Source organism: Haemaphysalis longicornis, unplaced genomic scaffold (genome assembly GCF_048455015.1).
Source record: "Haemaphysalis longicornis isolate Haplotype H1 unplaced genomic scaffold, Haemaphysalis longicornis Haplotype H1 scaffold_7, whole genome shotgun sequence".
NCBI lineage: Eukaryota > Metazoa > Arthropoda > Arachnida > Ixodida > Ixodidae > Haemaphysalis > Haemaphysalis longicornis.
In genome coordinates this window covers 88,215,048-88,287,136 of record NW_027526422.1, presented here as the reverse complement: position 1 = coordinate 88,287,136, position 72,089 = coordinate 88,215,048, and the positions used below count along the sequence as shown (strand labels likewise).

At 47.8% G+C, this 72,089-nt stretch overlaps 2 long non-coding RNA genes across 2 annotated transcripts; both read left to right on the top strand.

The window, feature by feature from the left end:
- Positions 1-26,248: 26,248 nt before the first annotated feature.
- LOC144146051 (uncharacterized) lies at positions 26,249-34,883 on the top strand. The gene is made up of 4 exons (XR_013317642.1): positions 26,249-26,405; positions 28,026-28,148; positions 30,697-30,826; positions 34,728-34,883. It is a non-coding gene; the product is annotated as an uncharacterized LOC144146051 (long non-coding RNA).
- Positions 34,884-38,185: 3,302 nt separating this feature from the next.
- Positions 38,186-42,701, top strand: LOC144144578 (uncharacterized). Its single transcript, XR_013317279.1, has 2 exons — positions 38,186-38,453; positions 42,581-42,701. It is a non-coding gene; the product is annotated as an uncharacterized LOC144144578 (long non-coding RNA).
- Positions 42,702-72,089: the final 29,388 nt, after the last annotated feature.

The window sequence follows — 72,089 nt, the reverse complement described above, 5'->3', positions numbered from 1 at the left end:
AAACACCTATGTATAATCACAGTGGAAGTCCGTGCGAGTGCGAATAACACTTATCACCCTATTGCGGACAATGGTTTCGTTAGAACGAGGACAAAAGAATGCAAGGACAGGAACTTGTTAGCACGTCATATTCCTGGGAACTTAGACACCCCACGTAATAAAGGTGCTCCTTTGAAGCTGGCGGTTATACTTGCAACAGTGTTCCTCAAGGGCTTTATTTACAAATGGGATCTCTGCGACGCAGAAATTCAGTCTGACACGCAAAACCCCTCGTGTTCCTGGTGTTGTTTTCATTGGTCTCGCGTCCTCACTGTCGCGACGGGGCATTTATACCTAATTTTTATTTTTTACATGCTAGTTAAAAACTAATTTATTTGGCAACTAATTAACTAAACGATTCATTAAAGGAAATAGCACCAGCAATGAAAAATTTGAAGCACAGATTATTAAATGAACTGCGAAAAATTAAAGGCGTCATGAAAAAATAAGGGTTCCAATTATTTTCAACCTATTTCGCACACAAACAGTGAGGCAAGAAATATACTACGCTTTTTTTTCTTGGCTGCTCTGTAGGTACGAGCGACTCAAGTAATTGATTAAGATTGAGACGGAGGCAATGTTTCCTGATTGTCTTCGGTGAGGGGAGATTAAGTTAAGGTATAGTTCGGCGCAGTAGAACGTGCATGCGACTGGCAAAACGCGGTATGGGAACGAGAATTATTACTGCCGTGGTACGCCACTAGACAAAGCCACCAAATGAGAATTACTCCTTTTCGTACACGCAATAATACCCTTAAATATTCCTTCTTTCCGAGGACCGTTACTGAGTGGAACCAACTTACTAACAATTAAGTACAACAGCCTTAAGTCACGTTGTTCACATCGTGTTTAACTTAGGGCTGACATTTATGCCCTTACGTTTTTTATTGTGTACGTATGTATTTCTTGTCTGCCTTTCTGGGATGTTCTCATCATTTGTACCCTCCTGCCAAAATCTCAATGTGGCATTGCAGTATAAATAAATAAATCAACAAATAAATAAATAAATAAATAAATAAATAAATAAATAAATAAATAAATAAATAAATAAATAAATAAATAAATAAATAAATAAATAAATAAATAAATAAATAAATAAATAAATAAATAAATAAATAAACTGAGAGTCTTCTGTGTGGTGGTGTACAGCATTTTTATTCACCGTTCGGCTATACTTCAGGGCATCTTTTAGCAAGCTCATTCCGCGTGCTTAACAAAGGTTTCAGACTCCTACAAAACAGTCGCTTAAAGGAACCCTGCAACATTTTCTTCAACTTAGTTTTGAAATCTTAAATGCATGCATAACGTAGTCACCCAACACACCCGGTACTTAGATTAGGGGGTCGCAAAGTACCTCAGCCAAAATATACTGCTCTGTGCCCATCAGACAACTTGGAAACTGGCCCAAAAAATTTTTCCCTCTTTCCCGGTCTTGACGTTCGTCGACCGCTCGAATTACGTCATTGAGCCCATATAGCAACTGTTGGCCGGTTTTTCTTCAGTTGCTGCAATGAACGCTTTTCGATAGCAATTTTAAAAATAAAGCCACGAAAACAAATCAGAAATAGAAGGCGTATCTGGTGCGACGAGCAAATCACGCAGTGCCGCTCCGCGCTGGCGATATCTATAGCTTTCGCAGTGATTCCAGTTGCGAAGGAAAGAGTGAAAGCGTTTGTCGAAAGCGTTACAGGGTCCCTTTAAAATTAAGGCCATTTTTGCGCCCTGTAGTCAAAAAATCCAGGTATGATAAGATTGATCGATTGTAGGGTTTAACGCCACGACGCAGGACAGGCGATGAGGCGCGTCGTAGTGGAGGGCTCCGGATTAATTTTTACCACCTGGGGATCTTTAAAGTGCGCCGAAATCTCATACACACGGTCGTTTTGGCTTTTCGCCTCCATCAGAAAGGCGGCCGCCGCGGCTAGGAAGCGAAACCGCGTCCTCATGCTCAGCAGCACAACGCCTTAGCCACTGAGCCACCGCGGCGGGTAAGAACAAAATAGCCGCGGTATATTTAAAGGAGTACTGACACCAAATTTTGATACCTAAAAAATGATATAATTGGCTACAGTAGTTTGTACAGATGCCTCACAGAAATTTTTGCAGCGATCCGAGGCCGGAATCACATGTAAAATCGATTTTGATTGTCCAGGCCGCGAGCTTCCACAAATCGGCCGCACTAGCGCAATCGCTTTCGGCGTGACGAAACATTGGCCTGCGTGTCTGGCTGGTTCAGGGTGACGTCATATAGTCGTTTTCAGAACCGGAAACGAAATCCTATTCTGCTGTTGTCGGTGGTATTCGTTTGGGCAGGAGACGTGGGCGTAGCTGTGTGAGCAATGCTTGTAAACGTTGCGTGTTCAACGTCTTTGCTCTTCAGTTCGTTGCCGGCGCATGGTGTTTGGCACTGGTGCAGAAAACTGCGCGGGGCGCGATGTCGACGGGCACCGCGGCGACGCGGCGGTGCGCGTCGCCGAGCTCGCCCAAGTTGTGCTATGGCAAGCTCGCGGTATGCGAAGTACTGCTCGTGGAAGCCTGTCCGAGGAAATCGACGACGACGCCAAGATGCATTATTTTCCACGCGACGACATGCAGCGCTAAACGTGGACTGAGTTCGTGCGCGCCGGCGGCCGCAAGAGCTGTCGCCCCAGCCAGCGGGCTCGGGGTTGCACGGGTCACCTTGGGTGTTGGGAACTTAGTATCGTGGCGACTATTTGATCGCTGGTATCTGTACAACTGCGAATGACCATCCCTTACACAACTTTTCACCACACTATCATCCCCTTTTTCGCATATGAAGCTTTATTTTGGCAATAATTTCCGTTTCAGCGATCTGTGACCAAGACATCTGCCGCGGCCTGTTTTGATTCTAGCACGCAGGTGGCGCCATCTTTCGGCCGCTCGCCGCACCGTGGTGCCGGCAGTGCTGGGTCGGAGCGCCGAACCTCCACTGCCGGTCAGCGTAGGCTTACCATCGCGGCAAATATCTGAACGCCACTTTTAAATTCAGCGCTGATAACAACTCCTAGCACAATTTTCAACACACTAACATCTACTTTCTCGCATGTGAAGCTTCTTTTTGGTGATCAGATTGATGGTGACAAGCTGTTGCTATCACGGTCTGCGCCGGTTCGAGCCGCAGTGATATTAAAAAACGGACGACGGCGAAGACATCGCCGGCCTAATCGCCTGGCCAAATAAAGTTGTTCTGTCTGTCGGGTGGCAGTGACTCATCCGAGTCTGACGATTCAGACGACATGTCATCTGCGCGGGCGTGTCGCGGACCATGTGCAATCGTAGCAGACGATGCGGCGAACGCGTGGAGGAAAGAAAAACGTCCCTGACGTCACGGGTGAGACCGTGACGTAAGGCTGGCCCGCTTGCAGGCTGGCCTTCGAACGGCCATTTTCCCGCGCGGCGACCAAATTTGAAATTGGTTGCAATAAACGTGCTATAATTAATTCTGTGTTGGCGGCTGACGGCTTTCGGTACGATTATCGTAATTAATGGGCCAATAGGTATTCTTTATAGCATAAAAACTGAAAACGAGAAATTTCATGTCAGTACTCCTTTAAGGTTGTGTTTACTTATTGTTGATAATGTTTAAGTAATGTTTATTTAAGCGGATATTTAACGTAGGGGATATTTAAGGTAGCTTGCCCTGCCCCCCCCCCCCCCCCCGCTTTCCCGAAGAGAAAACAAAAATAACCGCTAAGGCTTGTTTTCAAAATATTGCAGGCGTAAATGGGTCACATTAGTCTGTTTAACTTATTTTTAGATTTCATTGACGCTTATTTCGTATCATATTCACATCAGCGCAGCACAGATTTTTCTCGTTGTTTGATCTAAGATACCTCCCATCTTAGAACAGTCGAAACAAGCGCCTCGCCTCCGCAGAGGTGGGTGCAGCTTAACCCATGGAAGACGAGAGGATTAGTGGATGTCCGAAGGACACGGCAACGTTGTTAATTGCGGCAGTCGGGTGCTGTTTCCTGTTTGTTTCAATGCAACTTGGGGCTTTGTACCGTCGGACGCTGTCCTTCCCGGTAAGGATAATCCCAGCCGAGGTTTCCACCGTCCTCGCTACGCTGGATAAAGGCGTCGCGATTCCCGGGTGGACCGAGGCATTACGTGATCGCGGAAACGGGAAGCCACTACAATTAGGCCGGGCAAATCTGAAGCGAACGTGTACAAGTGACTGCAGGTTTGCGAACACAAGCGCGCAGACAGGTAGCACGAAAAGGCAACAGAAACAGCAAGTGACGCGGGAATAGCGAAGAACGACAAACAAGGACGGTTACACAACTGTTCCCGTTTCAACTACAGAAAAAAAATCTCTCCGTGGCCGCAAAACAATGAGGCTTTTTATAGACACATTGGTCCTTCGAGACAAAACATTTTGATATCTGATGCGCGCACAATGTTGCCAGTTGATCGGGTATCCTGCGCCTCTACTAGCTGCGTTCTCCATCGAATATGTTTTCGCGTACTGTCACACTTCCGTTCTAAGACGGTCGAGCAACATGGTTTATGATGCTGTGCTGTGACAAGTAAGTTGTAAAGTAAGATTGCGGAACATTATTCTCCTTTCCTTTCAAAACGGAAAATTGTCCGACTGCTCCACCAAGTTGCTCGTTGAGGGCTTGCAACGACGGCCTTCATCCTGTTTAGGGGATGTAGTTTTAGGTTGCGCATAGGCAAAACCAAATTCACAACAAGTGATTCTTTTTAAGGCAAGACTTCTGGGTAAGCGAATGCGCTGAGTAACGGGCCTGCAGTAAATAACGGCACATGAATCAGACATGATGCCGCATCGACTCCTTTCGTAATGCACGTGCTGTGGGAGACAGTTTCGGCCAGCGAGGTAGATTACGCCATTTTCCACCCTGCTTTAAAATAAAATGTCCTTCCAGCCTTGTAGCTAGGGATCAGACGTTGCGGGCGAACGAAGGAATCTGCTAGAGCTGCAAGGTTGCTTGACAAACGATTCTAGCTCCTCTCCTTGACTCGAGCCGTAAGGTCGTCTATACTTCACACTCCCCAACCTTCAAAAAACGCAGAAAACAGTGCACAATCTCAACAGATAGGAACGAGGACGTGTCGACGCGACAATGAAAAATACCGGCGAACGCTTTTGGCTCTGTCGGCGCGGCTGGTCTTCGGTGAAAGTGCGCGCCGGGAAATGAGGGCGCGAGGGGCGAGAGGCAATCGTTGAAACTCAGCTATCACAGCCATTACGCATCCCTCCGTGCGTAACACACGCATCCCTTCTTGTTGCCCAATTTCACACGCGAACGGGCGGCTGCCATATTGGTGCATCAAGGAGAAAGGAAAATAACGCCGAAATATCAGCCCCCTGGCTCGCTGCACCCTGCAGCAGCAGCATGACCTACGGCAGAAGCGAGCCGTAAAAAAAAAAAAATCAAAGTAGAAATAAAGAACCAGGGACCAAACGTGGCTTTCGGGTGTCTCGGTCGCTGAGAATCTAAGCCCGCCGACGTAGCTGCCGTGCTCGCCCACCCCGAAAATGAAGGGGCGGCAAAAGTTTCTCTCCAAGCAGGGGTTAAGTTTTTTCTCTAGCTCTGCCTTTCACCCGTTTCGTTCTTCTTTTTCGTTGCTATTCTCGTCTTAGAGTAGGCGGCGTGATAGGTAGGGCAGCCGATTCACTTTCGCGCCGCGACGAAGCGGCTCTGGGGTTGTGCGGAGGGTTCTTGTTGGCGATAGGTCTTGTTACTCTCATATCGCGATATGTAATCAAAAGGTGGGCGCCATTTTTGGTGCGTAAGCCTGCTAGTTTGCTTGTTTTGTCGTTCCGACTACGATGCGGCGCAAAGAGTACTGCGGGCTGTCTGCGCCTTATCCAGAGTTCGGGGTTTAGGCAGCCCTACCATCTGCTTGTAGCGCTATAGCACTCTGGTCGTGGAATCGAGTGGGCGGAATCTTCTGTATTTTGTGAAGTCTCTATTTCAGTAGTTTTTGTTATCTTCCGGTTGTTGGCGGGCAACTTTAATTTCGCGGCCACTTTTCAGGCACCAAACGCGACTCACTCTACGACGTGAGCTAGATTGAATTCGTGTTTTTGGATCTTGAGGCTACCCACACTTTTCTTCCTAGAGCAGTTCGTTGATCAAATTGCCACATAACTGTACCTGGTGCCAGTGGCGTAATTATTGTAGTGCAAAGTACGATTAAAGGAATGAAAATGAAACACGGACAAAATAACTCTTAGGCGCGTGCACGTTAAGAAAAAGATGTAACTGCATCGCATGCCACGTTATTCGCCTTAAGAGTCACTTAGGAACTCGGTATTAAAGCTTGAGGAGAACGTGGAACTGTAAATAGAAAATCACTTTTATCATTTTGATAATCAAAAGTTACGACGATGCTACAACAAGTGTCATTTTTTTATCAACTACTATACGTTTAATTTCTACTTACGTTGCAGAGTTGTTGTCGGTAAAGTTTCGACGCTGTGTTGGAAATACAGCTCCGGTAACGGCAAGTATAGCCTCACTACGGAAGCGCTTTGAGTCATCCCTTCTTATAATTTTGCGTGAGAACCACAACCTACGCGTGTTGTTTCGTTTCTTTGCAGTGGTGCGCCTCTATCTTAGCAAACAAAAACCGTCGTCCTTTGGGTCAGGTTTCTCGGGGTGGGCTGTTCCGCCCTCAGTTTATCGGGACTTGACGAGTTCACTTTTCTTCATTCAAGAATTCTCCGGGTGCACGTCTCCACAAACTCTCTTTCCCCATGACAGAGCTCTCATGATATTCGAAGAGAGAGCTAGTTAAATCAAGGTTCTGTAGTGTGCGAACAGTCCCCGAACAAAAATGACTGAATTTTTTTTTGCGACAGAATGCCCGTTGGCATAAAAATAACTTATTTATAAATATACATGGGCCCCCGTCTCTCGAAGGAAGTCAAGAAGGGAGCGGTGGTGGGGGCCCCAGAGCCACCGCTGAAGGTCGGGGGGTCTTCCAGGATGGAGGCCTGTGCCTCTCAGGTGTCGCTTTCTGGCTGAGGCCAGGGAAGGACACGCCCATATGAGATGGTCCGCGTCAGCTTGTGTGGCCGGAGCTGTGCAGAAGGGGCAGGTGTCGTCGAACGGGGCATGGTAGTATGGTGGCCACGCCCGGGTCACAGCAGGTGAAAGCGCCACTCCAACGCGAAGCCTGCGCAGCAAAACCTCTTCCCAGCTAGCAAGTCTACTGGGGAGGTCCGTTCCACACGCGGGGATGAGGGCACGTGTGGCGCGACGCAGATCGTCCTTCCGTTGGAGAAAGTTTTCTATCGGACCGGTTCTTAACATTGGCAGCGGCCGAGGAATATACGTCGGGTGACAAGCCATATCCACTGTAATGTGAGCGGGGAGCGTATTCCGCCTAACCAACACCAGCCTGAGAGGGCAGGGGTACGTGTCTAGTAGTGTGTGGATGTCCCTTGAAATGGTACAATTGCCGCTTACGATTACCTTCGCCTAAAAAGTAAAGATCATCTGTTACCATTTCTTTCTTTTAGTGGGAAACAAGTAAGTCGTTGCTTCGTAACTATAAAACAGCGAACAATTTCAGAAGATGTCTTCTCTTCTGAAAAAATGGCACTCTGCTGCCAAGCACAGGCATAAATGAGCACAGTGACGATTCAAGAGCCCAGGCAGTAGTGTGAAACTAATGCGAGAGAAACAGAACTGCGAATGGTTTTGTGAGCCATATGAAAGAGTCCGCCCGTGATTGACTGGAGAACGTACTGTATATAAGGTTGATTGGACCGGAAGTATTAAGTGACCAGGAGAATTCTTGAATGAAGAAAAGTGAACTCGTGAAGTCCCGACGAACTGAGGGTGGAACAGCCCACCCCGAGAAACCTGACCCAAACGACGACGGTTTTCGTTTCCTAAGATAGATGCGCACCACTGCAAAGAAATAAAAAAAAACACACTTGGGTCGTGGTTGTCACGTAAAATTATATTTTTTTCAGTTTTAAAAAGGAATGACTTTTGAGTAAGTACTGACACTTCCCGCGCTCTCTTCTCCCTCTATCCTCAAAAAAGACCGTGATGAACGAGCCCTTCGCTACATTTAATTTGGAAATGCGAGGCAACGACGGTCGCTCTAATGGCTAGCAGGACAATGGCTAGCAGCGAATGAGTCTTAAAAATAAGTTTACCGTGCATGTCAAATTTCAACGCAAGCACACCAACGGTTTACCCGAAATGCTCTTCCTTCTCAGGTAACAACGCTTCCGATAATTTAGGCGTTGCATGGTAGTTTTTCTTCTTTCCCTCTTTATAAAATAATTACCGACTTATCAACCGGATTAACGATGAAAAGTGTGGTAATTTGAGTCAGTCTACGCAGTGCAAGCAAAACCGGGAGCGTGACAAATTCACTTCAGTGTCCCTTCTCTGACTCCCTTCCATATAGGTATTTTACTGCTCTACTTATGGAAGATGACGGTAGCTGTGGACCCATTGTAGATATCTTCTAGTATTCTTGAGTAATACGGCAAATAGCCCCGGATAAAATAAAGGAATGTGATAAGGTTGATTGGTCCGGAAGTATTAAGTAAGACGACATTGCAGATGTCTCAAGCCCAATATTTTGGTTCAATTTGTGTAGAAAGCTTGCCACATTTATTTAACTCCAGAGGGGGGAATTAAATAGTTGTATTTTATACGCCTTAGAAAAGTTATAAAGGAAAATTATAAGCCGAACTCGATACCGCTTTCCTGGCTGACAGTTTTTTCGGCCCGTCCCTAATGCAAGAGCACATCATCCCGACACTATTTACGATCTTCCTCACGCTGGCAACTGACGCGCCATCTAGAAGAATGAACTCCGATGTGACCATCTTACTCTCAAAGACGACTGCGGCGTATTCCTCCAATGTACTGTTCATTTACTCAACACCCCTGTCTGTGACGAGGACCTTGATTACGATGCCAAACGATCCCCAGCTCTCTGCGATGTTCGAGGTGATATCGCTGTCCAACTTTTCATTCATTCTCTGTCAATGCCACGACTACGGCGGTGGTGATAAATTGTGACTTACGTACGCACGTACGGTCAAACGTTTTGCACGGAGCCACGGACACAGGTCACATTCCGCGCGACAAAAAACACACTCCTAAGCGCCATAAATCAGTTCGCACAATATGCGAGTCTCTCCGGGAGAGTGAACCGGGAGAGTGTACGCTCGCTGCACGCATGACGACCTCCTTTCCGCAAAGCGGCAAACCCAAACCCGGGAGTTGCCGCCTCGCACGCGCCTTCGAGCGTGGCTGGCCACGCTAGTAATGCCGTCAACAGCAGAGAGATTCGATGCTCAAGGTGGACTGCGCACGACTGGCGCCGCAGCACGCCGGGGCAGGCGTCGGCACTGCTACTACGGTACGGTGAGGGGCGGCCCGGAATTGGCGCAAATGGGTTGTCCACTGCTGGGCGCCGTTCCCCGAGCTCCGGTCGTAAATCACGGTAAGACCCACAATCAGCGTGTGACAGGGTGACCGCGCCGCCAGATGTCCCCACTCACGCGACACGTGGGGGGAAAAGAGCGGCCCGGCTGTTACTGCTACACCGGGTTCCCCCGCGGAAAGGAACTTTATAACGGCACCTCGAAAGGGCTGGCGCCTGTGAGGCGGTTATGGAGTTTGTGGAACGTGGATAGGAGGGCGGGAGGGCTGGAAGTCGCGGAAAGCTAATTTGGGGCGCCGTTAGGTCCGGGGAAGCGTAATACTAGGGCGGCCGTGTAATCGGTGCGAAACCTGGACCTCCGCAATGGTTTAGTGCGAGATTGGAAGGGGAATTAGTTTTTTTTTTGCCGATATCCTCGGGAGTAAGGAAGAAGGTGTAATTTTTTCGAAGTGTTACAAGGGGAGCACGCATTTGTTGGGGCGGAAGTAATCATTCGCTGGGCGAAAGCTTATGAGAATTACTTGGTTCATGTGATTTGTAAGTTCTCTGATTTGTGCTGTAAAACCGCCCTCGAAAACAAATGTAATGCATTAAAAGAACCAGAACTTGGCTTCATTGCTTTTATCACACTGACGCATATAAGTAATGTGCACCCCTTCACACTTGAAAAACTATATAATTTACCCTCGCAAACGAGAAAAACTGCGTCTGTCCCCGGTGCTTTTCACCATCTTCGTTCTATTTCCAAATGTATTACGTTGCCTATAAGGGTGTGCATAAAGGAAGTTAGCTTGAAATGAGCACTGGCGAAAGTGCTGTAGTACATACGCCTGGATATAAAAGTCTTCTTGGGCAACTGTTTATTTGAAAAGCGAACACTTGCAGCCAAATATTGTCCGCCTGTATTTACGTATGTTTCTAAAAATACCATTTGGAGATGTCTCCTAGAGTCTCCTTAAAAAACTAATTTTTTGTAAACAGGGTTGTTTAGGTACGCTTTTCGGGTTAATCACTAAGTTCGTCACCAGAACCCATGTTTGCTTACTTGGAGGTTGTCAAAGTTAAATTTTTTACGAGAAAAGAAATATTGGTGTTCCTCAAAAGTTGGATTAGGAGTAAAACCAAATTCTTGTTTGACGTACACAAAATTCGATTCTTGTTTTCACGATAACAAAATGACATTTGCTCCAATATCCATTTAGGCGCAGAAATGTTAATGCTAGAAGGGTCCTGAACAGAAAATAGAAACAGCGCGGAAGTAAGTTATTCTAATTCCCGCCATCTCATGGGCCCTCTCCGGGTTTGTTGTCGATTTTTACTGTAATTGCCCCCAGTCCATCACTCGCGGCACATGTAAACCATCATAGAACTTGTAATAAAGGCAATTACAGTAATATTTTCGATACCACGGCTCGCTGTCAACGGTGAGCACTACGGGATACCGGCTATTAGGCGATAAAACATATCCTGAGCGTGTACAACGGCATTGTCACACATTAAGAGCTCTGTCGCCGCACCTTCCCTCTTCCCCACCCCGCTAACAAAGCCGGACGAAATCATTCTCCGTCATCTTCAAATCCTCACCTCTCCCCACAATACACTTTGGCACTTGATCTTTCCTACCTCTGTCTCACCCCAGTGCAAGTGTTGCCCCGAAAGAGGTACAATACCGTACGTGAATGCTCCCACACACCCGACCTCCCTCTCCGTCCCCACCTCTCCCTTGCAAAATGAGCGGCCCAGACGTTCGGCCCTGAACCGGTCTATAAGCTTACCTGAGACGGCCTCGGGCGGACCGCCAAAGCTAGGTACTCCTAAACTAAGGACGCCCCCCCCCCCCCCCTCCCTCCGTTTTCTCTCCCGGATGGGGCTTCAATAAAAGTTCAGTGAAGCCAAGAGCGCGGTCGTATGTGTTTATGCTTGCATAAGCCTGGACTAGATGAACAGCAGTTACACCAAATGATGCCTTATTGAAGTGGCCATTTTCTGTCCGTTAACCAAAAGGATCGTGTATTTGGATAGGTTTGAGCATATTACGGTACGTTCTTGCCTTCTGTTTTTTGCGCTGCTGTTTACAGTTCCTGAGAAAATTTCAACCCATGAGAAATTTTTCTCCATCCACCTGGAAAACAAAGCAGGTAAAAAGATCTTAATTACATTACCCAGATATTCCTTGTTGCAGCGGAGGCTGATGCCGTTTTGAGAGATCTGGCGTTTTACGGTGACTAGGTTTTTTTCAGAGATGATATCTGTAGGGCAAGCTCAATAAGGATAGTAGGTACAAATTTTATGTGTTGCAACACACAATGTCCAAAGTAACGGTGTAATTGTGTTCACTTATGTACTGGTAAAATATGCCTAAGACGGTACCTCAAACCAATATGCCAGGATATACTCATGTTGTTCCAAGACAGTTTATCAAAAGACGTTTTATCGAACACCGGTTTAACGAACCATTTCCCGTTTTAGGGAACACCCTGGTATGGAATGCCGTTTTATCGAAACACCTACGTCTATTAGATGCGAAGCATCTCATGGTAGGGGCTATGTCCCTCCCTTGTTGTTGTTGCACCGTCCACACCCCCACTGCGCATGCTCGGCTTGCTGAACGCCCGGTGGTGTCTTACCCTTTAATGGCTCCTGGAGCGACAGTGTTGCCAGTGTCTTCCTGGGCCGGCACGAGACGAGCACGCTTCCCCTTTAAGGGCTCCTGGAGCAACAGCGTTGCCGGTGTCGTCCTGGGCCGGCACGAGACGAGCACGCTTCACGCGCCTTTGACGTTTCATCGTCGTCGGCAGCGGCGTGCGTCGGGGAGTCTCGGGGGGCCGTGATTACAAGCAGCCCACAACCATCCGGGGAACGTGCATCGACCTCATCTTCAGCAACTTTAGGGTTCATCCACTACAACAGCCCTTGACTTTACATTTCACATACCACGTACAACGCCTCTCTCTCTTTCTCCCTCTCTTTAATGCTTCTCCACGCTAACACCCCCCCACACCCCGCCAATAAAATTTCACCATCTTCCCGTAGGGGAACCCTGAGTATTATGCGAAACAGCTATGGGGTCAATGCAATTTCCCATTTCGTAGTTCTGGTAAGTGAAAAGTGTGGTAGTTACCATGAAAACCCAACGGTAAATATAACGGTAGCTACGTACCTCAAAACTAACGGAAACGACGAACTGAAAGCTATGGGCACTTGAATCGATCCCGTGGCTGCTTCGCATACTAGTCAGGGTTCCCCTAGGAGGAAGATGGTGTAATTTTTTATTTAATCGAATGTGTGGGTTTGTTGTTGCACTGTGATTTCCAGTGTTTATTTTGTTTTACTGGCCATGCACTAACCCAATCTGTAGAAAGTCCCATTCGATATTTCCTCGGCCGTGCATTACGTGCAAGGACCTGCCTTTATTAAAGACGATAGTCTTTCTTGGGCTACTTAAACCCAGAAATTTTGGTCTGTCTGTATGTCTGTATGTCTGTATGTCTGTCCGTCGGTCTGTCTGTGACTCGATTCAGCCACCCGGCCAAATCAAAAGAATGCCTGCGCAATAGTCTTATATAGTCACAGCTAAATCTACCCGTCTTGGTCCGCTGTAATGTTCATACTCGTCAACATTGTTGAAGAAGAACAAGACATTATGCAAATATGAGGCAACAAATCAATTCAGAAGTGATATTTGCAGTGTTCCTTTATAAAAATTCAAACATGCTTGACCTTTGCGAAATTAAATACTTCATCAACTGCAGAAAAAGAATTCACTCCGCCGTCGCCTGCTGTCGCCCGCGCCACTATAGCTTCTGGCGCCATTTTAAGAAATCAACCGGCAACAGTTACGCAAGGTTCCACTAGATAGTTTCCACGTTCTGCTTGCAACGCACGTGGAGTAGGGAAACGCGGTTCTATAAACGTTGAAGTAGGGTGCCTCGATTAACGCGCGTCTTCGCCGTACGGCAGCGTTCGCATCGACACTCCCGGTTTGGAGCAGTGGAACGCGCAAAATTTAAAAATGATTAAAGCAAACAGTTGGCGTCTTTACCTTGGGAGGAGCGCGACGCAAGAGGAACAACATGAGAGGTGAGCGGTAAAGCGAAGGGAGGCATTTACTTCGCAAAAGCCGATAAAGACTATGGTCTTTTGACGTCATTTGCAACGAAAGGAGCAGATACGCGGCCAATTTTTTTTGCTGACGCGTCTTTCTCCCTTTTCATTGATTCCGAGCGCCTTTGTTTAAGTAGTTTTTTTTTTCTAATTTTTCGTCTTTATTCATACGGCTCAAGTGTGAATGCTTCTATTCTTATATTACAAAATTTGCCACTGAATTTGCCACCATAACCACATGCGCAGTATTCCTCATGTGTGTCGAAGCATTTATGTTGGAATTGCCCAATATAAACTTTCCGCCACCTTTCCACCACGTGTTCGAGAATATTGTCCTCCCCCAGTTTTTCTAGTCACGACGTTTATACGCCATTCCTACTCTGACCATGTGGTAGCCTTATTTGAGTCTTGGAAAAAAAGATTCTGCCGAGAAATATGAAACAGTTAGTGAATTACCATTTGTCGCAAGAAGTTTTCAAACGCTTGTTGGACACATAGCCAAAAGCTAGTGCAGATTCCAATAAGAAAAGTAATGGACAGTAGCGGGAAATATCAACTACACGTAATACCCCGATCGCAAATCCCACCATAAATTCTGCTGGGAAATAAGGTGGGCATCCTGGGAAATCAGGTGGGCATGGTGATCAATACTGGAAATTTACCTGGGCAACGTTTTTAAAGCTGGGAGTAGGTGGGAATAATGGCGGTAGGTTAGGTGGGCACCTCGGCTATCCTGGGCAATACTGGTGGCCTTACTGGTCAACGTGACCCACCACAATCATGCTGGCGTTAATAGTGTTGACTGATCGTCTGCGATGGGGACGCCCTTTTTTCTCCTTGGCAATGCCCACCGTCGTTTGCCGTTAAAATGCGCTAACAGTGAATAGCGCCATGAGCGTTCGAAAAACGCGGTATAGACATCGACAGCGCCCATGCAATTTGTTGTGAGCGGAGCATGTTTATATTCGCACGTAAAGTATTTGGAAGCTTAGTCAGTGATATACCTCCAGGCCTAGAAACGAAGCTTCACTTGAGTAAGCCGACCTGCGTGCGCACAGGCGTGCATAACGCGAACTTATCTAATATATGAACTACAAGATGATATGCCGGCCTCTGCATGTATATGAAAAGAGGCAACACTACGAAGCCAGCGAGAGAACCGCCACCGTCGTTCCTAGCCGTTGTCGCCTGCAGCCCCCGTCACGCCATGAAATAGCTCATGGAACACGTACTGTTTGCTTACAGAACAGGCTCTCAACTCCTGCTGGATGTAAGTGGCACCTGACCTTACCGTTCACCGACAGCTTAGACGTCCATGACAATGCTATAGTTTTATTTATTTTTAACGCGTTTTGAACGGCGCGCGCACGGCCTCTGCGATCGGCTGCCGGCGGCGCGCCGTTGCTCCGGCCGTCCCATTCGGCGCGTCCCCCAGCAAAAACATGTAATGCGGCTAACGCCTGAACGCACCGCGAGATGGCGGTGTTAGCCGATGGTTGCACCGGCTCCCCTGGACGGCTTTGCGGAGCCTTTGTTGCTGCGTTTCTTCGCTGCCGGGATCAGGCAGAACTGTGTTGCAGCTTTATTTTTGTTAAGCTGACCAACCGAACGACCAGGTCATGAAGTCCGCTTGTCTAGGAGCTTCGAGGAACAGCACTGAAACCCAGGTATGTCACTGTGCCGTGAAAAGTTAATCGCGCTGTGATTGTTGCGCTGTGATCAGTGCATGACATTTCGGTGCGGGGACATTTGGGGACGAGAACTTTTCGGCGAGCGAATTATCGGGTGCCTGCCTGCTGGAACAGCCGTTATATTTTTATTTCCGCGTAGGGTGGGTTATGGACAACAATCAAGCGCAGTGATTGCATTTTTATACAGGTGCCGTGTTTGATTTTCGGCAGTTATTTTTAGAAATTTAATTTTTGTATATTTCGTGTTTGAAGCCTCGTTCACGGAACACATGTTATGCAGCCTATTGATTATATGATCTTGCCCATGCTTTTTTTTTATTTACGACAAGATATTTATATTCGTTGTTTGCGGCATGCAGCTATTTGCGGCGCGTTGTAAGTCATTTGAAGAACCCGCGCATGTAAGCAGCTGTAAAGGCTGGCCTGAATATTACTGCACTGCTGAAATGGCGTGCAAAATATTGTGAAGCTTTCGGCGCTCCAGCCTGCGAGCACTTGTTGCTCGCAGGCTGGAGCGTGATCTAGATTTATGTGATCGAGAAAAACGACAGCGATGGGCTGAGAAAAAGCTTCGAATAGCTTTCGAATATCCCGAATAGCATTCATTGAAGCGCCGCATCCGACTTTAATTAAAGGATTCAATGCAACTGGCGTTGGTGCAAAATATGGATTTTTTTTTACCGAAATCTCGGCATAAACCATCGTTTGACTTTTACACTTTTTTTTTCAGCCACTGCTTGCCAATGTTGGTGCAACTGTCACGGACAAAGCCGCGTACCGCAAAAAAAACTGGTGCCCAAGCCCCTGCATCGCAAAGTGCTTCGTGTGTGAACTGTTCCGTTTTTGAAGACATGCAGATGCCTTGAAAGTGTAGATTTGTGAATGTAAGTGCAATATAGTTTGCAAATAACTGTTTAATAAACTATGCAGCTCTTGAACGAGTGTGCAGTACACATTTGGTTTCCAACTTTTAGTGTTGTACATAAGTGGCTAATGTCCAAAACAAACATGAAAGCTGTCATTATTGCATAGACGTGCTTTGAAATCAGTAATTGAAAATTTAAATGTGCCGGGTATTCATTCCAAAATAGGAAAAATGGGCTTGCCTATGGCCACCGAAATACGTTTAAGAATACAATGAAATCAGAGTGCACCTGACTAAGTTTTTTAAATTTGTTGCGACTGAAATTGAAACCATTACTTGCTTAACGCGCATGTGTAGAACAGGTTGCCGCATCCTTGAGGCTATCGCTCAACGTAATCTCCTTAAACGCGTTAATTCTAAAAATAAGACGGGTGCTTTTCTGCCAAACAGGCATTAATTCGAAGGCTAGATAAGAGCACAGCCATCTGTCGTGGGTACGACGCGATCGCGCCCCACGCTCTACTGAACTGCATTATCCATGCAGACTATATAAAATACATAAGCCGGGATAAGAAATACCCGAAAAAATAATGACATTTTAGCGAACCGAACGTTATTTCGGCGCCAGAAATTTCCCATCGGTGGTAGCGAATATTGTCCGTGCGTCGAGGGCATACAGCGGCACAGCCCATGTTAAATAAGTCGCATTGCTGCAATCGCAGCTAAAATAAATGCATTTTCAGGTTCTATGAGCCGCTTTGCACCCATAAAATCAGCTATGCTTTCTTTTTATTGTGATAGGAAGCGCGAAAGTTGACGAAAAGCCATTTCGATGAGCGTTCCAGCATACATGGCTTTCGTTCTAACCATTAAGGTCCCTAAAATTACTAAGGTAGCGCCATCTTTAGATCTCGCCGCCTTTCGCCCTCGCCCGCGCTCCTCTCTTACTTCGTTTTTTGCCATTTTCTTTTTCGCCAGCGAACGCCGCGCGCCATTGGCCAAGGGAAAAGTCACGTGGTTTTGTTTTTTTTGCTCCGCCGCCGGGTCGCCTCGCCGATGTAGAGTGTACTAGAAGTTTTAGAGTGGCCCGACCGGCCGCCCGGAGAGGTGCTCGTTTCGCGCAGAAAATAGCGGCGGCGCTGTAGTCAACAAGAACTGAAAGCGGCGTACGGCCGCGTGCTCAGTCGGGCGAGGAAACGCTGCTTCTTCACGCGCGGAGCGCTCGAAATTTGTTCTGCCGGACATCCAATTGCTTCAATATACTGTAGGTATAGTGGACTGTGGGTAACGAAAGAAATAATAAACGCTGCAGCTCATTTTGCGTTAGTTTTGCCTTTCCCGCTCGACAACAACGAAAAAATTACGGATTTTTCTTAATTGAGCGCAACATTCTTACCGGATTGTAAATAAAGTATTTGCGTCGACATTTTGGCTATTCCAACTTCCCATCAAAATTTATTTTGCGCGAAATTGCCTGATATGAACCAGTTCATGATTGCTTGATGAGTGTGTCCTTATTGTGCTGCTGTCGACACAAATGACATGAAAAAATATGAGGACTGGGATGATGGCTTTTCAGAAGAATTTCTTATTTATTGCCCCGCACTTTACGCTCCGACTGCAGTTATATGGGTTAATATCATAGGTTGTGTTTGTTTTTTTTATTGCGTGAGTTGTTATTTAGGGAGTGGCCCGCTTGTGATAATTAGGGGTCACCGTGGTGTTAATGCTGTCGCCTGTCCGAACAGAAAATTACACGCGCAAGGGAGATATCTTTTTAAATAAAAAAGGGATAGCCCAGCGGTTATCTCAGTTGTTCCAATCACCGTCTTTCACAGAACTATGCCCACAACATTCTATTAATCGCACCACCTTTCACCTGATTCGGTCAAGAAAGGATTTCAATCAAATTAAGACAAATTTAATTCACAAGTATGCTGAGAGTATAATTAGACGCACATAAAACCAAAGCAAAGCATAGATCAGAAAATATATTGACCGCGACAAAAATGAAATATAACACGGGAAATCATACACAAAGTCAAGAAAGCTAACATATATTGGTTCAAATAAACGGAACTAGAACAAAATACACATTGTGTTTTCATTTTCATTAGCCCAGCATATAAAATGTTTCGCGGGAAATCATGCACAAAGTCTACACAGGTAACGGTTTGGGAATGACGCTAACAGGGAGATTTAAATTGACATTTTTGGCCAACGCATTTTCATAACTCGCCTGCAATCATTAGCGACGGCTAAGTTTAAGGTGTTGCTCCCGCCTTCGCATGTAATCACGAAACTTGTTTAAACCTTTTATATAGAAATTAATCCCTGTCACAATGTATACAAAACCAACCAAATTTGCTGTCAAGGTCTCGCTGTGCTGGTCGCAACCAACGCCGTTAAGCTGTTTGTTGTGAATAAGGGCTGCAGCACATCCATAAAGCTGTCATGGTGGAGCTCCTTGTCGCTGAAGCAACCGGTAAAAACGTCCTAGAGATCGCTAATAAACTTTAAAAATGCACGGAAGGATTGAGAAGTCCCCCAAAATTACAAGCCTGAGGTAGTAAATACAGCGGCATCTTCCCCTAGCTGGCATGCAGGAAGCAGTAGTTGGTCCTGCAGACTTATTTTGGCACTTCGTTTTCAGTACACACTGACCAAGTGCCTGCGACATAGCACGTTAATAAAATAAGAAAGCCCACTAATGACAGTACAAGCACCAACGTTAGGGGTATCTCATAAGAAGGCTCTTAATATTTTCGTTCCAAATAGGAACGTAAAAAAACAGCAAACTTTTTTCAGCCTATAGAAAGTGCGCCCCGCCGCTTTTGCTTCACGCGCAGAGTCAAGAAGGGCAAGGGAAAACATTCCTGGTGCCGGTCCGTCAAATTAATCCCTCGTTAACTTGAACTCATGCTATCTCAGAATATATTCTCGAAACTTTTTCTTACCGTGTGTTTACCTCCCATAGGCCATACGCATTTGCCCGCTTTATCTCGAAACGTTTTTTTTTTTTTCGGAGGACTCCGGATATATTGAAATACTGGCAGAGAGGACACAAGGCAAAGTCCGCTACAGGCAGCTGATAAGGTCCCCGTTCGAATGCTTGCTCCCACTACGCACCGAACGCGGCCGTGAAATGCAATTTAATTACGCGGACACGCGTCCCCGTTACTCGGAATGCTGTCTGGCGCGTACATCATTGAGAAAACTGTGGACGACGCAGCTGATCATGCGGAGGAGGAGGAGCCTCCAGAAGTGACTACGACGGCAGATACAACATACAACAACGGCCGATACAACATAGATGCTGCGTCTGCTTCGTAGCAAGGTAGAATGTAGCGGTGGCGACCACCAATTCATACGATGCATTGAGAAGCTCGAGTAGGCTTTTCTGGTATGCAGATGCGAACGCGACACAGCCGAGCACAAAACAGTTCTTTCTTCTGCAATAATAAAAGCTTCTTTTTCCTGCGAATTCTTTTGCCTTTATAACGAAATCTTCCCTGTGCAATAGTGCTTTTGTTAGAAGCACTAGCTGCTTTTCAGGGACCTAGCCACAAATTTCCTGCATTTGACTTAACTCGAACTCCGCGCTTATCTCGAAATTTTCAGCTAATTTTACGACTTTGAGTTAATGAGAGATTACTGTAGATCAACAACGTTCTCAGAATACGCATCAAAACATGAGAAAGTATTTGGGGGGGGGGGAGGAGGGGGTTAGATAAATGTTGGGTCGTACTAATTTAAAGTTTGATCAAGCGGAATCATAACGGTCTGCGTCTACTTTCCAAATCACCAAAGTATATTTAGCTGACCAAAGGTGCGGGTTTGATTCCCGGCCGCGGCAGCCGCTCTTGCGATGGAGGATAAAAGCGAAAAGCGCTCGTGTCTTCGAGATTTCGGCGCATGCTAAAGATCTCCAAATGGTCAAAATTAATCCGGAGCCCTCCACTACCGCTTGCCTCATCGCCTGTGTAGCACGGGCGCGTTAAACCTCATAATTCAAACTAAATCAGCAGAGCATGCGCAAAACACCGCAGCGAGCAAAGCAAATCTTGCCGCGCGCAGGTGCCGGGGAGCGTCGGCTGTTCAGTTGTCGGCGATAGCAGCGCCGCCGCTATACCGGTTTTATTTTCTGCGCGAAAGTCGACCCGGCGGAGCAATGGGAGAGGCCGCCGCTCGGGCCACTCTAAAACTTCTAGTACACTCTAGCCGATGCCTCGCCGGCTGGGACATTGCGCAACGCCGCCGCTGCGACGCCATTGCTGGCTTCCGAGCCACCGTCAGGCCTCTCAAGCTTGGACGTTCCCTGTCTTCCCTATAGGCGGCGTAAAAATCGACGCCCCACGTGACCAACCTAAAGCGCTGTTTTCGACCATCAAGCCCACCAGACGGCGCAGGCAAAATGTTACTTTTGGTATAGAATACAAAACATTCATTCCGTGACTCAAAGAGCCCACACAGTTCGCTTACAATGTGTTATTTAAAAATACTATTAACAAGTTCCGCATCAAACATCCGTTGAGCAAAAATGTACGCAACTTTTTACGAACAGCCGACTGGTGCACCACCTCGTTTCTGAATTCGCAACCACAAAGCCGCCAATTCAAATTGAAACCGCTGCAACGGCCGACCGTTTCAATGTGCGCGGAGCACCGGTTTCGTGACTGTTATTGCTGTTATGTGCTTTTGCGTCCATCAGTTGTTGAGAGGACTGGCAAAACACGGGAATTGAGTGCTTGTGGAATGACAAATGTGGGAAATTCCGCATCGGAAGGCAGCTGTCGAGGCCAGAATATTCGATTCTTCCAACAGAAGGTGAGTGTTAAGCACTCCGCTAGAAAGACGGTGCAAAGGAAACCGTTGTCGCCGTCAATACTTCATTTGTGCCCTTCGTTCGAAATCTTAGCGCAAGTGAACGAGTTGTTATGGCAAAAAAAAAAAATGTTGTCACGAAAGCGACGTACAATTGCAGCGATCGAAATGAAATGATGTCCTGGCCTCTGTAAACTTGCGGATGTCAATAAACGATTTGTTCTCACTTGCTGCTCACTGTGGTCTGTGCCAGTCGAGGCCATCTGGTCACCTGGCGTAACATCACTTCACTAGCGCGGCGCAAGTAAACACGCGACCAGCGTGCCAGCCAGGAGCCAGCAGGAGCAGCCACGGCCGGACTCGACGCCCCTTTCGCGCGCGGGAGGAGGAGAGTCGAGTCCGGCCGTGGAGCAGCGAGCCGGCGGCCGCCGTGCGTGGGCAGCCATGTTATTAAGGAGCTCAAGCGGCCTGTGCAAAAAGCATCCGCCATGTTTACAAAGCCGTGTTTACAGCGCCATCAAGCGGGCGTACTGGGTAGTTCACGACGCCGCCACTACGCTTTTTCTGGCACTACAGGCAAAGCTAGACCTTTGCTTCTCTAAAATCCTCCCTGTTCTGTGCCACCGTCGCCACCGTGCTTCAGTACCGGCTTTATCGTAGGCGCCAGCTAATAGCAAAGTAAGAATTAGCTGCTCGTTTCGAAAAAATGTCGCACCGGTGTCGTTTTAGGTTGCTTCTCGGTGTCGATGTGTTGTGCCTTAGGCAGCGCGAATATCGTCAGGCAGGGCACAAGACTTCGTTATTCCGTCCGGGAAACGCGACGCAGAAAGGAGAAAAGTTTGGTTGCATAGATTTGAACGGGCATACTTCAGGCCGACGCTACCATCACTCTTTTGCGAGGTAAGTTTCTGAATGCTTGTTCTTGCTCTGTTAAATTCTGCGCGAGCTTGAGCGGTCACTTACGAAGAAATGCGTATTCCCTTCGCGACCGTCGTCCACGCTTTGTTCTGAGTAGGCATTGCGCGCAGCGCCGAGTTCGTCCCGTCGTAAGCTTTGGTTTGGATAAGAGGCCGTGTATTTGTCATGTGCGCGCTTAACTTCCAGCATCAATATCAGCGGCATAGCATGTTCAGTCAGTTGTCGTAAGGTTTTCGTGACGCGAGAATTGTTCACCTGAATTTATGCTTGTTTTGGCCGACGGCAGCTTGCGTCTGACCATGTATCGTGTGCGTTCCGAGTGCGTGTACGCTCTTTTTGGCGTGAAGTCATGTTTTGTGTGTTAGCTACCCGGGTGGTATTATAATCCCGTTGTTATGACATCGGAGTGATTTGCTGCGTAATATGGGCTTGGTCGGTGCGGCGCAAATTGAGGCTGTTGCGAGAAAAAAAAATTGCGGCTAGGTAAAACAATTTAAGGTCAGCTAATATAGTGACCGCGCCGTTGACGTACGTTTGTTGCGCAATTCCTGTTATCGCTTTATTAAATTCGCGCACGTTTGAATGAGCACTTCAAATGCATATTCGCACCGTAAAGGCTGTACGCCCTTTCTTCCGTGTATGCACAGAGGAACGTTAATTACGACTTACGTTTGCATTACACGTGATGCCGTACATTTGCAGTGTGCGCGCTTACTTCATCTTAGTAGTCAATGGCGCAGCGTATCCAGTCATTGCGATTTGAACCAAAACACACTGGGCGACTATATTATTTTCAGCAGACGTATTTTTGTCCAGCCAAGCGCTTGCTAAACTGGTTTAGTGTAGCGAGTTGAGCGGACGCGGCACTGAGCAGATGCGCGAACACGAATTAGACCATGCTACGGTAGAACAGTCACTAACTCCCTTCTGCAATGCATTATTGACTATATTTGCGGAGTGTTTGTGGCGCATCTCAAACTCGGTGGCGACATTTTTTTTCCCTTCTCAATAGGATTATTTCACGGATCAATTTGAGCAACGGATATTGGAGAAGCTTGGCGTTAAAAAAACTAAACCCAAATGCCACTCCCAACATTTTTTCTCACGGGAAGCCACGTCAGCAGCACAAGCCACCTGCACGACGTCATTACGGACGTTTGTTCCAATAAAATATCTATTTGCTGGCACCAATTCATTTTTGTGATTGTTTTCTCTTGATAATCATCGTGACATTGGTCCTCTTTCGAATTTCTTTCGGGTGTATCCCTGTGTTAGTGCAATGTACAAATCTGCCAGAATATATCCCAGCACAAAACAATTCTGTCCAGGCGCCTCCATTAATAACGGCTGTAAACGACCGCGCCCGGTGAAAAAACGTATTGCATGATTAATTAACTGCAGTAACTAGTTACATAATTTGTACCTAGAGGGACTCGATCTCTGGTTCGTATGAGAAATAAGAGGCCACAAATCTGTAATTTCAGTTTACCCGATCGATTGATCGCAGTCTTCTCTGGCGCGTATTCCCAGAATTACAAGTCTGCGTTTTTCACTAGGTTCGCACATGAACGTACGGCCGCGAGTGTAGTTTAGTGTATCCGGCTGCGAAGTCGGGGAAGCAGGGGCTTTTCACGTCGCTGTACGTGCACACACGCACAACAGCATGTGTATGTTTTTAGTCTACTCACAGCAGCCTATAACGACATGAAGGTGAAGGAAACATTTCTACAAAAACGGCAAAGCACTCTAAACTGCGCGGAATTAAGGTAGGCTGTAGGTCGTTAGTAAAAGCGGGCGCAGAGTGAACGCCGCTGAGGATACACAATTATCGCAAGAAAGGCGAGTGCAAGGACGCCAGCGCAGCGCTCGAACTACGGCATTTGCGAATGAAGCGCACTGTATACTGCCGCGAACCGTGCGCAAGACCTCTGTGCAGTGATTGCACGACCACAGTCACGCGAATGCAAGAACGGAAATACCGTAACAGAGCAGTTTGAAATGTCCACGCTCGATCCTTTCGCATTCACGAGCTATCCTGAGGTGTTACTGAATGCCGCACACGTAAACAAAAACCGCACTGTGCGTATGCGCCAGCGGCATCCGCCCCGCAAATATCCCCTTGTAGACAAAAATATAAAACAAAACACTATCACTCAGTGCGTGTTGGTAAAACGGAGCTATAGAAATCCTATAAATGCTACCAAAGAGCGATTTCGGCGCGAAAACAAGAGCAAACTGCAGCGAGCGCCCTGAAGCGTAGCGAGGGCGTCTGCTCTCAAGTGGCCAACAAATATGGCGGCCCCGCCGCGGAGTTAAAGGGACGGCGGCGCCGCGGGTGAGGGGAGAGAAAAAAGAGGAGGGCAGCGGAGAAGGAGGGAGCAGTTGGCGCTACCTTAGTTCTTTCAGGGTCTTCCACTCGAGGGGCTACAGAGCACGCAAGACGACACCGCCGCTCACCTTGAACGGTCAGACTCTTCCGTGGTGCACTAGCGCCAAGTATCTGGGGCTCCTGGTCGACTGCCAGTTGTCCTGGCTACCTGCGGTGAAGGCGCTTCGGAAACGCACAACGAGGGTCCACCAGGGCGTGCGGAAGCTGCTGGCGCATGGACAGGGCTGCACACACACCGTAGCCCTGAAGGTGTTCCACGGGATGGCATCGTCCGCCGTCCTCTATGCTCTGCCTTTAGTGGAACTAAAGCCGCGCCGGTGGGAGGAGCTGGAGGTGGATCAGCGCCGGGCTATCCGCCTCTGCTTGGGCCTTCCGAGCACATCTCCGGTGGCGGCGACATACACGGAGGCAGGCTTCTGGCCCATCCAGATGCGGGCCCTGCAGGTGGGTCTCCACCACATCCACCGCCTGCAGGGCACACCTGACGGCGTGGCACTCCTTGAGCGCTACCGCAGCCGGCCCAACTCTCGGATGGGCATGCTGCTCAGTACGTACGAGAGCCACATCGCGTTGCCGCAGCGGCCACGCCTGGAGCCACCACCCCCAGGCACGGGGCAGGCTCTACGCATTGTCATCACATTGCCGGGGGTCCGTAGTAAGAGGTCGACTCCACCCCAGGCCGTCCACCAAGAGGTGGCTGCCCTGCTACAGGGCGACGCTGCCGGACATCTGCAAGTGTACACGGATGGATCTGTACAACAGTCGATGGGCAGAGCCGGAGCCGCCTGCACGGCCCTAGAACTCGGCATCAGCCAGGTGTGCAGCCTGCCCTTCCCTGCCTCATCCACCCACGCAGAGCTGGCTGGACTCCACTTGGCTGCAGATCTTCTTCTCAGGCAGGGCACCCAGGCCCGGGGGGCCATCATCCTGACTGACTCACGGTCTGCCCTCCTCCGTCTGCGTGCCGCCGACCAGCCAGCCAGCTCTAGCGGCTACGTTGAGCGATCGCTGGCGGCCAAGCTTCATGCGGTGGAAGCGCAGGGGTGTCCACTGCGACTTCACTGGCTGCCATCGCACGTGAACATCATAGGCAACGAGGTTGCAGACGCCTTGGCCAAAGGTGCTGCTCGCCAGGCACGGGTTCCAGCCTCCCGGGATGTGGTGTCATTTGACGCTGCAAGGACTATCCTGGCACGAGTGGTGGAGGCCATGCATCCAGATTCCCGAGTCGTCAGTGGCCAGGCCCCACGGGTCTTGCCCGGACGCATTAGCAGAGACGCCCGGTCGCTCCTTCTTCGCCTGCGGCTCAATTGCTGCAACGTGGGAGCGCGCTTGCACCACCAAGGCCGCCGAGCATCCCCCACCTGCGCCGACTGCCCAGAGCCTGAGACGCTAGAGCACTTGCTGTGCTCTTGCCCGCAGCACGACACCGCAAGAGCACAACTCCGGGTCGAACTCCAGCGACTCGGTGCCCCAAGCCACAAGCTAGAAGACTTCCTGTTCCCCACGGGACCGGACGCCATCCGACGGGAGGTCTTCCAGCACGTAGTCAACTTCCTGGTTACAAAAGGACTAGCGCTGCGTTTGTAGCCATCGAGTCATGGACTAAACGAACGCGATATAGACTATCTCCCAGTCTCCTACCGCTCTTCTCTTCCCCCTTCTCTCTTCCTATCCTTTGAAGCCCCAATCCCCTTCCCTGGACTGGGTCGTATGAGGGTGAACTCCCCGTTGAGTTCAACAATATCCCCAGGCCTTTTCTCTTCCCTCCTTGGTTAATAAATCACCACCACCACCCAGTTCTTTCAGGGACCTTACTAACCATCGGCTGCGCGCGCCGCGGTGCGGCCGCATACGCGGCCACGCCCCCTTTTCAACTTACGCTCTCTCCGGGCGATTGGGACGGCCGGAGCAACGGCGCGCCGCCGGACGCCGATCGCGGAGGCCGTGGCGCGCGTCACTCGACTCAGTTGGCCGCCGGCAGGGGGGCAGCGCGACACAGACGACGGCGGCGACGTTTCGGCGGCTCGCTCGGCTCCCACCGTCATGGCTGCGTGCAGTGGTTCTACGATTCGGTAAATGCTCAGCGGCGTGAAATTTCTGGTTACGTGATGACTATGGATTTATCTACCGGACGAACAAGTACGGCTGGGCAGTTAAGGTAAGTGAAACGTCGTTTACTAGTCCAGTGTATTTAACGGAGCACTGTTGTCGAGCCGGTGCCGGCCCTTAGGACTGACGTTCTGTGTGTGCAACGTATCGCTGGCGTTGGTGTGCGATATCTATCATATCGGCGTTACGCAGATTTGGCATTTGACAAGCGACCTTTTCCGTCTTGTCACGTATGTAAGCAGCACTTGCTCCAAAGCTTGCGCCTTGGGTTGTGCGAAGTAGAATCATGTGTCATTAGTCAAACTGACCGCACCGAAAACGCTACCGCCTTGTTCTTCGCTATGAGCCACCCAAAAATACCACTTCCCTCCAGCCTCCAGGTTATAAAAATAATGCGTAGCTGTGTAATCGGCTGAGTACTCTCTTTAGGAGAACTGTACACTAACAAAAAAAAAAGGTAAAACGCGGGGTGTGCCTTGAATTCAGTCTAGAGCAGGGTATCGGAGTATATTTAGGGCCCCCTAGCACGCTCCGCACTATGAATGTTTCAGTATTAATGTGTTCAATTATGAGCGTGAATAGTGTTGTGCGTCCGTCAGCCGCCTCGGGAATATGCATTTATACAAATTTTTATGCGACCACGTTGAAACATTGCGCGTATCGTGCCTCGTCTAGACGTTGGCGTGCTACGGACGGATAAACGGCGTTGTTGTAACCAGGTGGCCGCTGCCTTGCGCGCGCAGTAGAGGTCGAAACTTTTTGTAAGTGGCAATAAAATGTGCGTTCAGACTCTCCATGTCGAAAGGGGTTTGCCTTCTGGTTCTCCCATGCCCATCCAAAGTATCATATTCCCCGCGAGGCACTCCTTTCATTTCATTCCTAATTGTGAAAAGTTACCTTGCAGAAGCGCAAGTGCTTCAAAAGAGCATGCCTGTTTTATCTGCGCTGGCTTTTTCGGTAGTGATCAGCGGCCATTGCAGTTCTTCTGATAGATACAAAAAAAAAAAACAGTAGTGTCGATATTTCAGTGCATTTTTACGAAACCAGGGTGGTTTAAATTGGGAGGATCCCTCAAATTCGCGCATCCCGTAGTCTGTGTGCAGATTCAGTGCGTGGAACCCCCAAACTAAAAAAGGGGTTCTCAGTTCTTTTTCATGTAAATAAATGAGCAGCTGCTAAATGTCTTGTGCATTCCATCTGGGAACGTTTTACCTTCAGACAAACTTCCCTGATATGTAAAGCCCAAGTTTTGCACCCCTGTATACAACACTTGTGTGAACAGACCACATTCCCGCATGCCTCTACACATCTTTCGAGTGGCGTAGCTTCTGAATGCACAGAGCGTGTATATTTCAAAATAAATGTTTGCCTTATCATTTTATTTTTTGTGCTATTATTGCGGTAAATGTTACTGTTCTTACCAATAATTCTCAGAGAAAAATTAGAAGGATCATTTGAAATATTGATTGCTGATATTCATGCCCCGTGGTTTTTGTCAGTTACGGCATGTTTACGCTCAGCCTAATGTTGTATAGGAGTGATTTTCATAATCTACCCTACAGTGGGCAAGGCAGCCTGGTGATCTCTGTGATTCTGCATTTGGGTGCACCAGGTTCGAGGAAAAATGACTGCATCTGGCATGTTGGTTGATAAAATCTGCATTTTGCAGGCCATTGGCCGCTTGCAGGCAGAGAAGTTGCTTTGAAGATAAAGAACGGGCACGACGTACTCCCAGTCAATGGACGAGACTTCTCGTGGGACGTTGAGTGTGTTCGGGCCTAGTAAAAAAATGGTGACCACATTGCTTTTCTGCAGTTGTGAATTGTCTTGCATTATGTTCCTTCTTCAATTTCAGTAAGCTGAATTTGCCTATTTTAGTTTAAGGATTGTTTTAAAAAGCATTTGAGCCTTAGCAGTGTTACTACTTTGCTTATAATGTTTTGACACAGATAAGGTTGACCGATCAGATGGCTAGGTAACATAACGAAGTCTAATTTCCAAACTTGCACCATCTTTGCACGCATCTAGATAAGTTATCACTGCTTTCATCATATTGCTGCCTAGAACTGTTTCAGTTTGTCATTAAACGTAACGAGGCTTGGTGTTGGCTTTCGGCTAGCGTGATGGTGTCTGCTTAAGCTGAATTTGCCTATTTGAGTTTAAGGATTGTTTTAAAAAGCATTTGAGCCTTAGCAGTGTTACTACTTTGCTTATAATGTTTTGACACAGATAAGGTTGACCGATCAGATGGCTAGGTAACATAACGAAGTCTAATTTCCAAACTTGCACCATCTTTGCACGCATCTAGATAAGTTATCACTGCTTTCATCATATTGCTGCCTAGAACTGTTTCAGTTTGTCATTAAACGTAACGAGGCTTGGTGTTGGCTTTCGGCTAGCGTGATGGTGTCTGCTTAAGCTGAATTTGCCTATTTGAGTTTAAGGATTGTTTTAAAAAAGCATTTGAGCCTTAGCAGTGTTACTACTTTGCTTATAATGTTTTGACACAGATAAGGTTGACCGATCAGATGGCTAGGTAACATAACGAAGTCTAATTTCCAAACTTGCACCATCTTTGCATGCATCTAGATAAGTTATCACTGCTTTCATCATATTGCTGCCTAGAACTGTTTCAGTTTGTAATTAAACGTAACGAGGCTTGGTGTTGGCTTTCGGCTAGCGTGATGGTGTCTGCTTAAGCTGAATTTGCCTATTTGAATTTAAGGATTGTTTTACAAAGCATTTGAGCCTTAGCAGTGTTACTACTTTGCTTATAATGTTTTGACACAGATAAGGTTGACCGATCAGATGGCTAGGTAACATAACGAAGTCTAATTTCCAAACTTGCACCATCTTTGCACGCATCTAGATAAGTTATCACTGCTTTCATCATATTGCTGCCTAGAACTGTTTCAGTTTGTAATTAAACGTAACGAGGCTTGGTGTTGGCTTTCGGCTAGCGTGATGGTGTCTGCTTATTTACTTCGGGGTTTGTTCTTATGTTTTGGCACATCTTACAGCTTTTTAAACCTGCAACACCGGTTGAGCAAAATAGTGAGCTTGATGTGCTCAATTTATTATTAGTTTTCTTACCCTGTGAACAGTTTTGTTCCACCATGAACATGCACATAATTTAACCGCATTTTGAAGCAGAAATATAAGATGTTACAAGTGTCAAGTAAAAAAAGATGGAGGTAGTCTTGTAATAGTTGGCTTTATCCAAAAAACGAGGAGGAGAGCCGTCACGATACCACAGCCCGAATTGGGAGGCTAAGAGGTGTTGACGTACCTAACTAGCTTGTAATTAATATGGAGCTATAACTGCAAATTAGTTTTATGCATGATTAGGATGGCATGCACTTAATGATGGCTAAACGAAGTTATCTTTAACCTTTTTCTTCATGTGAGTGACCGCAAGCCTTTGAACTATAGAGAACAAGTTGCCAGTGGGTTATTCAGGATTAAGTGTTGCAGGTTTCAGGTTTCACATTTGAGCTGATGGGAACTGACTGTTGGCCATGGCACGTTTTTTTTATTTTTTCAAAGCAAGGCTTCTTTGGGCTTCATAATCACCCACGGCAACTTAAATTACTAATGTGGATGTCTGCCCCCTCTCATTGAATGGTTAGTCTAGCAGCAGACATCACATCTGGAAGTGCGGTGAAGCATGGTGATGGTGATGAACAGTAAAAAAGGAAAAAAAAACATCAGATGGCCCACCATATTTTCTTTTTTCTACCGGGCCTCTCTTCATTAATGATCTCCACGTGTGCTCTGCTGGTTCGTTATGTCAGGGTGACGTGGGCATCGAAACAAACATGCTTATTCTCATCTTAGTGCTTAGAAAGCTTTTACTGCTTTCCAGCTCTGCACTTTTTCCTCCCACTTGTTTGGCAGTTCCAGTTAATTAGTACATGTGGACATAAAAAAAAGCTGGCGAAGAATCGGACAAACATATTTGACGCTGATCACGCTGCTAGCAAATGGCTACCAATGATGGAGTAGAGGAGAATAACCTTTGCCGGCTGCAGGCTAGTCTCGAGAATGTGCACCTGCTTCCAGGGCTTTCTCGTAAAACAAATTGGTGGCAGATGTGCGGTGACAGTAGAATATGCTACTAAGATCCACTGCACTTCTGTCCTGATAATTAGTGCCTTCTGGTGCACAATGCAACAATTATTGCCCATAATAGCATTGCTTGGAGCAGCCAGCTAACGACACGGCTGACCATTTTTCTTAGGAACCCACGTGGACTTTCAATGCATTACATTGGGCCTTTATGTTTGCATTTGAACTGTTTCAGTATATTGAGCCTGATCCTCATTTGTATCTGCTTTTAGCAGTTGCAGTGCCGGTGCGACCACCACCAGGTTCGCTTGCTGGAGGAAAGGTGTTGCTGGAGCTGTGGTGTCCCCTCTTCCCTTCCTCCCTGAGCCAGTTTTGAAAATGTTTGCAGCTGTAGATGGGCAGGTAAGCAGAATTTTTTCCCTTGTCGTTGCTGTACACTAATGAATCATAAGGAGCCAAAAAACCAGAATTTAGCCTGCAATTTAAATCTCGGCAGCACTTTTCTTTTAACTTACCACTTCAGCTGGATGCATGCACAGCACTCAAGAGCAAAGTTCTATGAACAGTTATTTCTTAGAAAATATTGGTTCTTAAAGTACAACTGCACTTGAATTTTTGGCCATGCAAGAATGCTGTCTAATAGTCGACATAAAAAGAACGGTAGCGTCAGCAACTGGTTTAAAACCTGATTGCACACAGCACAGACGGTCCAATAAATTGGGGTTTGGGTTTTGGGAACCGATGCTGAGAATGGCAGCCGCTCCCGACAGCCTGCAGATACGTGCCGGAAGTGGCTTGTTTCGCACTTTTTTTTCTATGGAAGAACAATACTTTGTCGTGGCTAATTATGTCGTGAAAAAGCAGTGAAAAACGTGTACAGTAAGAAGTGTAACGTGTTCCTACCACACAAGTCGCAGTAGACAATGTGGCCTCTGTACTAGCCTTGGCGCTTCGAGTTTACGAATAGTGGCCTGATTGCAGCAGCTATTTGTAAAAGATGAATGACCTGGTTTCAATCGTGTACGCATAAAAATAACCCGCACGAAGCAGTGATACAGCACTCCAGAGTTTTACCGTCGCACATTTCAATAGCTGTCCTGCAATAAGCTATTCTATTAACACTGTTTTCTCAGTTGCATGTGCTCGGTTATGGCTTACTTCAAAAGCATTAAACAAAAATTTTGGGTAGATTAGAATTTATTTTAAGAAGCAGATTTGGTTGTTGCGGATGCGGCTTGCTACATTATTGTGTACGCGTAGGCCCGGCCAGAACTGGGAGCGCTGAAGACCAACCGCCCAGGTGGGCAGTCGTGTTTGATCAGCCATTTCATACTCGTGGTGGTGATGGCACTGATGATGATGATGGTGCTGGTACAAAACTTCCCCCCTGGTGCGCAGTGTGATAAATAGAAATGAAAGCACGTTATGGTCAATCTGCCAGTATATACTCATAGACACTGGAATGCTGGACTACGGACTGGCTTTCATGCAGCATTTTTCTCCCATGCGCGCTGTTTGAACAGTGCAACTGTTGTAGCTGGCTGTAATGTGTGGCGCTAATGCGTTTAAAATACCCCAAAAATGCCGAGTGCTCGTGAGCGTGTGCCTCGAGTAACCGCCAACTGACCCCTGCATGCAGAGTGCCTTTAGCAAAAAAAAAAAAGCAAAATGTTGGAGGAGTGCCTTGGGTTGCCTAGTGACCAGCAACGCCACAGTTGCTAAACACCTGCTCCATGAAACCTCTACGCAAATCGAGGAAAGCAGCGCATGCGTCGTGCATGTAAGCGCACCACTGCGCCCCAGCTGTTGTCAAGTGGTGCATGCAGTGCTCGTCAAAAGGACCACGACGATATTTTTGCATATGATGACTACTACTACCACAGTGCAAAGCATCGCGGAACATGTAAACAGACAATTTCAAACTTGTACAAACGTGTGCTGCTGGGTTTTGCAGCGTTCGCGTAGAAAGAAATCCTGCAGCTTCACTATGGCTCAATCCTTGCATGACTTAGGGCAGTGAAAGAAGCGAATTGTCGGTGAAACATTAACATTAATCAACTTAATTAGCATCCCAGACACCAGACCACACAGCCAAATGGTTGAGAGCAAAGGAGTTCAAAAAGTTCTTTAGCAAACGATTGTCCCTCTGTGCTCTCCATTACCCTTCGAGCTGCATTAATTGATTGTATGGTGTATTCGCCGACGCTACAAAGGCGATGAGGCACACTGTAGTGGAGGGCTCAAGATTAATTTTGACCACCTGGGGATCTTTAATGTGTGCCAAAATCTTGGAACATGCACGCACTTATGCTTTTCACCTCCAATTAAAAAAGTGGCCACCGCACACATTGGGCTTCATTGCAAAGTTGGTTGGCACGCATACGTTGTACATTCTTTCATCACTGAGTGGTCATTCCTCTTTTGGGGTCTAACGACGACACCGAGCAAAAAAAAATTGCTTCCAATCCACGCTTTAAAGGTGGTTGGAAAGCAAAGCTGTAAACGACACCCACAATTGCCCATGCCGTTTGTTGAATTCACAAACGTGGCAGTGCAAAGAGTGAAACCACATATTCTGCCAGCCATTATCTGGAATTCACGGGGGCAGCGTCCCGATTGCAGCAGCGTTGGCCATGGCCGGGCTAGAGCGCCGGACGCCGCCGCTGTATCCCGGCCGTGTGTCAGCAAAAAGAAAACGGTGACGAGCGTCTTTCTAAGGGTGAGACAGCGGAACCTCGTCATTCTGATGAGCTAGCTAGGGGCTACACCACCGCACGACACAAGCGCAGACACCGAAGCAATTCGGCATGTGAGCTTAGTGATTCCCATTTATACCGATAACTAGTTAGCTTAGTAAGGTTGAGAATTGCGAGAAAGCTGAGGGAACTTTTATAATCGCTATTTATCAGATCCCGTTGATTCTTTTGCCTTCTGTAATGCCTGTTAAAACATAACCAAATTTGTATTCAGTAATTTAGAAAACAGAGTCCCATTTGTGGCAAGCACTGCGCAAAAGGTAGCGTTTCTCTAGTGACCAGATGTCTGTAAAGGGGTCTGTACATTTTGTTTTCCTGCCCTCCAAACCAATCCTAAACATATCTTTGGTGTATGGCCACTTAATTCTGTCGGATCTGGGTTACCCAGGAGGTGCTGTAGAGCAAGTTAGAAAAGTCGTGTGAAGGAACCGTGCAATGTACGCGAAGCTGCACAAGAACAGGCCCAAACAACCGTCGCTAAAGCAGATGACAAAGCCAGCGGAATGGTTTAGCCAACGTGCCCGCTGGGGTGCACAGCTCCGAAAGCAACTCCGGCGTTCGGGGAACGCTGGGTAATAGCGCCCTTTGCCGCTCCATCTACACAGTGCTCCATGAGTGAAAAGAGCCCTCCTCCTCCTCCTCAGCCACGTTGGGAGTTTCTTGTTGCGCACTCCACGAGGAAACCGTTGGCTGGTAGAGGCAGAAAGCTTTCTTTTAAAACTTGTCCGCATTTCAAAAAAACTACACATAATACTTGGCCGAGTTTCCAAGCATAACCAGGCATAATCTTAGTTGAACCAAAATTAAGCTAGGTGGGGCGGCCGGCTTTGCTCTTTGCCCATCTACGCGCCACTAGGGTAAAATTGGCCGGGAATCCAACCCATGCCCTTGTGCTCGGCAGCGCAACGCCTTAGCCACTGAGCCACTGCGGCGGGTGTGTGTTATCTTTTGGCCTACCAAAACTTCAATAGTATAGCAGCGCAGTGGTTCGCGGTGGTTCGCTTGCGAAACAGTGGGGACCCCACGATTGAGCATATGTTGATCGGTGTCATTATGTCAAACAATTTGTACTTGTATGTACAAGTCTTTGAACAGTTATATGCTGCCTTAGGTAGGCCTTTTTATCTCTTGTCGTAGCTGGCATGTTGTGCGGAAAGAAGGTGTTAAAATATGCACTATGCAGAGAAACTAAACATACATGTAATGCAGCGAGGCCACCTTTTTGCATATCAAGGAAGTTCTGGCAAAATCGAGAAAACAGTGGCAGGGGAAAAGTTTTGAAAGAGGCTTCACGGACCCCTGAAGTGCTCTCGCGGACCCCCATTTGAGAACCAGTCGTATAGCATGTTGCAGAGCACGACAACATTTATTTGATCAAATCTTTGGATTTATGTGACCAGTAAAGTTTGGTTACATTATTTAACTTTCTAATAAAGTAAGGTACAACCTCAACACAGGATATAGTACTTTATACCTGATTCAAAGAGCGCAAGTTGATCAGTTGGGATTTTAAAATTAATTGCTTTGTTTTCTAATTGCAAGTGCAGATTGGTCCAAATGTGGATGTGCCTGACGAAAAATGGACGTGGCTGATGCGGAACACATCCTATGGAGACTTCTGCCTCGATCTGGCAACCCTACAGAAGCGGCGGTACAGGATGGACGGGGCAGACCTTCTACAGCATGGCATGGGCGATACAGAAGACAGCATCTTTCATCAATGTGGAACTTGAAAAAGTATGTGAACATCTATATTATCGTGCGCTTTTAAAAAAATAGGTCAAGATTATATTGTCAATTCATGTAATATTTAGAGCATATAAGATGTTTCCAACTGGCTGACACGCCGGTTTTGAGTTGGTATTTTTACTGGGGAATAGGTATTAATTACAGAAAAAAAACCTGTTCCCAGCTCTTCAACTTGAGTTCAGGCTGAGGGGTAGTTTCTAGTTAAAAAATGGGAGGACTCAAGTCGACGACATGCTGAGCGATGACATTATACAGCCATCGAAAAGCCCCTGGGCTGCGCCCGTCGTACTCGAAAAGAAAAAAGACGGCACATTAAGGTTTTGCGTTGACTACCGGCGACTGAACAAAATCACCAAAAAGGACGTGTACCCCCTGCCACGAATCGACGACGCCCTCGACCACCTCTGCCATGCGAGGTACTTCTCATCGATGGACCTGAAGACCGGCTACTGGCAAATTGAAGTGGACGAGAGAGATCGAGAGAAGACTGCATTCATAACCCCGGACGGCCTATACGAGTTCAAGGTAATGCCGTTTGGGCTATGCAAGGCACCAGCAACGTTCCAAAGAGTCGTGGACACTGTGCTAGCTGGCCTGAAGTGGCACACCTGCCTCGTATACCTCGACGACGTTGTGGTATTCTCCCGGACTTTCGACGAACACCTCGCAAGGTTGCAGTCAGTACTCGAGGCCATCCGTACGTCGGGGTTAACGCTGAAGCCTGAAAAGTGCCGCTTCGCGTACGAGGAACTGAAGTTTTTGGGCCATGTCGTCAACGCCGCGGGAGTCCTGCCTGACCCGGCGAAAACTTCAGCCATAGCGAACTTCCCAAGGCCGAAAGACAAGAAGGGCGTGCGCAGATTTCTTGGACTGTGCGCATACTACCGGCGCTTCGTCGCAAACTTCGCACGGATTGCAGAGCCGCTCACGCGCTTGACGAGAGATAGCACCGCTTTCAGCTGGGAAGACGACCAAGAAAAGGCATTCTGCAAGCTGCAAAAACACCTGCAAAGCCCGCCCGTGCTCGCTCATTTCGACGACAACGCCGAAACGGAAATACACACGGACGCCAGTGATATAGGCTTGGGTGCCGTCCTTGTCCAAAAACAAAGCGGGTGCGAAAACGTAATCGCCTATGCCAGCCGTGGTCTGTCGAAGGAGGAGAAAAACTACTCTGCCTCCGAAAAAGAGTGCCTGGCTATTATATGGGCGATTTCAAAATTTCGCCCATACGTGTATGGCAGACCGTTCAAGGTTGTAACAGACCACCATGCGCTGTGTTGGCTCGCCAATTTGAAGGACCCCTCTGGCCGTCTTGGGCGGTGGAGTTTGCGCCTGCAAGAGTTCGACATTACAATCGTCTACAAATCCGGCGGGAAACACTCCGACGCCGACTGCCTGTCCCGCGCCCCTTTCGACCCACCACCACAAGACTCCGATGAAGACAGTGCGTTCTTCGGGGTTGTTACGGAGAGCAACCTACCCGCCCAGCAGCGTGCCGACCCCGACTTGCGAGTAATGATCGACTACCTCGAAGGACGAAACGTCGCCGTGCCTAGAGCGTTCAAGCGTAACTTACCAGCATTCAGCCTCAGAAACTCCGTCCTCGTGAAGAAGAATTTCAGCCCCGGAACAAGAACGAATTATCTACTTGTCATCCCCGCAGACCTTCGTGACGAAATTTTGGAAGCGTCCCACGACGACCCGTCTTCCGGACCTCTCGGCACAGCTCGCACTATTGCAAAAATTAAGGCGAAGTACTTCTGGCCCCGCCTTACATCCGACGTCACCCACTACGTTCGGAGTTGCCGGGACTGCCAGCGACGAAAAACGCCGCCGACAAGACGCGCCGGACTTCTACAGCCGATCGCCGTCCCGCGGAGGCCCTTTCAACAAATTGGAATGGACCTTCTAGGCCCGTTCCCGACGTCACGATCGGAGAACAAGTGGATTGTCGTAGCGACAGACTACATGACGCGCTACGCAGAGACCGCCGCTCTTCCGCGGGGGACTGCACAAGAAGTCGCCAAGTTCTTTATAAACCAAGTTGTGCTGCGACATGGAGCCCCTGAAGTCCTAATTACGGACCGCGGAACGGCCTTTACCGCGGAGCTGATGCAAGGAGTCTTACGCTACAGCAACACGGATCACCGAAGAACGACGGCGTACCACCCCCAAACGAACGGACTAACAGAACGTCTGAACAAGACGATTGCGGATATGCTGTCCATGTACGTCGACGTTGAACATAAGACTTGGGACGAAGTCCTCCCGTATGTCACGTTTGCGTACAATACAGCGACGCAGGAAACTACGCAGATGACACCGTTCGAGCTTGTCTACGGAAGACGACCGACTACGATGCTCGACGCCATGCTTCCGCATGTAGAAGACGACGACCTCAACGCCGACGTCCAAGGATACCTTCAACGTGCGGAGGAGGCCCGCCAGCTCGCTCGAGTTCGTATAAGGGACCAGCAGCTGGTGGATGCCGGCCGCTACAACCTCCGACGCCGAGACGCCGAGTACCAACCAGGGGATCGTGTGTGGGTTTGGACTCCCATCCGACGACGCGGACTGAGCGAGAAACTTCTGCGACGGTATTTCGGACCCTACCAGATTCTGCGACGTGTTGGCCAACTTACCTACGAAGTGATCCCCGATGGTGACTCCGGCACATCACGACGACGTACGCGGCCCGAAGTCGTCCACGTGGTTCGCTTAAAACCTTTCTACGAACGATGACGAACTTTTATTTTCATTTTCGGACTGTCGCTTATGTTAGCATCGGGTCGATGCACTCTTAGAGGGGGGGTAATGCCACGAACCATGCATTGGGTTTGTTTATTTGTGTTTTGCTTTTACCGCCCGGCTGCGCCGGTCTGTGTTATCTCCGTGCCAAGGGAAGCGCGTGTTCCATTCTTTCTTTCTGTGCCGCATGTGTTATCTGTTCAGATAGGGAGAGCATTCCGATCTAACGTGAACATCCCGGAATAATCTTCTTGCATCTACAATGTTCTCGATGCGAATCGACGGTTCCAGAACCACGCGCGCCGAAAGATAAAAAGCCTGCAGAGCAGACGCCGGGGCATTCGATTCTGCGACGCTCGCCGACGCACGTACGTCACTTTGTTGACCACTGCTTCGCCGCCTCTGTATTCTTTTCAGTTGTTAGGGGAGCACAAGTTCGCTCCAATAAACTTGTTTCTTTTCCAAACAACTGCTTCGTCCTTGGCTACGTGACAATATAGTACTTTATACCTGATTCAAAGAGCGCAAGTTGATCAGTTGGGATTTTAAAATTAATTGCTTTGTTTTCTAATTGCAAGTGCAGATTGGTCCAAATGTGGATGTGCCTGACGAAAAATGGACGTGGCTGATGCGGAACACATCCTATGGAGACTTCTGCCTCGATCTGGCAACCCTACAGAAGCGGCGGTACAGGATGGACGGGGCAGACTTTCTACAGCATGGCATGGGCGATAGAGAAGACAGCATCTTTCATCAATGTGGAACTTGAAAAAGTATGTGAACATCTATATTATCGTGCGCTTTTTAAAAAAATAGGTCAAGATTATATTGTCAATTCATGTAATATTTAGAGCATATAAGATGTTTCCAACTGGCTGACACGCCGGTTTTGAGTTGGTATTTTTACTGGGGAATAGGTATTAATTACAGAAAAAAAACCTGTTCCCAGCTCTTCAACTTGAGTTCAGGCTGAGGGGTAGTTTCTAGTTAAAAAATGGGAGGGGACTTCAGACATTTATGATTGTGGGAAACAACACGCTGGAAAAGGACAGGACAACAAAAAGGGGAAGAACACTAGTCCTGACTCGAACTAGTGTTTATTAGGCAACAGAAAGAATGCGCATATACATGCAACTACGCACCTGCACAGAGGGAGAAGAAAAGACGGATGCAGCTTTGCATAGGATAATGCGCTAAAAAGACAAGAAGTTGGAAGAAAAGGGGTGTGGAGAGGGGCTGACAAGTCACGTGAGCATATGGCCAACTAGCTTGGCTTTTTTTTTTGTGGGACGTAATCGAGGTCTGGATTACGCAGTCGCCTTTATAGACCATAATTGCCTGGCTCTCCCTGGGCGCAGCATTTTTCCGTGATCAATGTGCTGCCATGCAAGCACTTTGTGGGGGAATGTGGGCACGCCAGCTGCCGTCCCCGCAGCGTGGCATCGCTCGCATCGTGGACTGCATATCGTGCGTCTCGTGTGGCTTGAAAATTGGTAAGCGCCTTCCCATTTGATGTATCATGCCACAGTTAGCTTGTTCACCAGAGAGCACATTCAAGGGAAACGAGAACTAATTCTTATGCGAGGCTTGACCATGCTGCACAGACTGAATGCAGTGTGTGGCATGTTGTTTTCGACAAAAACATGACTTGTGTGGCTCTATTTTGTAGTGCCAGACTTCTCGATGCCCACTGTTGTACCCGGGTTATTACAGCCGCTTGCTTTCTTTTTAAATCCCACCTCCAAGTCACCATGCCCTGCGTGAAATACACCATGTATGGAAGCTACCCGTTCAAGCATGACTGCGCTGCTGTTGACCAACCAACACAACTGCAAAGTCTTCATGCAAGAACTAACCCACAGAAATAGGCGTATAGATATCGTACGATGGTGCAAACACACAGAAGCATAAGGAAGAAAAGACACAGAGCTTGCATGTTTTTTCTTCCTTCTGTCTGTGTGTTTGCACTGTTGTACGAAATGAACTTAGCCAACTCCCCCAATTTAATACTTTACTCAAGCGTATACATGTGCGAAGTCTATAAATTTTCTGGAGGCTTGCAGCGCTGCGCAAATGGGTCTTCATGTTGAACCGAAAGTACTTCCTATCCAGCAGCTTGGCACGAGCAGCAAAAAAGAAAAGGTGTGGCACGCCAGTTTAGAAAGCCCGTTTATTGACCTAAATGCAGTTGCTGTCAGAAACTCAGTTTTTCTAGAAGTTAGCTGTGTTTATTTTACGAGGCCAAGGTCTGCGAAAATCAACCCTTTGCTTGCGTTGCAGCACGGGTATGTGAGAAGGGCGAGTGTGCAGCTAATCCCTCGAGTATTGCAAAGTCACCTACAACAATTGACCACAAAAGGGTAGTGCAGCAAAATAGATCCTCACAGGCCACAATTTGAGCGAGAATGATTGACAGCACGCTTGTAAATACCCAAAGTCAGCAATGGACGTCAAGGGGGTCAGTAACAGGTTTCTAGAAGAAACATGCAGCCACACTTTTTTGCTCTTTGTGCCAAACTGCTTGATTCAGTGTTTTCAGTTCAGCGTGATGACCCATTTGCACAGCACCGTGAGCCCCAGGAAAATTTATAGGGTGATTAGACTTCATGTAGGAGTAAAGCAGTGAATGACACACTTGGAATGAAGTAAGGAAAAATACGCAAGCGATGTGTGTCTTTCTATTATGCTTCTGTGGGTTTGTCTCATTGTATATCTATACGCTTATTTCTTCAGGATATTTTTGCACTAATATTTTGTGCTTGCATTGCTTGTTAGTGCAGTCAACAGCGGCGCTGTCACACTTGAACGGATGGCCTCTGTGCATGTGAATTTCTGTCTGAGCACGGGACTTGAACGTGGGAATTAAAAAGACGGCAAGTAGCTGTAAACACCTGGGTATAACAATGCACATTAGAAAGACTGGCACTACAAATTGTGGGCTAACGTACGGGATAGCAGAGGACCCCGGCTAGCTTCGCTAGAGAAAGTGCTACGAGCCGTACACTAGCCCTGAGGAATCCGAAGACTCGCGCACGGGTTCGGGTTCGGCGCATCGCATGGGGTCACGAAGAGGTCATGGCTCACACGATGCGCCGGCCGCCCAAAACGGCGGCTCCTGGTTCGCAAAAGCATGTGCAGACGAGGCGTAGGGAAACACAGGTCCCCACAAAATCGAACCACATAGTTCGTGATTTTGACGAGAATGCGCAACACCCTTCATTCACGACATGCGACACGCTGTGACACACTGCATCTGTGTGCAGCGTGGTCAAGCCTGGCATAAGAATTAGTTCTCGTTTTCCTTGAATGTGCTTTGAGGCAGTAAGCTGTGGCATGATGACACATCAAATGAAAAGGCATTTACACATTTTCACGCCATATGAGACGCACAAAATGCATTCCAATGTGAGCGGTGGCATTCGGCTGGGGCAGCGGCTGGTCTGCCCGCAGTACCCACAGGAAGCAGCCGGACGGTGCAGCCCAAGGAGTGCCGGAATATTTTGATTTATAAAGGGTAATGTTTAAGGCTTCTACTATATTCCTAAGCATCCGATTTCTATGCTCGAAGAGCCCCTCATTATCACCGAATCGAGGTTTGAATGCACACTTTTCTTCACTGTGCGGGTAAATTTGCATACGTGTGATGTTTTATCGTCTGTGGGTGCTCTTTTCAGCAGCTCCCATATGCCCCACGTACACTGTTATGCAAGAGAGCAGTATCTGGTAAACGACACGCATTTTACAAGGCACAAAAGCACGCGTGTGCTTGACTTTGGAAGTTGTAAAACTGGCGTTATGTGGACGCTTTTTGTTCACCAACAAACAAAGCCTGCCTATTTTGTTCTTAGCTGAGAAAAGGATTTGCACGCCATATCGAGACCCCACATTTTTCAGCCCATGTGCCATCTTGTGCATGTAGGGCATGACCGCACATTTCACGAGTTCCTTTGCTGAGTTGTCTTGCCGTACATGCACAAAACGGCACGCAGGCAAAAAATGTGGGGTCCCTATATAGTATGCAACCCTTTTACTCAGCCAAGAACAAAATAGGCCGGCTTTATTTTTTTCATTGGTGAACAACAAAAAAACGTTCACATGGTGTAAACACACGTGTGCTTGTTGCCTTGTAAAATGTGTGCCGTTTACCCAATACCGCTGTCTTGTGAAGGAGAGTACATGGGGCAGGTGGAGCCCTTCTTAAATGTAAGACTAGAAGCGCACTCGGGGACGATAAAGGATTGCACGTACGCAATTTCACCTGCAACTTGCAATAAGTGTGGGTGCAAACCCTGTTTCGATGATAGCAAGGGGCACTTCGAGCTTAGAAATGGAATGGTTAGGGAGATACTAGAAGCCTTTTACGTGAACATTTAAAAAGCTGACTGCGTAAGCCACACCTTGATTACGCTCCACAAAAAAGAAGCCAAGATTGTCGGCCATATGCTCAAGTGATTTCTCAACCCCCTCTACACACGCTTTATCCTGTGTTTTCTTGTTTTTCAGTGCAATATTGTTTGCAAAGGTGCATCAATATTTTCTTCTCCCTCTGCGCATGTGCGCACCTGCATGTGTTTTTCCATTTTGCTAATACAGGTTGCGGGTCAACGCTTGTGTTAGGCCTCTTACTGTTATACTATTCCTTTTCACGCCCTGTGGTTTCAGTATGTTAATGAAAGGCAGAAAATATTTTTAATGAGAACTATATTTCCCGTAGTTTTTTTTTTTGTCAATGGTTTTCACTCGTTCATCCTTAAACCAGGCTGAGTTCATATATCAGAATAAGAAGGCGACTTAAAATGTTAATAAGAAGGAAAGAGCACGTTTTATTGCGAACAAACAAAACATGGAAGGTCTGTGTGAGTTTCCTTGACCAAATATGTGGCCTGCCTTCTACTTTCAGAATCCCCTGGTGAAATGTGCGTCAACTATGCCCTCAAGTACCTGTGGAGGTTATTTACAGAGGCGAGCCGCCGTGAAAAGAGGGTCTGTGCACAATAAAATGAAGCTGTGGTGTGAGCGCACGGTTTCGCATTACTTTTTCCACATTAAGCAGCAAAAGTGTCCCGGCAGCCACGCATTCTATGCATATTCTGTCAAGACGGCTGCCATTCCAGAAAAATTCACGACCCACTATTCTCCCTGTGACGCCTATGCCCGCTAGACGGGTATGGCGCCATCTGTACCACCATGCCCCCCAAGTGACGCCTAAGCCCGCTAGACGGGTATGCCACCATCTGTACCACCATGCCCCCCAATAGTGCCCGCCAATGCCCGCCAGCGGCGTGCCCGATAGTGCCCGCCATTTGGCATGGCGGGTTCTCCACTACAATAATCCACTATTTTGACCGGCAGCAGCTTCCGCTATGCCCGGCGTGGCGGGATTTCGGACAGGGACAGGTATAGCTGTACAGACACTGTAAACATCGCTTACGTGTGATTATCAGCACACACTTTTACACAGTAGGGAAGTCTTTCTCTCCTTAAACAATAGGGTCACAGAAAAAAACTACACGCGTGCATACAATCAAAAAGTTCTGACAGAGCACTTTGCGGAGACACCCAGAAACATGAGAGTTAAAGGGACAGACAACCGATTTTTGTCGCGTATATGTTCTCTAGCACATATGAAAGCCAGCGTTTTATATAGCCCGGTAACTACAAGCACGTTCTAAACAAATTGGCGGAAATAATTTTAATTTGCAGCAACCGTCCTGAAATCGGAAGGGTGGCGGTTCGTAGTGTAGAAACTTGACACTACAATGTGTGTCCCTGTCACGTGACCTGCAAACCTAGCCGCTAATGTAACTGCTGAAACGTTTATTTACGCATTGAAAACATTTTAACACAAGCATTTATACAAGGTTAAATTGTATTTGTATTTCTAAACATTGATTTGCAAATTTTAAAGACACGCCGCCCACCGTCGCTGGGTTGCTCTCAGTGTGGCTAACTCAGCCTCCATGCCGAAAATCAACGGCAGCGTTAAGTAAACAGACCCAGTGAAGGAGCTTTGACGATTGTGCCTGAGTCAGGGGCGTTTGTTCTGCCAAAATATTTGATTTCAGTTTTCAAACACGGTAACGGCAGCCTAAAAAAAAAGAACGTCGCGCCCGGGGAGAATCGAACTTCCCACCTCCACAACGTAAGCTAGATTCTACCTATTGTATATCCAAACAGATGGCACATTCGTGAAAAATAGACCGTTGCATTAAAAAAAACACATAAAGGAACAGGAAAGTCGATGATTCAAACTTTTGTAGCTGGGGACAAGTTTTTAAATATCGTTTTTCATTTCGCATACAGACAAAAGTAGGTTGCCGAGCTACTCTATGTCATGGTTGCCAGCATAAGTTTTGGGAGGGACACATGCGGCTCGTAGATCTAAAAAATTCGATTTAAAAAGTTCTAGGGGGTTCTCAGCAAAACCGTTTCTCATCAAGTTGCTTTAAGTGCTGCCCTTTCATTTCGGATAGAGAATAAATACTCGACCCATATCGGTTGTCTGTCCCTTTAAAATACAAAGAACGCGATAGCCATCACCGTTTTCTGAAGAAGAAAAATAAAGCTTAATTTACGATATTCGCCAGTGTATGATTGTACAAATAATAAGTGTTTACCACCAAAATAAAAAAGCCGCTACAGTCTGCTCAAAAATTGTTTTTTAGTGTTACCACAGCATTGGGTGATCTCTTCAATTCAGTGGGCAAACATTCCAGATTTTTATTCGTGTGAATTAATCTTTCCCCATAAATGCTATTTCTTGTCGGCAAGTTAAAGTTATTAAACGTGGCGGTTTTAATAGGGCGAAAAGGGGAATATTATAACGATACATCACATGGGTTATAATATGTTACAATACTATTAGCACAAACAGTCGCCCCCTTCCGCCCGGGTCCATATGAATAGACCCGGATGGAGGGGCGGGGGAGCGGAGGGGAAAGTGAGGCCCCTACAGAGGCGGAGAGGCCACTAGCACTGATGGTGTCCTGCATCCGTCTGAGGCAATTGATACAATCAACCAGAGACAATCAACCAGACACAATTGATCACTGTTTTGTGTTGTGCCGGTACGCTGTGCTCTTCAGGGGTGATTTGCAGCGGACACTAAAAAAAGGACATTGACATCACCCAGTACACCATTCGCTTTTTGCATTTGAAGATGTTCATCGGGTGCCATATGACGTTTTTGTTGTCCTAGGATTGTTTAGCTTGTAGAAGTGCCACATGACTGATCGGCATGCGGAACCCCCTAGGCCGACCAAGTGCATTTTTCGGTAACAGGCGGCGTTGACGCGGAGCGTTTATGCTGCGTAGAGTGATCCACCGGAGCAGCTGCCTCTTGTGAATGTGTTTGCTTGCCTGAGTTTTGAAATGGTGCTGATCGTTGTTCGACTGATGTCCTTGTCCTTTGCTGTCTGTAAGTGCTTCTATTGTGTGTTAACTGTTGTGTCTTCTAAAGTTTTCTAAAATTTCAGTGCATTAAAAAAAAGCTGGCTCGTGGCCGAGTGGTCTGAAGCGCTAGGACTATTCTTTTGCAAGTCGCAAGTTTTAATCACCCAAGGAACATGCTTTTTTTGCAACAATGGAAACGGCCACAGACATGGCCGATGCGCCACGGACATGGACATGTACCGCCATCCCGCGGAGCCCGACGTAACGAGTGACGGCGCACTCACACGGTTGCATGGAGCAGAAGAGGGGTGCCTGATCTAGGGGCCGTGCGCACAACGTTGCCTAGCAACAGACGCTTGGCCACAGATATGGCGGCGCACTCGCATGGTTGCCTTCATGCATTCCACGCCATTGAATACCGGCCATAGTATCTTAAATCTCTCGTTTTACAGACGATAAATAGCCCACTCTATGCCCAGACGGGAACCTGTCTCCGCATATATGTTCAGGTCTCCTTCATTAGGATGCTTAGCTCCTAGAATTCCTTTTTTAACTTTTGTTGTGAACGAGGCTTCCGTTTTGGGTTGAAACTTCCATTCATTGTTTTTCTCGTGCGGCCGGCGTCCCCGCTTTTAAAGACGATAGCCTTGCTTGTGCTACCTAAACGCCAATATTTTGTTCTGTCTGTCTGTCTGTCTCTCTGTTCCCTTGAGTTGGTATGCGAAAATTCGGAATACCATTGGTAACCGCGCAATTCAGTACGCGCAAATTATGTTAGCGCCAAGGAACCATTATGATGCCTACGCGATGTTGCAGCGAAGAACCGCCAGGAGACACCTTTACGATTTCGCATTCAAAGCACGTAAGTAGGCATAGCTGTAATTCGAAAGCCGTTATTCGTGTGGTGTAGGTGTAGAGGAGTGCTCAAGACTCTTGACTTTTATTGCGGGGCCGCGGGTTCACACGCTGTTCTTGCCTAGGTTTTTTTCTTTAGTTGAAGGCACATGGTATTTGGCGCCATCACCTCACGCGGCCATAATGTTCTGCCTATAATAAATGTTACAAAAAGCCACATTCGCCAGTGCTACGCAATCCGACCCCTTTTCAAGCCGTAGTTTTTCTGGTGGAGATGCGCCATTGGAAACATTTGTGCAAGCATAGTATTCCTGACTTTCAGAACATTTTTGCATGTTCAGTTCGACTTGGTGTGATAAGACAAAGGTATAGTCGTGATTAGAGCACAGAACTGCAAAACCACTATTTTCATTAGATTCCATGCAGGCTCATGGCTTGGGAAGCACCCCCAGAAATAGTTGCACTCACTCGTCATCGCCAGGAGCTCCCTGTTTGCCCCCATCGGTGCCTTCACCTCTCAAGGCGGCTCATTACGGACGTGATGCAGCAGTGGAATTCTTTTTTTTGGCGCCGTTGTTTCTCTTTCCGTGCGCACACTCGTTCTTTCTCAGAGACCTCCTTCGACAATGTTCTCGTGCTGCTGTTTCCCGCTGCCGCCATGCGAACCCCGGCTCGTGCTCGCTCCGACTGCACCTTGAACTCATTCTGTATCACCGATTTTCCGTACCTCAAAACGCGGGTGCTTGAAACAGAATTCTAAGGTTTCCAACTTCACGAAAATCACCCTTCGAGCAGTCAGCCATGAAATAACATCCTATGCGGCTTTCTCAGAGGAGGAAGTCAGGGTTGTTGCTCATGGTTTTCCGGCCGGTACCACACCGCAAGATTTATTGGACGGGCTAAGGATCCGGACACAAAATACGAGAATCATCAAAGTATGCTTGGTAAATCCAAAACCGCTTTGATTCCATTCGAGGGCAAGACACTCCCGGAGGTGGTCTACTACTACAGAGGGGAGATGCATGGCTTCCTGTAACTGCCCACAAGACAGGCGTGCCAAGAGTGCATGAAGCCCAGGCACCGCTCTGATGTCTTCCCACGCCACTAACGTCAAGACAAGTCATCAGTGTGGGACGGGCAACCCAGTGGAGGGACACAAGTGTCAATTGAAGTGTTCATTGTGCGGGGAAGCCGACCTTGCAGGGCTCGAGAGAGCGTGATGAGACTGAGACGTGTAATGATCCCCCCGGGGAACGAGAATCAACAAAAATCGAGAAGAGACCTCGAAAATGACAAAACCCAAAAGACAGTGACGGTTGAGCTCTGAATACCCATGCCTGGAAAATCGAAGAAAAAGGCTATCTCCGTCAAAGAGTACGGCAATGAAACACCAGAGCACAACTGAAGGCCCATCATCCGAAACAACGAGGAGAAGAACAAGAAGAAGAAACTTAGGGCGGGAATACCATCAAAAGAGGATAAGGTGGGCTGTCCTAATGTAACTGCCTCCCTAGGTGATACCAATACCAAAGGCGACAGTGTCACTTCTAAACATGAAGAAATAATAGAAACGCTGCAAAAACAAATTGCACGCCAAAATTATGAGATAACAGAACTAAAAAAAAACAATAACTGAACCATCCAAGGCGGTTAGCAAGAAGTAAATCGAAACGTACGACTACTAACAGCGTAGGGAACTTTGAATCCCAACCACCCCCTTTTCCCCAGCCGCCAGTCCCAGTAGGGCTACTGCCGGATCCAAGCGGCAGAGGGCTTTACCTACTACAAATAATCGAGGTACTAAATGGGAGATTGGTTCCCTGCAAAAACAGGTCAATTGAATCGAAACCAAAGGCTTTGAATTAAAAAAGAAGCTATCAATTCCGCAAAAAATAAGAAAAAATAACAAAGAGTAGAAAGCAGCGTCAATAGAGATGAAATGTCTGGCGAAGATAAACAACAACAAAAAAAGAAATCTCGGGCCATCTCCATTAACGTGAAACCCGCAGGGGCGGAGCATGCAGTGTATACTTGTATCATTGGTGTCTTGACATTTTCTCCCCGGTGATAAAACAACTGGGGGTAGAGGTATACAGCTTTGCTGTAAGTCTCGTGTCTTTAAAGCACGAAATGTTCTAGCGCGAGGCGTTGGAAAACAAGCGTCCCTGTGTGTTCTTTCACTACGCGTTATGTTCTAGCGCAAGGGGCTGAAAAACGAGTACCCCGGTGTTTTGGTACCACGAGTACATGATACTATGACGACATGAGACGATGACAGTATGAGACGCCGACAGCCCAACCCCTTAAGGGGATTCGCCCATAAAAAGAGCACAGGAATATCTCGAGATCTGGCAGTTTACTGCAGGAGCTTTCAATAGAAAAGACACAGCCTAAAACGGCACAATGATAAATTTCATGCAAAACCAGACATTATATATCTTCAGGATGCAGGCCCAAACGTAACATTTCAGGGATACCAGGTAATCATCGATGAAGACAACCATCGCATAGCGACCCTGATCAACAAAGCCCTAACCGCAATTGAGCACAAGCTAAGCTCGTCAGAATTAGCGCACGCGTCTCTAATTGAAATCATCTCAAATAAGAGGAAGAAAAAACGCATGTTTTTTCTAAACATATACAGCGCTCATCAAAACAAGACAGAAACCTTCGCCTAAACCTTCAGGGCTGCCATGAAGATAGCGAAACCGCTTTGAAAAAACAGCTCGCAATAATGGGCGACTTTAAAGCAGCCCATGGGGAGTAGGGTTAAAACATCAACTCGTGCAAAAGACCAAACCTGATCGAAGCCATTAAAAATGAAGCCTTAACCTTCATAACAAATCGCGAATGCCTCATCAGGATAGGAAATCAAACTAGCAGAGTCACCTGCGCAAATCTCGCAATAAATAAGAACGCCGGAGGAGACGACTGGGCCAGTCTAGGCGATATGCTAGGTAGTGACCATTTTATAATAAGCCCAACCATCCCTACGGCGATTATCCGGAGAATCTTTGGGGAAGCAAAATTACCAATTGGGAGAAATACAAAAAAAAGGCCGTCTTGATTAACAAAAAAAAAACAAATATAAATAGGTGGAATGAAAAGCTGAACCAAACGTAGCAGTATGCAACAATAGCGGTTAAACACACATTCTTTGAATCAAATGTAGACAAACATTTACTACACGTATGGGAAGCAAGGCGTAGTCTGGTCAAGAGATGGAAAGGGCAAAAGCGCAACAAGACGATTGAGAACAAAATTAATAAAATGATAAAGACAACACAAAAATACGCAGACCAACTTGGACAACAAAATTGGGCTCAATTTTGTAACTCCTTGATGGGCGCGTTGAGCACCTTTAAAACCTGGGCCATTCAGAGGCAGGATTGACCCAGCCAAAACAAGAACCGATAATAACAGAACCTTAAAAAGGCTAGCGCATCCGTTTCAAGGCATGAACAAAGAATAGCTGAAAACCCCAAAAAGTTCTTGGCACATAGACGACTGCACTATGGAAGCTACCTTACGAGGGAAACAGGATTGAGGCCCTGGACCAAGAAATAACGAAGGAAGAAGTTAGGGCGGCAATCAGAGCAGCACATAAAAACACGGTCGCGGGTGCGGACCGCATAACAAACGCAGTGAACAGAAATTTAAACGCAGACCATATTATAGAGGCAATAACAAAGTACATAAATGAAGAACTCTGGAAAAAAGGAGAAGTCCCAAAAGAATGGAAAAATGCGAAAATAATCGCGATCTCCAAGCCGGGGAAGAAACCAGGAATTGAAGCGCTTAGACGAATATCACGGGCATCATACTCGGGGAAAGTCTACGAAAGAATAATATTTTAGGCAGGAGACAGAACTACATTGAAGATAACTACCACCTACCGTAAACCATGGTAGACCCCACAGCAGGCCTATCAACGCAAGAAGCCTTTTTTTATTATGAAAGAAGAGGTGCTCACAACACGCTCAAGGAAAGTGAACACACAATCATGGTTCTAGACTTTAAAGGGACTTTGAATAATGTGTCACACTGCGCGATTCTAAAAGAGCACAATAACCTGAATTGCGGAGAGAGAATCCACAATTATGTAAAAAATTATAAGACAATCGCAATCATAGGAACAGGGAAAGTCAGATCCAAAAGGTTAAAAATTCCAAACAAAGGAACGGATCAAGGATCTATAATTTCACCCTTACTCTTTAATGTACCAATGACAGAACTAGAAAAAAAAACCTCCAGGAAATACCAAATAAAATCATACGCTCTATGCGCATGATATAACTACATGGACAACCAAATTTTCATTGGCCCAAAAGGAAGAAGCACTTCAAGAGGCAAACAACTGCAGAGAAGCCCTCTTTAAAGACAGCGGCATCCGGTATGCTCCAGGGCAGACAGAAATAACCAGGATCTCTAGCAGGAGATCCTTGCAAGCGGGGCAGGGGGCGGCAGAACGTTAGATGGGCAGATGAGATCAAGAAGTTTGCGGGGATAAATTGGCCGCAGTTAGCACAGGACCGGGGTAATTGGAGATCCGTGGGAGAGGCCTTTGCCCTGCAGTAGGCGTAGATAGGCTGGTGATGATGACGATGATAGCAACAGATGCAAAAGCCCGGGAGAACTAAATGCGGTTCCGGAAGGACAAAATCAAAGAAGTCTCGTTAATCAGGATACTTGGACTAGGTGCATAGAACCCTGAATCCCAACTACGCTATACAGACGCTTAAGAACACCACAAAGCAAAAAACCGAATAATCAGAAGAATTACAAGGAACAAAACAGTAATGAGAGAATAAGACCCTCTCCGTCTGATTCAAGCCTTGGGGATCAGCAGAGTGGTGTACAGCCTATCGGATCATTAACTAAACAAACAAAATAATGATCAAATAGAAATAACATGAAGAGGAGCTTATAAAACTGCAATCGGACTCCCTCAATGCACGGCTACGAGTAAGCTGCAAAAACTGGGCATAACAAACATCTTGGAGGAGATCAAAGAACTCACGCAGAACGCTCAAAAACAAAGGCTGACAACACACTAGAACAGGCCGAGCCATACTCGGAAGAATCAGCACGCCCGCGGATAAAACCTACATCGCAAGTAATGTAGAAATTTACAAGGACATGCGCAGAAAATTATTTATATAACTAATACCAAGACACATGGACAAGACAGCCCACCAAGGAAGAAGAAAAGCAAGAATAGCATATCCAAGAAAACTTCACGGATGCCCCAACACAGTCCGCACTGATGTAGAAATGTACAAAAACAACCGCGATGCGTTGGTAAGTGTTATAGACTCTCCCGACAAACTAATAGACTGCTTGATGGTCAAGAACATGAATCCAGAGAAAGCGGAAGCCGGAGTAGTAGCCCGTGCGTTTGCCCGCGGAGAAACACAGCACAAGAGCCTGCACATAATTACGGACTCCAAGCAAGCGTGCTACGACTTTGCTAATGGAAGAATATCCCGAGTGGCAGCAAACATGCTGATCAAGATCAAGGGAAAACCTGATGGAACGCAGCAAGTGAGGTGGATTTCGGGCCACGAGGGATTGGTGAAGACCGAAGCGGCTAACAGCACTGCCCGAGAATCGACGAACCGGGCGGGTGGCAGCACGGTGCTTTTCACCCCACTTCCTAACGGATATGGGGAAGGAAGGAATAAATGTAAAGAAAAGGCAGTAATGTCAACCAGGCTGTGGCCTAGTTTGCTATCCTACACATGGAGAAGGAGAAAAATAAAAAAAAGATGAAAACAGTTAAAGAAGGGGAACGTAAGGACAGAGCGTAAAGAGGTGTGGCAAGAGTTACGATACTAAAGGCGATAGAGTTCATTGACTCAGAGCAGAGCCGCGCTTTTGTCGCCTTGTGCGTAGATGACGGCGAAAGCCAGTGGCCCAGGATTTTCTCCTCGGGGAACGTCGGCCGACAATCGAGCTTCCGTAAAGTTGAGGATAGTTGACTTCTTGCTGATGAAAAACCTGGACATTCACATAGAAGATGGCGTATGGTCTCCAGTCTGACAGACTTCACACGCCTCACTGTCTCCCTTTCCAATCAAATGGGAGTAAGCATTTGTGAAGGCGACTCCAAGCCAGAGACCGCAAAGGACGGTTGCATCAGTCCGTGGGAGGCCTAATGGAAGAGGACGCCCAAGATGCGGGTCCAGGGCATGAATACGAGAGCTCGTGAATTCTCGGGTAGTTTGTTTGGCTATCGTGGTCTCCCGGGCCAGTTTGCGAAGATTCCTAGTGGCGTCCGTCCTGGATAACAGAATTGATATGGTCTCCGACTTTTGCTTTACCAAGTGAGCGGCAGCATCCGCATTATCAAATGCCGCAGTGACTAGCGAGACATTGGAAGGCAATGTCATGACCCACTTGAGCAGCATGGTCATACAGTAGCCTTATCTCGGCCAGCAGCTGTTCATGGTGTCCACGGCACAGGGCTGGCTGGAGTGATTGGAGCGCAGGCTTCCAGTCACGGAAGATCGCCCATCTTCTGCACGAGGCTTGTTCAATGATATGATGGGCGAAACGGATAGCGGTAGTTCTGCAGCCGTGGAACAAAGTGGAATGGGCTATCTTCAATTCTGTGGTCATCGAAAATCGTGGTATAACCACGGCGCCAGTAGACCCAGAGGTTGCTACCAAGCCATCGGTGTAAATATTGGGGCGGTCACTGTATCACTCACGTAGATAGATGAGAGTTAGCTGCTGTAGTGCTAAATCTCGCTTCTTCGTTAGTCTGGAATAGTAAAGCTCGTGGCTGCCGCGCACACCAAAGTGGGAGCAGCGGCCTTGTTGCAGGCGTATAGTTGGATGGCATGCTAGTGATGTGGGAAGCTACAACCTTTGCGAAAGATGCATGGGGGCGTTCCGTTGGCATATTCCCAATGCGATGATCAGGCAGTCTGGTTACGTGCCTCAAATGCACCCTGAGGGTATCAATTGTCACGCACGTGGACAAAGGGTGATCACGGGCTAGATCAATGTTTGGAGCTGTTGACGTGCACCGTGGTAGGCCAAGGCAAGTTCGGAGGGCCTACGCTTGTATTCCTAGCAGTTCCTGAATATTTGTGAAGCATGTACCTGAAAATACAGGCAGGCTGTACCACCGGGAGCCAAAGAATAGTCCATTATATAGCTGTAACATTAATTTTATGGATGTTCCCCAAATCTTTCCGACAACGAACTGAAGAATATTAGTTACTGCAGACACCCGCTTCTTAATACAACGTACGTGGGAGCTCCAAGAAAGTTCTCTATCGACAATCACGTCAAGAAACTTGTGACATTTCACATAAGAAACCCTTTCGCCTTTAAAGGGACACTGAAGTGAATTTGTCAAGCTCCTGTTTTGCCTTGACCTTCGTAAACTGGCTCAAATTAACACACTTAATTTGATTCGTTTATCCGGTCGATAAGTAGGCAATTATTTTATTAAACGCGAAAGAAGAAAAACTACCCTGCGCGGTCTGCGGCGGCCACCCCAACTAAAGGCTGTGATGTCGGGAGGAGGTGCACCGTGATTGCACCATGTCTGGGATTAGCATTTAAACAAGTTTCGGCTTCGGTTCCGTAAAAGAACATGCTTGACATCCGACGTTTTCTTTGGATGAGCGTTCTCGATATCTCAATAATCGCCATACCGCGCTTCTGTCATGTTTTCGGCTGTAAAATGCCTAAGATAAGCCTACCAAGACGGGTTTGAATCGTAGCTACCACGAGCCGAGGCGCACGCAGTGGATGAACGCTCTCCGCGTCACCGCAAACGATGAAATGCCATGCACATTTTCTCCATCCTTGGAGCTTGCCTGGCTGATGCCTGTATCGTAAAAAGCATGTTCGCACCAGTACAAGGATCTGCTGATTCTGGCCTGCGCCCACTGCCCGCAAGCTTAATGTGCTTATGGCAACAGCACGCCAACAAGAACTCGCTAGCGCGTCAGTGTCCTATTTGCGCGCGTTCTGCGAACTCGCTCATGTAGCAATAAACTTCACGGCCCGAAAATGGTGACCTCAGTATAGAAAACATCGGCCGAAAACGACAAAATCAACCTACAAAAAAAGAACGTACCCTCAGGGATTCGAACTTGCGACTTGAAATGTAACATACTTAGCGCTCCAGACCATTCGGCCATGGGCCAGGGCTGTCGGCGTTGGAAATATAAGCTATATAATGTACAACCAGTTTACACTTTTATTTATTTTAGCATTTAAAGAAGCTTAGGTGACTATGTGTTGTATAGGGGCCATACAGGAAGCGTCTCCGAAATTTCCACAATATGTGACGTCTAGCAATTGCATTTCTTTGACGGAAAAGCGTTGGCAGATGTGTGGTCGTGCTGCTGACCACTGTGCTTGCTCACCCAGCGCAAAAAGTGCTTCCTGCACCCTAGGTTTACGTTGTACGGTAAAAGTTTCAGTTTTTTCCCTTAGCACCTACATTAACTTCGCTGACTCTTCTCCCGCCTTCAATTGACCTTAGATTCTTCTACCAGCGTACCAGTCAGCGAAGCGTCGCATGTGCGCTTGGGCAGCGCTTGCGTGGAGCGACCTGGACTTCGAGCTTGATACAGTGTACAAACTAAAAACGGCACATTCTTCCATTCAAAAACGTGTCGTGGCTTAGTTTCAATTGAGCGAACGAATTGCGACAACCCGTCGGCGGCCGGCGGACTAAACGTTGGGCCGGCTGACTGTCACAAGGTCGGCGAGCCGTGCAGTAGCACAGTCAAGCCAATTCATTTCCTCCTGACGTCACAGGAACGCCACATAAAATGGGCGAGGATGCTCAGAGGAGGACAGCATTTTGGTATTGATTTTGCTACTAAATAAATTCGTGTAAGCGCACTGAGAGTGGTCGAAACATGGCCTCACAAATCACTTCAGTGTCCATTTAATTGACGAAGGGTATGCATACATGGGCTTCCGTGAAAACTGAAGCACCGCGCATTTGCTGGTAGGCAGTTCCAACCCCTTTGTGTGCAGATAGGAAGTGGTCAAGTCTGTAGCCTTTCGCAGGCACGCGCACAAGCGCGGTCGTGTTACTCCATCTGCCCATATGCAAATCTCATCCGTGTAAATCGACAGAGGAACCATTCTTGGAAGGGAAGTTGCCAGGCCGATGAGTGTTAGGTTAAACCATGTGGGGCTCAAGACGCCTCCTTTGGGGACACCTCGGTGGGTGTGAGTGTGAGAGGGGAAAGAGGTTCCCAGCCAGCACCAGATATGTATCGCAGGGAAAGAAAAGAAGGGGAGGGGGTAGAAAGATGGGTTGAGGTAGTGGTTGAAAGGTGGTTATGGCAGGAAAAGGATGGAGTAATGGGAAGAGAAGATAGAGCTACCATCAGCGACCACCACCCGGGAACGGGCAAAACTATCAGCGGACTTTTTTTTTCCCAAGAAACATTTTACTATTCTATATTGCACTAACGTAGTGCCATCTTGAGTCATTACAAGGAAAGACCTCCTCGAAAGGTAACTCAACACCCACTGGTAGAGGCCGCCAAGCCCCACTGCCTGTATTGCCCTAAGAATGGCATCGTGCTCCACATTGTCATATGCTCCTTTAACGTCAGGAATAGAGCAGCGCATATGCGCTTGGCGTGTCTCTGCTGCTGCAGAAAAGTTACCAGGTCGATGACGCAATCGATGGACGAACGGCCACGACGGAAAGCAGCCATGACGGCCGGGTAGATGTAGCGTTCGAGGAACCACTCCATACGTGCCTGGATAAATCGTTCCACAAGCTTTCCAACGTAGCTGGCAAGTTCTATGGGTAGGCATGCCGCAGGGCCCAGCAGAGATTTTCCAGATTTCAGGAGAGGAACAAAGCGGCTAGACCTCCATTTTTCAGAAACTATGCCGTCACGCCAGAGTTCATTGAAATATTTCAAAAAGGCGTGCCGGGCCTAGGTGATGACGACCGCTTGCACAAAGCCAATGCCGCCGTCAGTTCTTCTATCAAAAACGGGACGTCCATCTGAGGATCCCGAGATGCGGTAATGTCAGTGGGAAGTGATGAGCCGGAAGGGCCTGTTCCACTGGCGATGTGAACACAGAAGTCCACGGCTACTTCTAGCTCTGCGCGCTTCTGGTGAAGAGCCAAAGCTTTGAATGGGGAGCGTTGTGGCACGGGGCTAATTAGCCCTGGCAAAGTCCTCCTTATTCCAGATAAGGGCTTTCGAGGGTTGAGCGATTCGCAAAAGGACTTACAAAGTTGCGTTTGCACTTGGATAATGAGACATCGAACCTTTTTCTGTGTCGTTCTGGCATCTCTCAAGTCTTCAAGAGACTTGGTACGTATACGTTCGTTCGGGACGCCGAGGGATAGCTCTGAGGCGTTACAGTATGATGTCTAACTCCGTGATTTTCGGGGACAAGCGGACGGAACGTTTGCAAGCAATCATGACGTGCGTCCAATAGCAGACTCTGCATTTCCAGACTCATTACTCCCACAAAAATCTTCCATGTGGGATTTAAATTGTGACCAATCGCTCACCCGAATGACGTTAAGGTAGATGCGACTTCGTAGTCTATTAATCTTTAGATAGGTCAGAATGTGGTCACTTCCATGAGTTTTTATGTCTGCAAACCATCATGTATGTGCCGACAAAATTCGCGACACAAACTTTATGTCCAAGCAACTGCCGCAGTTAGTGCCATGTAGAAAAGTCGGACTTCCATCGTTCAATAAGCATAGGACACGGTCTGACGCAACGGACACCAGGTCCCAGCCTTTGCTTATAGCGGTTGAGCTTCCCCACAGCACGTGATGTGCATTAAAATCACATGTAATGTCCCACGGGCAACCGGTTGCATTTAAAGTGACACTGAAGTGAATTTGTCAAGCTCACATTTATGTTTGCACTACGTAGACTGGCTCAAATTAACACACTTGTCATCGTTTATCCGGTTGATAAGTGGGTAATCATTTTATAAAGCTTGAAAGAAGAAAAACTACCATGCGCGGTCTGTGGTGGCCGCGCCAACTAAAGGCTGTGACGAAAGGACGAGATGCACCTTGATTGGACGATGTCCTAGGTTAGCACTCAAACAAGTTTCAGTTTCATTTCTGAAAAACAACAAGCTTGAAATCCGACGTTATCGTTGGATGGGCATTCTCGATATCTCAATAATCGTCATACCGCGCTTCTGGCATGTTGTCCGCTGTAAAATGGCTAAGATAAGCCTCCCAGATCGGCTTGGATGAACGCTCTCCGTGTCACCGCAGACGATCAAATGGCATGCACGTTTCTCCCATCCAGGGAGCTTGCCTCACTCATGCCTGTATCGTGAAAAGCGTGTTCGCACCAGGACAACGGTCTGCTGACTCTGGCCTGTGCCCATTGCCAGCAAGCAGTCGGTGCCTATAGCAACAGCACGCTAACGAAAACTCGCTTGCGCGTCAGTGTCAGTCTGCGCGCGTTCTGCGAACTCGTTCGTGGAGCAGTGAACGCTACGGCCCAAAAATGGTGAACCGAGTATAGAAAACATCGGCCGAAAACGAAAAAAATAAACTTACAACAAAAAGAATGTATCCTCGGGGATTCGAACTTGCGACTTGAAAAACAACATAACTATGGCTCCTGACCACTCATCCACGGGCCTTTTTCTTGTATTTACTGCCTGTCCTTGAAATTTACAACAGATTACGTCTCAACATTGTAAATATGTACACATACAAGAGGTGGACTTTCCAGCTACTACAGTGCTGTCTTTGCCAATTTAAAATGCCCTCATATCGATTAGTTGCTCTATTTGTGGCAGCCAATCAGATAGTTCCTCGTGGAACTTAATAACTTCAACAAATCGACCAATACTCTCTTTCAAATACTCCCTTGCACATCGCGCATGAACATCATTGTACAACCTTGCTGTACGTGAGCGCATTATATACAATGGAGAACTAGTGTCATGACTAAATCGAAAGGCACTCCATTCTCATTATCTATTTCAAAAAAACGTATACCGGGGCCAGCAAGTGGAAAATCTTTGTTTAATGTCCTCTGTAGCACATCCCAAAAGTATACTCCCTCCCAAAATGCAAAAATACATGATCTATGGTTTCGGGTGATTTACGACTTAAACAATCTGTCCCCCACGGTACGAATAACCCCGTTTCTTTCATAAAGTTCGTACTAATAATGTTCCTGTATGTAACCTAAACATAAAGGACTTGACCCCTGTTTGAATCTGCATTCTTTTAACCCTCTTAAGCACATCGCTAACCGGCCATCCACAGTACATGGCCCTGTACATGGGAACAGCGAACACAACACCGACAATACCTTGGTACATTTTATTAGGCGTCCCCGTACTTAAATACTCTCTTGAAAATCTTGCGTTTAAAACTTCACGCTGGCCGCAACCTGTTTAAAATACCCAAAGGTAGCTCCCGTCATGTATTCAGTCATAATAACGAAAAGCTATATGATGTAAAACAAGTTTACACTTTTATTTATTTTAGCATTTCAAGCATCTTAGATGACTATTTGTTGTATAGCGGTCACGCAGTAAGCAACTCCGAAATTTCAGCAATTGCTCACGTCTAGCAATTGCATTTCTTAGACGGAAAAGCGTTCGCAGATGTGTGGTCGTGCTGCTGACCGCGGTGCTTGTTCACCGAGCGCAAAAAAATGCTTTCTGTACCCTAATTGTACGCTATACGGTAAGCGATTCAGTTGATTTTATTTCCTTAGTACCTATATTGACTTCACTGACTCTTCTCCTGCCTTCAAATTGCCTTAGATTTTCATACTAGCGTACCAGTCAGTGAAGCGTCGCATGTGCGCTTTTGCAGCGCTTCTGTGGAGGGACCTGGACTTGGAACTTGATACAGAAACAAACAAAGAAACTAAAGGAAGGCACATTAACCTTTCGTGACTTAGTTTCAAATGAGCCCATCGGTGACCGGCGGACTAAACGCTTGGCCGACTGACTCTGTCGGAACGCCGGCAGTAGAGCAGTCAAGCGAAGTCATTTCCTCCTTACGTCTCACGAAACCGCTACAGAAAATGGGCGATCATGCAGAGAGGAGAATTGATTTTTCTACTAAGTAAATTCGATTAAACGCACTCAGACTGTTCGAAACATGGCTTATGGACTCTGGACTACAAGTTGTGCTAGTAATCCCTCAATGTTTACAAATCACTTAAGTGTCCCTTTAAGATGTCTTGCATCCTCTTGCGATTAAAGCGAGACGCCGGGTGTATGTACGCACCCACAAGTGGTATGAATGTGAGTTCGCCTTTCCTGACGGTAAGGTAGATGTACTCATTACCCCTGCAAGCTTTCACGGGGTGGTGTACGTAGGTGTGCTCACGTCTGATAAAAACGACGACTTTGCTTGGCTCTCCGCCTGCGGTTGATTGAAAAAGTTCCTAGCCAGATAGTCTAATATGTTTATGCAGGTTCAGCTCCCTGATGAGAAGGATGGGAATCGACTTCTAGAACAAAAATTGGCGACGATCAGACATGCGTGATAGCAGCCCTCTGGCGTTGCACTGAAAAATGGAAGCGTCCTCGCCTGCACTTGGTGAAGGGCACACGTCGACCATGGTATTCACTCACTCGAGGCTTGCCCGTAGTGGATCCAGGGCCTCCAGCACCTACAGTGCACTGAGCGCAGACGGGGTGTTTATGCTATTGAGCAAAGTGCGGATGGCATTCAAAGCGCACCTCAGGACCGCTACGACCTGACGATCTGGGCCTGAAGTCGAGGCGGGAGATCGCATGGGTTTCTTCAGCACTGAGCGTTGGGGCTCAGGCGGCAGTACAATCGGTGGCAATGGGGGCCATGAGTCAGCCGACAAGGGCTGTTGTACCTGGTTGCGACTGCTTCTCGGCGAATCTTGTTGCGCCAGGGGCGGCGGATGCGGCCGCGGGGGTAGCGGTGGTGGTAGTAGTTGCACTGGTGGCGGAGCCGCTTGCGTAGAGGCGTTGGTTGGAGAATGACCAGCTTTCCGTGAACACCTCCGGCGTCGAGACCGGTGGCGGCGGCGCTGTCGTACCGTCGCTGCAGCCTATTTATGCGTGGAGTGGTCCCTCACCATCTGCTTCAAAACAGCAACCTCCCTCTTCATACGTCGGCACTTCTTCGATGAGGCATCGTGAGGGCGCTCATAGTTGGTGCACTCGAGGGTATCTTCACTGCAGTCGCTAGCCTTGTGGGGCCCAGCACAATTGGGGCGTACAGTGGCGGTCCCACGGACTGCAGCTACGTGGCCAATCTTAAAGAATTTGCGGCACTGAAGGGGTTTGGGGACATAAGGTCGGGCAGGCTGACGCAAATGACCCACCTTAACATGGGCGGGAAGGCTGTCGCCCTAGAAAATTATCTTCACGCGTCTGGAGGTACCAATGCGGCTCACTTGTCTGATATCAATATCTTCATCCGCAGCTTTGATTAGTATAGGCAAGTCCTTCTCAGGGATAGATGCATCGATGTCGTAAACGAGGCTTGCCGTCGTGCCTCCGTACGGCGTGTCATGGGCTCGCACTTTTATGTTCCGTAATGACGTGATCTTCAAAACCTCCAGTGAACTTCGATGCTTCACGTCGGTAGGCAAGATGTTTCTTCGGGAATTCATCCTTACGTCCTTCCTTGACTTCTCCCGGCACAGTGGCCTCGATGAACGCGGAGGTCACTTGCTTGTTGAGCATCCTCAAGTTGTCATGTCTTGGCTTCCGGCCGGAACAGTATCGTGTGAACAAGGCGTCTAGCCTGGGCCTCACCGTCGAAGTGCTGGAACGCGAAGATTGGAAACACTTGGGGCAGCCAGGGCCCTGTATCCGCCCCCTCACGAAAAGCTCACAAACGCAATGGAATCCACCTCACGGAGAAAGATTCAAAGAAATATTTATCCAAACCTCCGCACGTATGGCCTCGTGTACCCTGGAGAATACCGTCGAGTATGTCCAACCTGCAGCAGCACTCCCACACTATACCGCATCACCTGGGAGTGCAACAGCAATTGGCGTGCAGGCAGAGCACCAGACAAAAAAATTGAGCTATGGAAAGCTGCCCCAGCCAGCTCCAGCCTCGAAGACCAGGCCCATCTATTGAATCTGGCACGGAAAGGCCAGACTCAATGATGGAGTCCAGGACCCATCGGTGACACCAAAAGTCTTGTTTTTCCATAAAAGTTTGTTCCTCCCCCTCCAAGTTAAAATCGACAAATGCCACTCGTAGGTGGAAACCGCGTAACACGAAACTTTTACCACGGCATACCTGGGTTGAAATAAACGTGATTGTGACATTTTTTGAAAGCTCCTGATTTTTCAGAACGGTGAGCGGTAGCCAGTGCGTCTGAAATTAAGACAGGTAACATGAAAAGTTTCATGTCACAACCTCCATGTGAAGACGCCACCAACCCAAAGCGCAGAGAACGTGATTGACGCAAACGCCGGTTTCTCCTCAGCCGCTGTGCGGCCATACGCTTGCTAGGACGGACCCTAGGTGAATGTACGAGGAGTCCAACGTTAGGTTTGTAACTATCCTGGGCACACCCACCCCTCACGCGCCTCCCACCCTCCGGTCGCTTTTTTACCCCCATGCATGCAATAAGCTGAAGCAACGGTTATCATGTGTGAGGTAAAACTCAGCCGTGCATCCTCCAAGAATGCCAACAGCAGCAGGCAGCCGGAAACCCCGGAAGAGTGTCAAAAAGTATTCGCTATAAGACTCGCATGTGACAGTGGGTGTGGTAGTCCTAGGATTCCGCGGGGGCGAGGGGCAGAGGGAGGGATCAGTACCAAAGGGTGAGCTGAAGTGGCCGAGATGTTGTGCTTGCCTGTGGTGCAATTCGCGCTGTGGTGTAATTCGCGCTTTAGTAGTTAACGCGTGAATTTGCATGAATGTTTCTCTCATCAGCGTTCCGGTGGTAGAACTAACAACACCAGACTACCTCCCGTGATTTCCATGCTCATTGTGCATGCGAGCCACGGTCTTGAAATCGCGGATACGATGAAGTTCACAATTTCTTTGTTTTCGGATATTTCGCGCATATATTCGCGCCACTAAAAGCCTGACTGTTAACAGCGGTCTCAGGGAACGCTGATTTTACACCGCTACACCGCCTTCATGGCCGGCCGGCTATCCCATCGCGCACTTGACATAATATGTGCCGCCTTAGGCGTCCTACGGGGGTTGAATACTCGCACACGCTTTTTCTTTATCGAAGCGGAGACATTGCAGTGGGAACAGCAGGTTACAGTCACCTGAAAACATCGCCCATCTTCCAGAATTTCGAGTTTTCAAGTCAAGCCATTGCCGACGTCAACCTACGCCTGTCTATACCGATACCAGCGATGTTCAAGAAACAGCGTGCAGGTTACAAACTCTGAGCATTTGTATTTTATTTTGAATGATCCAGACAAAAAATCATTTTTTTTTATTTTCCATTCTTCGTCCATCCGCTTCTTTCGGCCCCCGGACTTCGCTTAGAGTTACCCCTTTTCACGTATATGCTTCTGATGACGTACCTGTACGGTACATAATATAGCGTATACGGTGCTTGAGAACGACGCTTCCCGCTGATCTCGCTGGATTCTAAAGGCGGGGTACAAAGAGTGTTAAAACTGACGGGTAACAAAACTCCAACGGCTTTATGAACATGGGCCATCACAACAGGAACAGCAGGAACGTCGACGACCGGTGGAGGAGTTTCTATAGTAAGCGATGCTTCGGCTGCGCGAAACCAGAGAGGAGGTCATGGTAACAAGACCCGAGACTTTGCTGCTCATAACCAGAGCTCCAAAACATGGGTCATATATATATATATATATATATATATATATATATATATATCAAGGTTGCAGTCGTCATTGCCAGTGCTATTCGGCTTTTTTCGAAATATTTAATAGGGCCGAATGACGTGTGCTTGTCACGTTTCTTTGATTCATTGATAAATAAGCGAAAATATAAGTCGAGAAAAAATCCGCCGTTTTTCCGGGAGCGGGACTCGAACCCACATATCCGCATAACCGGTGCGGTGCGTTCGCCATTACGCTATCCCCACAGCGGCTTCTCTCTCGACTTTAAAGCGGGGGTTTGTATTTACAAGAGCTCTGAGGCCGGTCAACTAGCGCCGCCGCTCGACTACCGCGGGAGACGTAGAACGACCTCCGACCACGTTCTACGTGGCGGCCGCTGGGAAAGAAGACGTTCTACGTCTCCCGAGGTAGTCGAGCGGCGGCGCTAGTTGACCGGCCTCAGAGCTCTTGTAAATATAAACCCCCGCTTTAAAGTCGAGAGAGAAGCCGCTGTGGGGATAGCGTAATGGCTAACGCACCGCACCGGTTATGCGGAGATGTGGGTTCGAGTCCCGCTCCCGGAAAAACGGCGGATTTTTTCTCGACTTATATTTTCGCTTATTCATCAATGAATCAAAGAAACGTGACAAGCACACGTCATTCGGCCCTATTAAATATTTCGAAAAAAGCCGAATAGCACTGGCAATGACGACTGCAACCTTGATATGTATCTTTACCGAGTACCTCGTCCCGTATCTCTCTGTTCTGCTATATATATATATATATATATATATATATATTCTGATTCGCTATATATATATATATATATATATATATATATATATATATATATATATATATATATATATATTGTAAGCACTGTAGTTCTCCGCGGCACAATATTTCGCTGATTTCAATCTTCTGTGTAATCATCATCACCTGTCACCTGTCATCCTTTTCAGTAATGCTTCATCTTCTTCACCTGTACATGATCATTATCATCCCTGAGGCTAGTGCTGCTTGGCTGCGCGTTCGCCAAATAAACGGCGTCTGTCTCCTCCGCTCTATCAGTGAGCGACGTCTCCTTGAAGGCCTCTTACACGTGGTGGAGGTGCACCTCGATCCCGCCCTCTGGCTCTCCTAGCGCACCCCTGGAGCTACGTTCAGGAAGACGCCTTCAAATGCCAACCGGGCCAATGGAACAGGACGTCCCGACTCGCACCGCCCCTGCAACGGCTTCTGCGCCTCCTGCGTGGACCGTTACCAGCCGCCAACGGGACCCCAGATCCTTCGCTGGCCTCCGCGGTGAAGACGTCGACGATTGGCTCGACTATTACGACAGAGTGAGCGCGTTTAATCGGTGGGATGACTCTATGAAGCTCTATAATGTCCCGTTCTGCCTTGACAAAGTGGCTAGGACGTGGTTTTATAACAACGCACATCGCCTAGGAGACTGGAATACGTTTACGGAGGAGATTCGCAAGATTTTTGGCACATCGGCGAGCCGATCGGAGAGCGCCACGAAGAATCTTCCCAGCGCGTTCAACATGTAGGTGAGACGTACACGTCTTACATTGAGGATGTGCTTGCGCTTTGTCGCCAGGCGAATGAGGACATGTCGGAGAACGACAAAGTCCGGCACCTTCTGAAAGGTATTAGCACATTTGCCTTTAATGCTCTCGTCGCTCAGAATCCCACCACCGTACGCGACGTAGTTACGATTTGCCAGCGCTTGGATGCGCTGCAGTCCGCTCGCATCCAGCAGGATACCCCACCAGCCTGCCTTCCACCCGAAACGGAGCTGCGCTCTTTGATACGTAGTATCATTAGGGAAGAACTTCAGGCGCAGAAGACCTCTGGACTCTCTGGTGATCGCCAGTTCTCCTCTGGCGCCACTTTGCGTGACCTGGTTAAAGAAGAACTGCGTCTCATGGAAAGCGGGCCCTCTACCGAACACGCCGCTCCACAGCACGTGGCTCAGTACGCCGAGATAAGCCCGCTACAGCCAGTCTTCCCGCATCCTGCGCCTGCTCAGAGTCATTTGTCTGCCCTTTCTCCGAGACTCCCTGAGCCGTACAGCCAGTACTATGCTCCTTGGCGACCCCCCCGACCCACTTGCTTCTACTGTGGTATCAGGGGTCATATTGCCCGATTTTGTCGACGGCGTCAGCAAGACGAACGTGCAGGCCTTATACCGGACAGCAGCACCTACCGACCTCCATATGGCTTTCGTCAACGGGCATATCATTCCCCGCCGCGGCCTTTTCCGTCGACCCCGGACACACAGGACGTTCCTGGAAGTTCCCGACCATCGCGGCGCCGTTCACCATCTCCCTTTCGTAACCGCTCGGTATCGCCCCTTCGCCCCGCGTCTCATGCTGCTGGCCTCCGACAGGAAAACTAACCTCTGCAGTTTTTGGAGGGAAAACTGCTATACCTGGTAAAAGTACAATTCCTCCGCAGCGGCCATCGAACATTTTATCTGTAATCGTCGAAGGTATTTGTGTTGATGCTCTTGTGGACACTGGCGCCAGTATTTCAGTTATACATGCAGACTTGTGTGCTCGACTTCGTAAAGTGCAAACGCCCTACTCTGGCCCGACCTTGTGTGGAGCAAATAATGTTTTGATTCAGCCCTCTGGACAGTGCACGGTACGCTTACTTATCGACGGCCTTCGACATCATATCCCGTGTGCGGTGCTGGCGTCGTGTGCTCATTCGCTAATTTTGGGGTGGGACTTTCTCTCTTCAGCCTCAGCCGTCATCTCTTGTGATAGCCCAACCATTGAACTCTCCAATGAGCAAGTTTCGAGTGTTTGCAGTATGCCTCAAGTGAACCTCGTAGTGGCTGCAGATTGTGTTCTTTCTCCAGGACTGGATACTCTCCTCACAGTTCGATCGGCCGACATCAGTGAGGGGGACATTTTAGTCGTCCCTTGTGCCAGCCTACTCTCTAAAGGAGTCGTGATAGCTACGTGCCTAATACGCTTCTGCAATGGGTTCGCAACCCTTCCCGTGACCAACGCTAGCCCCGAACTGATCCTGCTGCATGAAGGCACCACAGTGGCCTCGACTCATCAGGGAGAGACCATTGATGTTGTTCCTATCGGCTCGTCGTCGGCCCTTCCGCGTTCCGTTTTTTCGGACACTTCTACTTCAGCGCTGACCGCCACCATTAGCCCCGACGTCACGCAAGCAGAGGCACAGTCCTTATTGGCCTTACTGGACAAGCACCGTTTGTCTTTCGACTCCTTTTCCAAAACGTTAGGCCAGACCACTGCCGCAGCACACCGCATACAGACAGACAGTCCTCACATCATACGCCGCCGCCCGTATCGCGTGTCGGCGTCTGAACGAAAAATAATTGAAGAGAATGTCTCAGATATGCTTAAGCGAGACATAATTCGTCCCTCCGCGAGTGCCTGGCCTTCTCCTGTTGTATTAGTTAGAAAGAAGGATGGGTCAGTTCGCTTTTGCGTGGATTATCGAGCCCTCAACAAAATTACCAGGAAAGATGTCCACCCGATGCCAAGGATTGACGATGCTTTGGATTGTTTGCAAGGAGCTGAATATTTTTCAAGCCTGGATTTACGTTCAGGGTATTGGCAGATACCAATGTACGAGGCCGATAAGGAGAAAACAGCGTTCTGTACCCCCGACGGCTTATACGAGTTTAACGTTATGCCGTTCGGGTTGTGTAATGCGCCCGCCTCCTTTGAGCGACTCATGGACACTGTTCTACGTGGCCTAAAGTGGAAGACCTGTTTGTGCTATCTGGACGACATCGTTGTCTTCTCGTCCACCTTCTCTCAGCACCTGCAGCGGCTAGATGAAGTGCTGACCTGTCTCGCTACCGCCGGCCTACAGCTCAACACAAAAAAATGTCATTTTGCCAGCAAAGCCATCAAGGTCCTTGGCCATGTCGTGAGCAAAGAAGGTGTCCGGCCCGACCCTGAGAAGATTAGCGCAGTCATGAGCTTCCCACGCCCGCAGCAACAGAAGACGCTCCGCAGCTTTCTTGGCCTGGCTTCCTACTTTCGACGTTTCGTGCGCAACTTCGCCACCCTCGCGTCTCCGCTAAACCAGCTTCTTCGTTCTGGCACGCCTTTCGTATGGTCTGAGGACTGCGAAAAATCATTTCAAGCCTTAAAAGACGCGCTTACCTCGGACCCCGTCTTGACCCATTTCGACGACACAAAACCAACCTTATTACATACGGATGCAAGCGGGTACGGAATTGGTGCTGTTATTCTCCAGCGCGATAACCAATCTAGAGAGCGTGTTGTGGCCTATGCCAGTCGCACTCTCAGTTCCGCAGAGAAGAACTACACCATTACTGAACAAGAATGCCTAGCTGTCGTCTGGTCGGTACAAAAATTCCGTCCCTACTTATACGGCCGCCACTTCACCGTAGTGACCGATCATCACGCCTTGTGCTGGTTATCGAGGCTGAAGAACCTTTCCGGCCGGCTCGGACGGTGGATTTTGCGATTACAGGAGTACGACTACACTGTACAGTACAAATCAGGCAAGAAACACCTTGATGCGGATGCCTTGTCCGAATGTCCCCTCGGGTCGACATCAAACACCGCTGGCGATGTTTCCTCCGCGGCACGAGCTACATCCTTGGCTCCCATCGACCCTGCGCCATCCTTTGGGTGCTCCGAGCTGGTGTCTTTTCAGCAGGCCGACCCGCACTGCCGAACCATAACTGACCGACTGTCTGGGGTGACGCAGCCTCCTAACAGCCGTTTACGACGCCAACTTGCAAAGTACACGCTCCGCAACGGTGTGCTCTGCCGCGTCAACCATCACCCTGCTGGAGAAAAATGGGTGCCTGTAGCTCCTCGGGCTTTGCAGCCAAAGATTTTAGAAGCCTTTCACGATGACCCAGCTGCTGGCCACCTCGGCTTTCAAAAAACGTTTGATAGGATCCGAGCTCGCTTCTTCTGGCCTGGCATGTCAAGGTGCGTCGCTAAGTATGTCAGCTCCTGTGCATTGTGTCAGCATCGCAAACGCCCTACAACTGCGTCTGCTGGACTTCTACAACCCATTCCTTGTCCGGCGGAACCTTTTGACGTGGTGGGTATTGATCTATACGGCCCTTTACCACCCACCTCATCCGGCTACCGTTGGATCGTGACCGCGGTTGACCATTTGACGCGTTATGGAGAGACGGCCCCTGTTCGCTCTGGCTGCTCCCAAGAAGTCGCCGAATTTATCTTGCATAACGTGATCTTACGCCATGGCGCCCCCCGGGTTCTACTAAGTGACCGTGGAAAAACATTCCTTTCAAGCGTCATTGCAGACCTCCTTCGTGCATCGAATACCATCCACAAAACGACGTCCTCATATCACCCCCAAACAAACGGCCTCACGGAACGCTTCCATCGTACACTTTCGGATATGATCTCCCTGTATATCGGACCAAGCCATACTAACTGGGACGCCATCCTTCCATTCGTAACGTTTGCGTATAATACGGCACGCCAACGAACAACTGGGTACGCTCCGTTTTTCCTTGTTTATGGCCGTGATCCCTCCTTCGTCATAGACACGTGTCTGTTCTCGGCACCTGCGACGGGATCTGTCCCCGGGTCTGACGAATTCATCTCTCGCCTTCGCCACTGCCGCCGTATTGCCCGTGAAAACACGCAAGCCTGCCAGCAGGACTGCAAGCTCCAGTACGACGCCTCTCACCGGTGTATCCAGTACCGCCCAGGGGACCAGGTTCTACTCTGACTCCCGTTCGTGTGCCTGGGCTATGCGAAAAGTTTCTTCGGCGATTCATCGGCCCTTATACCGTTCTGGAGCAGACGTCGCCAGTCAACTATCGGGTCACCCCTGTGTCTCCCAGCATGGACCGCCGTTGTCGGGGAACCGAAATTGTGCATGTCTCCCGTCTCAAAAAGTTCCACTCTCGCACTTCCTAAATGCCAGCGGCCGGGCGGCCGCCTTCCTCGAGGGGGGGCAATTAGTGTAAGCACTGTAGTTCTCCGCGGCACAATATTTCGCTGATTTCAATCTTCTGTGTAATCATCATCACCTGTCATCCTTTTCAGTAATGCTTCATCTTCGTCACCTGTACATGATCATTATCATCCCTGAGGCTAGGGCTGCTTGGCTGCGCGTTCGCCAAATAAACGGCGTCTGTCTCCTCCGCTCTATCAGTGAGCGACGTCTCCTTGAAGGCCTCTTACAATATATATATATATATATATATATATATATATATATATATATATATAGTAAGGAAATGAGGGGCTCGTTGAGGAAATACAGAAAGATAGGTCAGCAGTCTACAACGCCAAAGGAGGCATAGGGGTATGGTTAGGCTCTTTTCTTTTTCACTACGGTTAATCAAGTAAACATTTTTTTTAATTATACAGAAGAAAGAAAGAAAGAAAAACACGCGCCCAGAGTGGGGACCGAACCCACGCCTTTCGATTACATGTCGAATGCCTTAACAATTCGGCTATCTGGGCGAATGTGTTCTCCTTCACTTACTGGGCTATTTATATTTACTAGAAGTGTATCTGACGCCTGAGGGTGGTAGCCAGCGCCACTCTGACTACACGGGGAAGAGGGGACCTTCTGTTTAACCCCCGGGGCGTGACTCGAACGTCTACTGCCTGTGATGAGCGGGCTACTGGCGGGAAGCCCTCTTATGCTACCTAGGCATCAAGGCTGCCAGAACCGAGACCCTCGCTAGGCTTTCGCAGAATAATATAGTAAGGAAATGAGGGGCTCGTTGAGGAAATACAGAAAGATAGGTCAGCAGTCTACAACGCCAAAGGAGGCATAGGGGTATGGTTAGGCTCTTTTCTTTTTTGGTACGGTTAATTGAGTAAACATTTTTTTAATTATACAGAAGAAAGAAAGAAAAACACGCGCCCAGAGTGGGGACCGAACCCACTCCTTTCGATTACATGTCGAATGCCTTACCAATTCGGCTATCTGGGCGACTGTGTTCTCCTTCACTTTCTGGGCTATTTATATTTACTAGAAGTGTATCTGACGCTTGAGGGTGGTAGCCAGCGCCAACTGCCAACTGCCAACCCTTATTTCCTGTCTCTCTCTCTCTCTCTCTCTCTCTCTCTAAATATATATATATATATATATATATATATATATATATATATATATATATATAGAGAGAGAGACAGAAAATAAGGGTTGGCAGTCAAGAAAACCTTGGAAAGCGAAGGGGAGGTTGTGGTGGGTCATAGACACAGATGAAGAGTATTTTGAGTCAGAAAGAAATTGGCGAAAAATGCCCGCCGGGTGGGATCGGAACCCACGACCTCCAGAATACCGGTCTGGTGCGATAACCACTACGCTACTGGCAGGGCTGTTTCCCCACCAGTTTCTCGGGTGAGGTATTTTTTGTTTCCTGTACTTGGGGGTGGCAGCCAGCGCCACTCGGACTAAACGGGGTGAAGGGGACCTTCTTTTAAACCCCCGGGCCGTGAATCGAATACCTACGACATGTCGAGAGTGGTCGAGTAGCGTTGAACCCTCTTAAGCTACCTTTGGCACCAAGGCTGCCAGAACAGAGGCCCTCGCTAAGCATGTAGCGAATCAGAAAATGGGAAATGAGGGGCTCCGTGGAATAAGACCGAAAATAAGGGTTGGCAGTCAAGAAAACCTCGGAAAGCAAAGGGGAGGTTGTGGTGGGTCATAGAAACCGATGAAGAATTTTTTGATTGAGAAAGAAATTGGTGAAAAAATGCCCGCCGGGTGGGATCCGAACCCACGACCTCTAGAATATCGGTCTGGTGCGATGACCACTACTCAACGGCGGGGCTGCTTCCCCACCACTTTCTCCGGTAATTATGTTTTATGTTAAGTATTTTTTGTTTCGTTTACTTGGGGGTGGTAGCCAGCGCCACTCGGACTACTCGGGTTGAAGGGGACCTTGTTTTTAACCCCCGGGCCGTGACTCGAGTGTCTACGACATGTCGAGAGTGGTCGACCAGCGTTGAACCCTCTTAAGCTCCCTTTCGCACCAAGACTGCCGGAACAGAGGCCCTCGCTATGCATGTAGCGAATCGAAAATGCTAAATGAGGGGCTCGGTGAATTAAGACAGAATAAGGCTTGGCAGTCAAGGAAACCTCAGAAAGCAAGGGGGGCAATGCGGTAGGTCATAGAAACAGATAAAGAATTTTTAGAGTCAGCAAGAAAGTGGTGAAAAAAATGCCCGCCACTTTCTTCATTTGTCTTCACCCCCGTCTTCATCTGAGTAAGACTGGTCCTCCAGTTGAGACGTCAGTAAACCATTGTTTCTTGTTTTTAATCGCGCGTCAACCATTTTCTCAACTACACCACACACACACACACACACACACACACATATATCTATATATATATATATATATAGCGAATCAGAATAGGAAATGAGGGGCTCGTTGAAAATAACACAGAAATAAGGGTTGGCAGTCGAGAAAACCTCGGAAAGCAAAGGGGAGGATGTGGTAGATCATTGAAACAGATTAAGAATTTGGAAAGAAAGAAAGAAAGTGAAGAAAAAATGCCCGCCAGGTGGGCATGAAGAAAAAATGCCCACCTGGCGGGCATTTTTTCTTCACTTTCTTTCTTTCTTTCCAAATTCTTAATCTGTTTCAATGATCTACCACATCCTCCCCTTTGCTTTCCGAGGTTTTCTCGACTGCCAACCCTTATTTCTGTGTATATATATATATATATATATATCTATATATATATATATATATATATATATATATATATATATATATATATATATATATATATATATATATATATATATATATATATATATATATATATATATATATATATGTATATATATAAATACAAAAAGAAATGCCGGCAGTCTACAACGAAGGCGTTGTAGACTGCCGGCATTTCTTTCTGTATTTCCTAACGAGCCCCTCATTTCCAAACCAGTTTATATATATATATATATATATATATATATATATACACCTGGTATATGGCGAATCAGAATGGGAAATGAGTGGCTCGTTGAATTACGACAGAAATACGGGTTGGCAGTCAAGAGAACCTTGGAAAGCAAATAGGAGAATGTGGGAGGTCATCGAAACCGATAAAGAATTGGGAAAGAGAGAAAGAAAGTGGAGAAAAAAAGAAAAAATGCTCGCAGGGTGGAATCCGAACCCACGACTTCCACAATACGCTTCTGGTGCGATGACCACTACGCTACCGGCGGGGCTATTCCCTCCTCCACTGTCTGGGGTATTTATGTTAACGTATTTTGTGTCCTGCGCTTGGGGGTGGTAGCCAGCGCCGCTCGGACTGCTCGAAGTGAAGGAGACCTCCCTCCTCCCCCCACTGCCCCGGAAGGTCCCCTTTACCAAATGAGGGAAGAGATACCAGAGAC